This window comes from Ambystoma mexicanum, chromosome 1q (assembly GCF_040938575.1).
Source record: "Ambystoma mexicanum isolate Mex_15411 chromosome 1q, UKY_AmexF1_1, whole genome shotgun sequence".
In the NCBI taxonomy this organism is placed as follows: domain Eukaryota; kingdom Metazoa; phylum Chordata; class Amphibia; order Caudata; family Ambystomatidae; genus Ambystoma; species Ambystoma mexicanum.
In genome coordinates, this window is record NC_090922.1 from 178,734,104 (window position 1) to 178,806,192 (window position 72,089).

The following is a 72,089-nucleotide window of genomic DNA, read 5'->3' on the forward strand; positions in this document are numbered from 1 at the left end:
GCCTTTGCGCTTGTGGGGCTTGTACTTGTGCTTGTGGCATCTGTTGATATGTGCCCTGCATCTGTCCTTGTTGTTGCTGGTCCTGTGCATAGTAATGATCCTGGTCCCCTTGATAGGGCTGTTGGCCCTGAGCCCCCCAAGTTTGCTGCATTCCCTTGTACTTGGACACTCTTGAAATGTGTCCTGACTGCCCACAGGTGCAACATTGTGGTGGCTCCCTTCCTTGGCCTTGGAAATCCTGCGGAAAATCCCCTGGGTTCTGCTGCACCTATTGCCCATATCCTCGAACCCCCCCTGGAAAGCCCCCTTGGTTGTGATGCATCTGTGGTCCAAAGCCACGCCCTCTCTGTTGGTCCCCCCTTCCTCAGAACCCTTGCAGTGGACCACGCGCCCCATGAACCCTCCCCTATGGGCGGTGGAAACTGCTATGGTTGTGGCTGCTGCTGCGGCTGCTGTGCCTGTGGGAGGGGGGCTGGTTAAGACCGCCCCTTCCATTGCGTACTTTGATAGTTTTCTCTATACTCGTTTTACGTCATCTATCTTCCTGTCCTCTTCCCTCTTCTTAATCTTCTCCTGCCATAGTTTACAGTTATGGACTATTGTGAGCTGTATCTCTGGCCACCCATTCACTTCCATCCCTACGAATTTCCTTAAACGTTTCTGGACAGGCTCTGGTTGCCCCTGTACCAGTATGTGATAGAATATTGCTACCGTTTTGTCCCAAGGCTCTCAAGTTTCAGGGTGCAAAAGCTCTTGAATCTCCTGAATGTACTGCACAAGGTCTTTGTCTTCCCTCATCTTCTGAGACATAATCGCCCCAATACCTGATGTGTCTGGTATTGCGTACTCAGTGCTTGCCATACTGCTGCCCTGCAGTTTTCAAATGGCATCCAGTCGTGTGCTGTGTTCTGTGTCGTCACCCTCGGGAACCCTGCCCTTTTCCATACGTCATCAGCAGCATCTTCTAGAATCAATACTAATAGTCCCTTTATGTCCCCCCCACTGCTAACCTATGTCCTGCTGTCATCTTCTCCAACTCATAGATCCACTTGCCAGCCCCCGCACTCAACTATGGTAGCCTACACTTAACATTCTCCTTGTCTGTATACTTTCATGGCACATACTGAGGTTGCACCGCTCCTCTCTCTAATAAGGGTATCTGTGTGAATGCTGCCTCCTCCTCATGCGTCCTTCTAGTCAGCCTGACTTGTTGGTCCCCTCTCTCGATCTTAATGCCTGCGCATACATCTATTAGCTATAGTTTGGGTACTCTGGTGCTGTCGTCATATCTCCTTGTCAACCGTCCCCTTGAACAAGCCATTGCTGTCTCCCCTTTCCTTCGTCCTGGGAGGTCTCTAAGCCTATCGATATATATATAGTGGTGTCATGTTGGGTGTGCAAGTCGGCTGCCAGTCGTGTCTTCTCATTCGAGCTGCCCCCTCCTTCTGTGTGTGTGTGCGTCCTAAACTCCCATGCCACTCGCTTGTCTGTCCCCGTCCCCGGTGACTGGGATCGGAACTGCTCCCCCCTCTCATCCCCACTGTTCCTGCCCTCATTGTTGGACCCTGTGTCCATGTTACTACAAAGGTTGTCTGCAAAACTCAGTCTCCTCGAGGTCAAGTCTGTGTTAGGCTTTGTGCTGAGGTCGATCTCCCTCACGTTGCACCTGCTCCTTCCCTGTCTACCATGTTCCTGCGTTGTGAGCTTGTGTTATCTGGTTCTTTTCAGATGTACTCCTTGAGTCTATCGCTTTTCCTGTCTAGGGCTCCTTGTGTCTTTACTGCCCTTATTGCCCGTTCGTCCTCCTCCCTCAGCGCTCGTTCCCTTGCCAATCTATCCAACTGTAACTTCCCCTGTTCCCACTCAGCTAACTTGCATTTTTCCCGCTCTGCTACTCCTCTTCGGCTTTCGATCTCTTCCACTTCTCTTGTCTTTCTGTCCCACTGCTCCTGCTCAGCGCTTTTCCTTTCCATGAGGTCTCTTTCGATCCTCTCTTCCTGTTCCTTTTCCATGTGCTCCTTCTCCTCCTCCTTCCTTCGTTCCGTATCCTCCCTCTTCAATCCCTTTTCTCTACTCCTCTCCTTCTCCTCTCTCTCGTGTTTCTCCTCTTGTTCCTTCTCTCTTGTCCTCCTCTTCCATTATCTCTGCCCACTCTGATGCTTCGCTGCTTCTCTTCAGCCCCTCCATTGCCTTAGTTGCCCCTTCTGCCTCTCCATCTGTTTTCCCTTGCAGCTTCATGAGTATCTGTCCTCCTATCCATTTGTTCATGATTATGCTCCCGAGCCCCTCCCTTTGCGTCCTTCTGCGCCTCGCTGCTCGCCTTTTGATCAGTAGCTGGCTGCCCTGTGCCTCTCGGCCTTTCCTCCTTAGTATATGGTGGTGGCTTGTAGGTCGGATTTGAGTACCCCTCTGCTGCCTTTAATTCTCGCATTGGGTACATCCCTTGCTCATTGTCTATGTCATCGGATGCTACACTTGGAGGAACATCGGGAGGACCGGAGGGGTGAGCCCCTGGCTCCTTCACCTCCTGTTGGCTCAGCATCCACTGATGCCTCACTGCATCCTCCTCACCCTCCTGAAACATGCGCCATAACTCAAATATGGCCATGCGTTTCGGTAGATTCTTCTCCTTATAGGTACCCTGTATGTGTGTCAGTAGTGATTGCTGCACGTCTTTGGAGAAACTTCCACACGGTGGCCATGGTTTAGTTAACTTTCCCTCAGTACTTTTGGACTTTTCTATGCTATACTTGCAAATCTTCTCCCTGTAAGGTGGGAGTGTCTTACACAGGTGCTGAAGGGATGTGTCCCCCCGCATTTACCTTGATGAATATTCAGTACCTTTACCTGACCTCAGGTCAAGGGTTTCCACAGTCTGCTGTTTAGGGGAAAAGGTACAGTATAATGGCAATACTTTTCAGTTTCTACGAGCCTCTCTGGCTCCACAACTTATCAGGCGTGATCTGCGCACTGCCCCACCTCCCCAATCACTACCTCCTCAGGCACACCCACAATCTTGTGCATGCACCTTCCGCGCTCCGCCACTCGTTCACCTCGTCTACCAATCCCAAGTTTCCAATACTAGCTCCTCGCCGGCTCACGCTCTCCATGTCCTATGTGTAGACAAAGACAATATCACTATGAGAACTACTACCAATTCCCAATTCAGCTCTGCAGAATCCCTTTCCGTGAAACTATCCCTCTCACCGACCAACACAGCAACATTACACCTCATCTACAGACCCCCAGGCCCACTTGGTTCATTCATTGATGATATCACATCTATCTTGACCGCTAATACCAAGCCCAACTCTCAGGTGATGCTACTAGGTGACCTCAATCTCGGCCTCTCCGACCCCAAGGACCATATGGCCATCGAGGTTGCCACCACCCTTGGCAATTTAGACTTCCAACAACGCATTCTCGCACCTACTCATAACAAGGGCAGAACACTCGACTGGATATCTGACCTTAACTGTAATACCACAATCACCTCTAACTCTGCTTGGGTTACCAGTCAAATGGTCGAAAACATTTGGTCGACAGACAATTTGGTCGACACCATTTGGTCGAATGCCAAATGGTCTAATTTTCTTTTTTTTTTTTTTTTACCCATTTTTTGTTTTTTTGGGGGGGGGTCCCCCCCCCCCCAACCCCCTTTTTTTTCTTTTTTTTTTTTCCCCACACGAAAACCCACAAAACACATATATATATAAAAAAAAAAATTCGACCATTTGGCATTCGACCAAATGGTGTCGACCAAATTGCAGTCGACCAAATTGCAGTCGACCAGTTGACTGGACACCCTCTGCTTGCGCCTGGTCTGACCATCATATCATTTCCTTCCACTTGCCAGACACTAACCCCCAGCCCAAACCCACCATATCCCCTGCCATACCCACCAGGAACAAAAAGGACATTACCAGGGACAAATTACTTCCCCTCATCCTCCCCATCCTCAACAATTGCACCTCACAGCACAAGGACCCTACTGCCCTAGTAGATACCTACCACCTCACTCTACTTAAACTTAAAGCCATTGAGACTATAGCCCCTCTTAAAATACGTAAAGCCAAACAACTATCCCATCTGAACTCCTGGTTCACCCCGCAGCTTAGAGTTATGCGTAAAGAAAAGTGGAAGGCCGAAGCTTTGTGGAAAAGTAATCCTAGCACGTCCAACAAAGATTCCCTTATCATTACTTCACTTAACTATAAGGAAGCTATCTTCCAAGCTAAAAAAAGGGACCTACAACCAATGTATATCTCAAGCTGATTCCAATACAATGGAATTATTTAAAATCCTTAAAGAATTAGAATCTCCTTCACCAGTCCCTGACTCCTGCATCAAAGATAGCACTTGGTGCAATAACATCCAAAATGCACTTCTCACCGAAATTAACACCCTGCAATCCAAAATTAATGCTAAACAAAACACCCTGCTCACATCCCCCCTAACTAAATTTATGCCACCTAAAATGACCTTACCATTTGCCCACAAGCCATTTAGTTTTACACCACTTACCATCCCTGAGGTTGAAAAAATAATCAGTACCCTAAAACCCTCGAACTGCCAAGGTGATGCCTGTCCAGCACCGATCATTAAGGAATCGGTCCACGACCTCGCCCCATTCATAACCACGTTCATCAATGCCTCATTCCAATCTGCAGTGGTACCCAACAATTTGAAGGATGCTTGAGTCATCACCCTACTAAAAAAAACGACTTTAGACCCAGAGACTCCAACCAACTACAGGCCCATTACTACGGTCCAATTTCTTCTAAAAATATTAGACAGAGCTGCCTACCTACAGATACAGAACTATCTGGAAACAAACAATCTTCTAGGCACAAGACAATCTGGTTTTAGACCTAAACACGGGACTGAAACAGCCCTCTTAGACCTCAAATCCCATATTGAGGACCTAAAAGATAATGGCAAACTGACACTGCTACTTCTACTGGACTTATCTGCTGCCTTCGATCTGGTCAACCACCAAATCCTCTGTCAACACCTGAAATCTGCAGCCCACTTTTCTGACAACGCCACCAACTGGATCAGGTCATTTCTTGACAACAGACACATGAGAATATTCTCCCCTACCTCCTCAGCAGACCCAACGCCAGTCCCCTGTGGGGTCCCGCAAGGGTCTTGTGTATCCCCCACCCTCTACAATGTGTTCACTAAACCCCTGTTTGACGTGCTTGACTATCTGGGTGTCACCTACACAAACTACACCGATGACACTCAGATACTCATCCCCATCACAGGTGATTACTCTGTAGACTCTAAATCACTCAATGACATCTACCATGTCATCGAAGCCTGGATGGCACAACATGAGCTCTGTCTTTACGATGACAAGACAGAGCTCCTCATTCTAGGTACACAACAAAGACTCAACAAGCTGAACCCTTTGTTCAGCTCATTCAACATCGATGGCAACACCATCAAAGTTGCCAAAGACACAAAAACCTTGGGAATCTACCTAGATTCCACACTCTCCCTTCACAGACAAACTAATGCAGTTGCGGCCGCATCAGCTTACACATGTAAGCTGATCACAGCCTGCCACCCTTTTCTCTCTATGCAGAACTGCTTCTCCCTCGCCAGGACGCTGGTTATGACCAAATTGGACTACTGTAACGTACTGTACCAAGGCACTAACCAGTGCAACCTTAGTAAACCCCAAATCACTCAAAATAACGCCATTAAAGCAGCCCTCAACATCCCGAGATCAGCACACATCTCCGAAACTAGGAAGAACTTGCACTGGCTCTCTGTCGCCAAAAGGATCTCACTAAAATCACTCGCCTTCACTTACAAATGCATTCACAACCAGGCCCCTTTCTATTTAGCTTCACGATTCACTCAATATATCCCTCCACGGTCACTCAGGTCAGCCCACACTCAGAGCCTTTCAATTCCCAGATTCAAGCTCCAAACAGCTGGAGGGGCTAGCTTCCCAGTTTTGGCAGCCAAACTCTGGAACACTGTGCCGCTCATTATTAGAAATCTACCATCTCTCAACTTATTTAAACTCAAAGTTAAATTTTGGCTAGCCGCCTCTGATGATCAACTGTCCTACTGAATAGCCGACTATTTGTCATTTATGCCTGACTAACCTGTACTGTTCTTGTATTCATGCGTGTACTATTCTCCTGCACTGTTGTAACCACTGTTGTAACCATTGTTTGAAGATATGCGCCCGGTAGCCTCAGGGCCTGGTTTGTGCTATATAAATAAAAAAAATACAAATACAAATACAAACCTGCAGGTGATGTCACCAATCTAAACAAGGTAGTGCAGAAAAATCAAATACTGCGCGCACACTGTAATAGCCCGTTACTCCCAACCCACACAAAATCCCCACAGCTGTCTTCCCGCCTCCAGGCAGAGTATACCAATATTCTCTTGTGGTTGAACTGCACCCGCTGCGTCGCCTAGTGTGCGAAACGTCTCACTCCAGGAGACTTAACCAGTCAACTCACCTTCCGCAATCTAGTTCGGCTCCCTTGCTAACCTTTACGGGTATACCCTCATCTATGACCCGAGCTAAAACACCCAACCCACAGGAAAACCACTATATACGTATCTTCTGTCATCCGTGCCCTCGAGTCAATAGTCTAGGTTATTCACCAGAACCATTTACCTCTAAAACTGAATGTGCCCTAAACGTAGAAGGACTTCTACCTCCGCTCCTGTCCCTACTAACTTTAACAATATTAGACAATACTTAATGATACTAAACAACACTCCACAATACTCAATACCCTCCCTCACACCCACAGTTGCTGTTAGACTGTGTCAATACTTACGGACGCGGTGTAAAGGGCGGTGCATTTTGGAATACTTTGTGCTGTTTTGCTGCTGGCTCTGGTGGTTTTGGTGTAAAGACTGCAGAGACTGCTATAACTGTTGGAGTTAGCAGAAGTTTTGAATCCTGAATGCGAACAAACTACATTTGAGCTCATATCAGAGCCTTGTGCCTTTAAGAACTTTGGAGGTCCAAGCCACGCTCCCTCAGAAAGTAGGACGTTAAAAGCAGCACCGGTAGCCCTTGCAGCGTGAAGCCCGGATACGGTGTAAAGGACGGTGCATTTGGGAATACTTTGTGCTGTTTTGCTGCTGGCTCTGGTGGTTTTGGTGTAAAGACTGCAGAGACTGCCATAACTGCTGGAGTTAGCGGAAATTTTGAATCCTGAATGCGAACCAACTACATTTGAGCTCATATCGGAGCCTTGTGCTTTTCAGAACTTTGGAGGTCCAAGCCACACCCCACCAGAAAGCAGGAAGTTAAAAGCAGCACCCGTAGCCCTTGCGGCGTGAAGCCCAGACGAGTTGTGAAGGGCAGTGCATTTTGGAATAGTTTGTGCTGTTTTGCTGCTGTTTGGCTCTGGTGGCGTTGAAGAACAGGCGCATCTAGACGTCATCCGGTTATATCGTAGTTCGGGGGAGCTGACCTATGTCAACTACGGTAAGCTCTCCAGACCATTAAAAACAAACTTACATACTCATTTACAGTGCCGGTAGGCAGGCAGGACAGACACCTTGAGACTCAAACGCCGAGCACACAGTTTTGAGCAAAAGAGGGGGCGTGGACTTTGAGGTTGGCCCGTAACTATCAAATGTCTAACGAAAGACAGAAGAGGTAGCGGTAGAAAAAAAGGAGACTGTCGGAGATTGCTCTCCTTTGATCCCGTTCTATCCGCTTCCTACCGTGAAGGCATTTAAAAATAAGTTATTTGAGCCGAGTAAAAACCTATTAAAGCCAGCAATACTAGGTTTGTTTTTTGGATAACGCTGCGACATTTCCACGGCCTTAGAGATTCAATCTCTCCTTTGTTTGGATTCGATACACGTGAATAATTTGCATTGCACAGTCGACGCCCGGTGAGTGTGCGGCAGTGAAGGGGCTATCCAGGCATTGAAGTTTTGCATACACGCAAAATGTCAAATCGCTATAACTTAAGGAGTGGTCCATTTGCTGATGATCTTAGATCACCTCAATGGGATGGCTCTTACAATGAGAAATCTACTCACATGGAAGCAGACAATATTGGTACGTCGAATCCTACTACTTCATCAGGAGGACTCAATCAAGTGGAGGCTCAAATCCACCAGGAATTATATGTTAATACGGCTCCAACAGAAGAGAGTCGGATGGAGGAAATGAGAAGTCCTCCACCTACAATGCCACACGAATTTACCTTGTCATCCACAAACATTAAAGGCACTATTGATCGTTTTTTCAAAGACGCAGGCACAATAATATGAGTGCGGTCATTTCAAGTACACTCAGGCCTCAATATCAAGACTCAAACATGATTGTCGAAAATAGGCAAACTGGATTTTGGGGTCAGTTATGGACCTTTCACGGACCCCCAACCATTTGTCTAATTTAATTCAAAATCCACTGTTTCAAGGAGGCAGGCTAAATTCAACAGAGGAGTCTAGATGGGAGTCGGCAGCCTGTGAAGAATTAAAACAGAGTCAACCAGCCTATAGGTCAAGTGCTGCCTTGGGGAGTTTGAGCCAAGACATAAGGGGCAGGGATTCAACTTTACCAGTCTTGAGCTACGTACTCAACTCACTAGTGAAGGTGTTTGAACTACTGAAAAGGGATATTCAGACCCACAAAGGGATCCTCATGGAAATGACGAAAGATATCGAGCAATTTGAATTCACCGTTGTGGGCCAAAGCAATGTAATAAATTGCTCAGTATTGCCCACGTTGACGAAGATGGAAGACGGATTTTCTAAAGAAAATAGTGAGTTGACCGAGATAAAAGAACTACTGACATCACTGCTGAAGTAAAACAAGGAGATCAAGGAGTCTTTGTCTCAACTCAGTTCTAGACAAATGACAGAGTCACTCAAACATCTGGAAACAGAAACTAAAATTGATTAACCTTTACCATGCCCTAGTACATCAGTGGATGACACTCCTCTATCTGAGTCTGTCATGGAAGAATTTTGTCATTTAGCACAGGTTGCAGACCAAACAATGGAATTTTTGCCTGAAACCCGAGATTAAATAATTGAGATGTTATCACAAGAAGAGAACAACAATACGGCACCGTGTAGGAGGAGTGCACAGCAATTGTATACATGACGAAGAAGTGAAAGGCGAAAAAATCAAAAGCTTAACCAAAAACATTCAAGTCTAGGTGCAGACAAGACAAGAAGACAAGAAATATGAAGGGGTCAAAAACAAAAAGATCAGACGTCAACAATTTTGTCAAGGGGATTACGGGCCACGGAAAAGAGGATGAAGGTTCCATCGAGGAGGAAATAGGTGTGCTATAAACTGAACCCCCAGGGCAGAAAGTTTGGGACGAAGCAGAACTAAAAAAAAAAAATAGAAAAGGAAAAGCACCAACAAAGTCAGGCAGGGAACATATGGACAAAGCAACCACTGGTACGCAGACAGAAGAAGACATGTGTCAAGAAAAAGTTCACAAGCCCTCGTAGCAACAGGATGGAGCTAGATCAAAGATAACAGGGAAGTTACTCAAATTGGCACCGATATTCCTACCACGGCAGAAATTGCATCAAAAGCTCTATTACAGAGAGACATTGGTTTAAGGATTGCTCCAATATTTAATATGGCACGACAAAAGACAGTAGGAAATGTAGGAATACTGGAAACTTAGGCTGAACCCATCAAGGGGAAAGGAGAAGATTTTTGATCCAAACCTGAAATTAAGAAGCCCAGGCAATCAAAAGGAGTAGAGGAAGATGGGACTGCGATCCTTCCAGTGAGAATAGAATCCCCTGAAGATCAGACTTCGGCAATAGGCAGATGCCAAGAAGTTTCGGCTCCTTATGCAGCTCCAAGGTTATGGCTCATAAGTGAAACAAATAGGCAGTCCAGAAAACGATTGAACAGGGGGGCGATTCTCACAATGGAAAAAAAGATACCAGATCTCTATTTATTTTCAGCTAGAGACATTGAATATGTCAGATTTCCAGGGTCGGGTTTGACAAGTCTAGTGGAAGTTGGTTTTGTTTCTAAAATGGGTGTCAACGCGTTTTTAAATGTGGCAGATAAACTGCGTCTTTTGGGTTTGGAAGTTCATGAAATAAGACCATTTTGTGGCGCAGGAGTTGAAGACAGTCAGCCTGAGGAGGGAACACAATCACTACCCTGGCCGATGTTATAATGCAAGTTTGCCAGAAGCTGGTAGAAGCCCAGGCTTCTCTTTATTAGGGAAAACATAAGAATTACCAGCTGGAATACACAGGGTTCCAGTTTCTTTACGAACAATGAGATGAGAGCATTGCTGGTTGGGGGAGTGACTTGATTTTACTGCAGGAAACCTGGCTAGTTAACACACCGGAAATTGAGGGCTTCAATTTGACAATACAGCAAGCAACGAGCAAAGCAAAGGGAAGACCGATGGGGGGGGGCTACTAATAGCTTGTAGACAGGATTTGTTTAAAGAGATAACAATTATTCCTTGTAGACAAGAAGGAATTCTCGTTATAAAGGCAATCACTCCCTCAAGAGGCTCATTAAAAAAGATCATAATCATACATTTATATTGGAACCCAGCTAGGTAAAAACTGCTGGAATATCTTGATTCAGTGTCAGTTGTTCTTAGTGAAGTCAAGTTGTTTTAGCCTGAGACATTCATTGTTGTAGCGGGAGATCTAAATTACCAATGCATTTGATTTAATCATAATGGTGCAGAGGGTATAAGAAAGGATATAACAGCAAATGGTAGAAGGTGGTTAAATTTTGTTGACAACTGGGACCTAAACTTTTGAATGGCTCGATAGAAGGGGATGTCCCTCCCGCCACTACATGGGGGAGGGGGACCATGGAATCAACTTTGGACTATGGTCTCCTATCTGCTAATTGGTTTGAGAAATGTATACATTTCTCAGTTAAGGAGGGGGGTACAAGTGACCACAAGAGACTTGAAACCGAAATAAGTTGGCACACCAGTAACAAAATAGAGCTATGGGACAACCCGGGGGTTGTTAACACCAAGAAAAAAACGTCTAGTTAAATATCATAGAGACGGAGCTGCCTTAATGATGATCTGGACAAACTCTATAATAGGACGTTCCCTGAAGTCCTAGACAAAAATTATAATCCGCTCACCTTCCATGAATTCATATGGTCTATAGATTTCCCACAGAACACTCAGAGGGGTCGTCAGCGTGTGTATAAACACACTTTTGATGAAGCCATATGGGCTAAAAAGCGTGAAACACACAGACAATTAAGGATAGCAAGGAAGGAGGAACAAAATAAGTCTTAACGTAGTGACAAAAATAATTAAAAGTAACTATAGGAGTTGGTCCAGACATCATAAAGGGAAGCTACTGCAGAATGACGGCAAATCAATGCTGCGTGCCTTGAGTGACAACTCTGCGCGCAATTTCTGGTCGCTTATTAATAACCTCAAAACTAACCAGAAGGTCGCTCAAATTAACAATGTACCAGAGTCGGGTTGGCTGAAAATGCCTAAAACCACAAAGAGAGACAACCTTCAAAGGGGTTGCAGAAAAATGGGGGCCAATAATCGATAAAAGAGACATTCTAGATTTGATCAACACATCTTCCTCATCTAGATCAGCGGGACCGAACAGCCTTACTTATCAAGTTCTTAAGGAGAATGCGGCCCTCTGGACACAAATCCTCTACACACTTTTTAGGGGCGTTATAGACAAAAGATTGATTCCCACTTCTTGGAAGTCTGCAAATATAGTGCCGATTTTCAAGAAGGGGGACTGTAAAAATCCAACTAGTTAGGCCAATCACGTTATTAGACGTGGAGAGTAAATTGTTCACCAGTCTCTTACTAAGAGAACTTGAAACCTGGGCAAAAGAGGGTAACATACTCCCTAAACAACAGACATGTTTCAGAAGAGGCCACTCAACATAACTGAATGGCATAATACTTGCCTCATTAACAAATAATAAAGATAAAAACATTGCAGGTAGACTCTATGGAGTGTTCATTGACTTGTCGAGTGCATTTGATTTGGTTAATCGTGATAGGCTTTGGTCTAAACTGGAGCAGAAAGGGGCCCCGAAAACATTGATAAATGTTCTTGCAAGTCTTCATGAAGGTAAAACAGCCAGAGTTAGACTTAATCTGGAAGGACATCTGTCAGATTATATAAATGTAAACAGAGGGGTCAGACAAGGCTGCATGGTGGCTCCATTTCTTTTTAAATTTTACCTGGGAGACTTTGGTCGGGCAATTGACTCCTCAGCACTGGCAAGTATGAAGGTGGGTTTCCCTGGCTATTAAGTGGCTTATGTATGCAGATGATATTATCTTGTTAGACAAGACACCAGTGGGCCTGCAAGGACTTTTGAGAGCACTTGATCTATACATGAAAGGAAATAATCTAATCATTAACCCAGAGAAATCGATGGTTGTAATCTTTGGAGAAAAGGGTGTTCGGGGAGTCAAGTTCCCTTGGAAAATAGGTGGTCGGTTAATTCCTGTAGCCAAGGAGGAAGTGTATCTTGGTTACACTCTACATGCGGTTCCCACAATTGGGACACAGTATGCAGAAATATTGGCTAAATGTACGCAGTTAATAGCTCAGATGAAGAAGATTTTAGGCCTATATTGCAAATTTTCTATTTTGCCAATAATAAAGTTTTACGTGGCAAAAACGGTTCCAGTGTTACTTTACGGAATCGAGGCTAAACCCTTCTTTGGTCCATGGATTGGAAAACAATAGAAGCCACCATTTGGAAGCAAGTATTAGGTCTGCCCAAAAGCCTGCAGATGGCAACACTAAGGTATGAGCTAGGCTTAAGATCGCTCAAGATCCTAGTTAATTGGAAACTGCTCTCCTTGTTTAGATCCATCATGGCGCCAATGACAAATACGCTTTATGAAGATCTTTTGGATCACTTGAACTCAGACTCTTCCTTAACTTTAAGAGAACTCAAGAAAATAGCAGACGAGATTGTGGTCTATTGTGAGCAAGACAGTTATACATTGATCACTAATCCTTTGAAGGTTAAGAAAGCACTCACAACGACAGACTGGATCACAACTTCAGATTCTGTGAGGGCTTCTTCAATTCCCGTATCTTTTTTCAAGAATGGCAAAAAGCAGGGTTACGTTCCGAGGTATCTAACGAAGTTTCCCGATATAAAAGGAAGGCAGAATTTCTTGAGAGTATGTCTGAACTTGATTAAGACAGGTTTGGTTTTGGCCAAATGGGGCTTAACAGAGGGGGCTCGGATTTCGTGCCCCGAATGTACAGACCCGAGAGATCAGATGATTGAGCACATATTGAGATTCTGCCGGGGAACTTGGGACACTAGGGTTGAACACCTGGGTAACTCAGTTAGGTCTATTGACCGTCTTTCATCAAGTGCCTTTTGGGAAAGAATGATGTCTATGTATGAGACTAAACTGACACTGAATGTCATAAGAGTGCTACAGCATACAGGATTCATTGCGCAGGAATTTTGGTAATTTCACCGTTGTTAAAAAGAAGGTTTTACTTATTTTTTCCTCTTTATTCTTTGCCGAATCTTGGTTCTGTGAAAATGTTCTTCCATTTTTAAAGAGGATAATTTGTATTGAAATGATTTAACTCTATGATGTACTATTTTATGTAAGAAAGTTTGCGTAAAAAACCTAAATTGGTTATATCACAATAAAATAAAAAAACGTACACTGCTCGGCTACCGACTCTTCCTCAAGGTGCTCACTTCCCTATCCTGGTCTGCTTGGACTACTCGCTGACTTTGGGCAGGATGATTTCCAACGGGCTCCTGACAGCCTTTAGAGGGGCACATGTTTTCCCATCTTCTATGCAAGGGTCCTGCAGCCTCTCAGGTTCAGCGGCAGAGGAAACGACCTGGAGCCGGGCTGGCACAGCCGACCACCGTCTCTGCTACCAACTTGTTGGGGATGGTCTCCCAGGTATGCCAGAGGGACACTGGAAGTCTGGGGACCTGGAGGTCCCAACACCTTCCCCCAGGATGCACAGAGGACTCAGTCAATGGCAAGTTCAAACTGCGGTTTATTACAGACAAAACCAACATGGATCAGCACAGGAACAGAAAATATCCATGCACATCTTGCTCATCCTCGACTCGCAGGCTGATTTTAATACCATGCCACTATGGCGTGAGCACCATGCCACAATTTGGGCCCCTCTCTAGGAACCCTATCGGGCCAAGTGATTGGGTATTGAGTATTCTACTACCTATATGGGACATTATAGATGTTATTGTACTGGCCCTCGAATATCAGGTGGCTGGCCTTTTCCATCCCCAAGTCGCGAACTATAATTTACTATTGGTTCTTGACCATTGCTACCCACCCCATGGGTACTAAACTTTGATTGGCTAGAGCCGACGTCACAATGCCTGGGATCCGCAAAGGTTCTCAGCTCACTGTGTACCTCTTCAAGTCAATAAGAATGATTCTGTGTCCGTATTGCAACTTGTATGTACCACCTTTGCTTATGAGAGCGCTCTCCTGATCAGCGCAACACGTGGTACATATTGTTGCATATTTGTTGCGGCCTGTGTCTGGCTGCCTGGGACCAGCTCTCCTTTCCCACCATTGATCACTTTCCATTGTCTCCTTCGGCCACGCCACGTGTTCAGAGACCACAAATTTGAGCTGTGCAGCTCTGAATTATGAGGATTTATTTGTATTTTCTGCAGCTGGTCCATTTGTCGTCTGGGGATTGGAATGTCATCCATATCGCTTGACATTGGATGTGGGTTCTTTCTCACATGTCTTGCTCTCTGTCCAGCCTGAATCAGCTCAGCTTGTCTCTTGCTCAGAGGCCTGCTGTAATTTTCCTAAACCTTATAATGCGGTTTCTACAGTGTCCATGCTATGCTATATTTTCTTAGGTTAGTCGCACTTGGCTCTGTCAGGTCCCACAGGTGTTCCTGCAGTTCCATAGGGTTCTTTGCATGTAAGCATCTGCAAGCCTTGCTCAGGATCTCTTGTGTCTTGCGGTTTCTGCGTTGCTGCATTTGGCTAATTGCAAAAATAATATAGCAATGACAGTATGTATAGGTAACAGTCCTCTAACTATAGAACTGTACGCTCGTGTGCTTCATGTATTCGGGAGCGTGTTTGTGTCCCGAAGTGCGGATAGCACGTGTGCTTCATATCTAATGCTGCTATGTCATGGTGTCTCTAATGACATCAGCAACAACATGGCTACTTGGTGTTTTAGTCCAAGCTGTCCATACAGGTGTCTTTGATCATAGCCTGTGGCTCTTCATCCACACATGGGTAGATCTGTATGTCCCTTGATCGGTATGGCTGGCTGAGGGGATACCTCTCAATATACTTGTTAATTTGTTAATCATGGTCAGTTGGAAATTAGCCTGAAATAGAGTGGGTGATTGCAGTGTTTCCTGGGATTCTTCCTTGTTATGAATTTAGTAGGAGGAGAGGGGGTGGCAGGCTTCCCCTTCCCTCTTCAAGTTCTTAACCTAGAACTCTCTGGACCCAAGGGGGAACCAGGAAAAATGTCCAGATGCAGGTAAGTACATTTTAAGTCAGTTTAGGAGAGTAAGATAAGTTCAAAAGTTTTTTCCAAAGTATTTTGGCATGCCGATGGGAGGTACGAAGGGACAAAACATCAGGAGAAAGCCAGGGATGAGGGGGGTTTATTTGAGGGGCGAATGGGTTGAGAAGGGTAAAGTAGATATACAGTAGAGGTTAGAGCAGAGTTAAGAGATGTTTGGGCAGAGTTATCAGTGAGTTACGAGAAATGTGCAAGACGGGGGAAGAGTAGAGATACTCAATTGGACAAAACGGGTGGAGTTGAAGAGACAGATTACAACAGATGAAGTTGGAGGAATGAATAGAGGGTGAAAGCAGAGAGGGAGTAGTGAAAGTAAAGAAGAAAAGGGAATGATCAGAGGGTAACAAAGGAGAAATAATGGTAGGGGAATTAGAAGGGTGAGAGAAGATAAAAATCAAGCGAGGACCCGGAGGCATGGGAAGGGGGTGAAGGATATTGGATATGGTGATAAGAGTGAAATTGAGGGAGAAAAGGAGAGGATTAGTGAATGTTAGATGGATGGAGATGGAAGTCTTCCAGAAGAAAAAATTGAAGGTCAAGAGGAATGCATTTTTGTCATGGCATTTGTGTTCTACCACAGAATAAGAGAGAAAACAAGATCAACACTTTGAAGGAAATGTCCATCTGCTGGTGGAAAATGCCAGGCAGATAACTCTTTTACTTGAAGAAATACGGATAACAACAGGTGAAGACCCCTGCTTGCACATGTTCACCTCAGCACACTGAATAGGGTATTGGAAAAACTGCTGTTAGCCAAAAACAACCATCGAACACCAGCTACCAAAGCTGAACCACAAGCGCTCATAAATATAAGACCACAAGTATCAATGTCCTAGGAAGGAATTCTCCTGTAAGGTCACTGCATTAGTATACCTCGGAAGTTGAGACAGCGAGATACAATTTGCCCACATTGGACATCAAGGGAGATAGCAAATACAAAAGCCTGTGTTTACGAAGAAACCGTTTCTGTGGATTGATGTGATAGTTGAATCTGAAGTAAAAGAATGTCTAGCCTGTCAAGAGTACGAGCATCAGTGACCCACAAACACCCATTATTTCAGAGCTGCTATGTGAAGTACCCAGGGAAGTATTAAATGTCTTCTAGGCCTTCCAAATGGTGAGCATCTGATGGATCTAATGGTTGAATATTCCCAATACCCGGCCATTTTGGTACCCCCATTGCTTGGAGCAGGCACTGTAGTGATGATATTGGAGAAGATAATAGCAGTGCATGGTATTCCTAACTTCATCAAAACTGATAATGGGCCTCCATTTTGAGGCCAAGAGTGGCAAGCCTATTTAAAAGAACTAGAAATAAAGCATCAGAAGATTACACCTTGATGGCCACAAGCCAGAAAAGTAGAAAGATTTATATGAACTTTAAAGAAAAAGATACAAATATTGGTACACCAGGAGGATTACCCACAGAAAGCTCCCAACCAATTGTTAAGGGAGTACAGACTGATACCACATTCATGGACAGGATACTCCCCTGCCAATATGCTGTTTGTTTGACTGGTTGGTGGGACAATCCCTGGACATGCAAGCTTGAACACTTCTATACACCAACAAAATGAAATTGAAAGAAACAGAAATACAAAGTAAGCTGAAGTAGAAAAGGCTGTGAATCATCCAATGAAAGGGATGACTAGGTGATTACCAAAAACACACATCCAGGCGAAAGTTTCTGTGCACCATTTAAAGCAGATACATGTCATGTGATCAAAGGCAAATAAACCAGGTTTACTGCCTTGAAAAGGCAATCTCCAATAAACAGGAACAACTCATGGTTTAAGAAGTCGGGAAGTGAACATAAGGTGGAAAGCAAACCTAATGAAAACATGTGCATTCGTCTTGAAAAGATGGTATCAGCAAAGGATGCTGGAAGATCTGGGGGTACTCCACGGCCCATGGGCACCTTACATCCCCCTGGCGGTGGTGAAAACATACCAGGGCGATGTGACCTTCGAAGCAAAACTTGCGCGCCTTGATGGTTGCAAGCCTATGGGAATGAGACTGTAAAAGTAATTATGTAAATAGAACATTCATGTTAATATGGCAAAAAAGCAATGTATGGTGCATAGCAGGCCCTTTAATTGTGACCATGCCCTGAACAAAGTGCGCTTCATGACACAATGCTCCCAGGTGCAGACGCATGGCTGAAATTAAAAGGAAGCTTCTGCGCAAAGGTGAGGCATTTGAGACACGACACAACCTGTGTCCATTACTTGAACACATGCTTGTTGCCATACCACCCATCCTGGCATCCTGCCAGGAGCTGGGTGAAAAACATAACAATGGTGTCAGTTGTCACAAGTGGGTCAGAGGACACTTCAACTCCTGGAGACATTTCAAGGGTTTTTATTGATCTTTTTATCGGGGCACTAGGACCTCCCCTCTCTCACCCTAGCCCCAGCATACCTCCTTCCAAGGTTAGTATATACACTGCTGGTTTCCCGTACTGCCTAGGTTCTGACTTCCCTAGAAGGGGCAACCTAAAGGCCAATGCTTTATCTGTCCAAACTCCCTTAGTGTCTTTCTAGACTGACCCAACACTATCAATATTGTTTGCTGAATAAAAGTGATTTTAGTGACACTGCCCAACTCGGCCATCTTCCTATCACACCCACATATTCCTCTCTTTGTCTGATGCTCTCCTCTCACTACTCTCCTGCTCCCAACTCCACCCACCTTCACCCCTTCTACAGTTGGCTGGCCCGGATTGATGAGGTTCCTGAACCTGCAGCAAAGTCAACCTCAAATAGATATCAAGTATTCTTCTATGGCACCCATGAAACGTAAGTAGAGAAAGAAACTCTGCTGTTTTCTTTATAATAATGGTCAGTATTTTACATTTTGAATGTCCACACCGGTGCATGGTCTTCTAGGTCTTGGTTCTATCTCATTTTACCGAAAACGGTAATACTGAAATGTTTCAATAAAACATGTTTACCTAAAAATTCACCACCATTTTATTTCGTGGGGGAGGGGAAATTCCCCCCTACCCCTGCTTGCTAATGCTCATAACCCCACCCTAACAACCCCTCTACCCATTTCACCCACATACACCCACCCCATATATATTTTTTAAAAATGTAATATTTATTTCAGTGAAAATGTTTTCCTTGTACCCTTCTTCGGTATTACCCATTCAGTAACATCACTGCATACCCTAGGCCATATGTCAATAATACAATCTTTTCCCTGTTGCTTTCTTGTGATATTTTTAGGAAGCACATTGTTCACATGCATACTTGCCAAAAGCCACTCCTAATCCTCGGCAACAGCAGGTTAAGGCCCTCTCTTCCTCGGTGCTCTGATTAATCCATGCTGACAGTCCACATGAATCTAGACTATGCATGCAGTTGGAACTTTACTTCACTCAGTATAGTAACGTTCTTATTTTCTATGGCCTGCTCTAACACAATTAAGACAAAGGTTGATTCAACCAGGTCCTTGTCTTTCAGTATGTCCTGAACCCCTATCTTGCCACCCCTTTACCAGCCCCAAACCTAACACAAATACATTTTCCACTGCGAATACGATGATTACGCTGCAGCCAGATTTGAAGGGGGCACATCAATCTTCAGTATATATATTGGGCCTCATTACGACCCAGGCGGTAAGTTACCGCCTGGGCCGTGACTTTACCACCATGGCGTAAACTATGTTTACGCCATGGTGGTTGGCGGATTTACCGCCCCATTTCAACCTTGGTGGGGCGGTAAATCCCCATTTTCCCATTTACCCTTCCCCATTCCCATTTTGCCCCATAGGGCATAATGGGAGTGGGGAAGGCGTTAATTACGCCACCGTAAATTACGGTGGCGTAATTAACTCCATGGTCCCTTAGCGCCATGGATTTTAACACCTGCTAAAAGCAGGTGTTAAAAGCTCCATGGCGCTAAGGGACCTCGTACTCAGGCGGTAAGGGTCGGTGCTGTTTACGCCGCCGTAAAACCCTTACCGCCTGAGTCGTAATGAGGCCCATTGTCACTGATGGTACAGAAAACAGTCTTCAGGACTGTTCACAGGGTTTTTTATTAAAGTATTTGTGGGGCCTATGGCGGTCCGGTTCTTGTCTCAAACCTTCTCTCTAACCCAGCTGTCCTTAGCTCCTGGTTGGTTCTACGTATAGTTGACCCTTACTGTCTAACAGCTGCATTAGCCTGTTGGTGGTCCCCCTGAAGGCAGGCTCTCCAACTCCCTCACAGACTTCCAAGCCTCTCTAATCTCACCAGATGTTGCTGTTCTAATGGGAAAGTTAGGAATTGTGCCTTACAGCTACTCTGTAAGACTCAACTGGTTCGACTTGCGCCGTTACTGTCTCCTCCTCACCAACTTCTTCTCCCTCATGTTTCACTCCTCCACTTTCCTCACTTGGTTACTCTTCAGTTGGTCCTACGACCACTACTACCTCTGCACTATACTCCTTTTATTCTTCACTCTACTTCCCTCTTCACACTTCTGCTCACACACTGCCACTCCTCCCACTAGTACTACTACACTCTACTTCACTCTTCCCACACTACTAAGCTTCTTTTCTTTCCCGGCTGCACTCTCCATCAGTCCTGTTGACAACATAATCCTCTGGAGTTTGCTGTGTGGCCGTTCTGTTTCTCTGTGTTCGGGGTTGGGAGTTGGTGTCTCCTTTTTTGCTGCCAAGCTGCGATGAACAGAACTGCACGCAAGTGTTTTGGTTTTGCTGCAGGCGGCTCAAACTTCCCTTTTTTTGTTCTCGTGTCTCGAGTGGATATCCCAAATTCCAGGAAATGGTTGGGATTGTTTCTTAAATAATTGTTCTAAATCATTAATATGACGGATGGCCACCACGCATAATGCCTGCACGGAGGGATGGGGGAGACATTTTTCCTGACATAGGGGGCTTGGCCTGTATTCTACACACCACTGGTGGCAGGAACATGTACACCACAAAAATGGGTATGATACAGAAATTGCATCCATTACCACTGAACAATTTCCTACACAGCTCCAACTGTCGGTGTCGGATACAGGTACAAAGTCTCCTACTTATTGGATACTATTTACCTAACACAGTAGAGGTTTACTTATGGTATGCTCTATATTCATTTATAGATACTGGCACACTTGGCACAACACTGTAGTGAAGGAGTGGGATGTTAAGACCCTTGCAGTGGCTTGGCTACTACCCGATAGATAGGCAGCCAAGCAGTAAATAATTTGACAAATTTAATAACCCCAGATACAATAAGACGTCAGTTTTTTAATCATGTCATACACTCTCCTTTTTAAAATGTACATACAGATGTGTCCTTTTTATTTGTAGACACAAACACATTTGGTGGGAGATTGGGCAGACTGCGTTTTGGTGAGTGCTGCAGTTGGTAAGAGTTACAAGTTCAGAGAGGGCCGACACACACTGTGTTAACCTTTTTAAGAAGTAATCACGACACTGCAAACAAAGGGCAGGTCACAATAAAACAAAGAATTAGTGAGTTTTTGTAGAAGTCCCTGAATTGGCCAGGGGCTCTGTTTATGCTGCCAGCAAGGATTCTCAAACGTAGGTGTTCCCTCCATCTTTGTTTAATATATGCTGATACCTGCTACATTGTGAAACCAAGGCCCATTGGTATAGGACTCTCAATTCTAGACCTCAACAAATATCGCCCCAGCCGAACAATCCTACAGTTTACGGGACATATATCTCACACCACTAGTGTGGACACAGGCCGCAGGCACATCCATGCATGATAGAATACCGGTATGGCTATGCATATCCGTTCTAGCTTCATACATAGCCGTCCAGACAAACTCCTGACGTACCCCAACACCTCTGCCACTAGCATACAGCGACTAGCACCCGAAAGGAACCCGGTATAGCTGGCCTCACATAGACTCTCTCAACAATAGCAATCCATCTCAAATCCTCAACAGCACCCACCCTTTCTGACCTCTCTTGGGCTGCTTAGTCGAGCCTTGCCAGCCAACCAAGTCTTAGAACGGCAACATGCACACATGCATCTCCCAAGCTAAACTCCCTAGAATTTCGCACCACATCGACTATGGTCACCAACGGCATTCCAAGCGAGGAAAAAGCGCATTGAAGCCACACAAGTGGGGAAAGAGCGCTATATAAATAACCAAATACAATACAATACTTGTGACTTATTTCTCTGTCCTTATGCTCTCTCACTACTCCTACCACCTGCCTCCACCCTTCAATGTTACTTTTCCCTCCTCCACACTACTACCACTCCACCTTCTACCATCATACTACTTTCACTCTCACAACCACTTATCACTCACTCCCTACGCTCCCTCTGACAATCTCACGCGCTACTCATGCATTAATCAGTACCACTTACTAACACCTTCCAAAAATCGCCTCCATGCTCCAGTCCACTGTCCTTCCTGCTGATGTTCTCTTGGTCTGCATCCTCCTCCTCCTCTGACCTTACTCGAATAACCCACAACTTCCTCTTATTTCCTTACCCCCGCCCTCCAATCTTCCAATTGGTTTGCTGATCCTGGCCAATCTAGCCCCCTCTTCTCTGCCTGTGAGAGGTTACAAGCATGGGTAATCACAAAGACAGGGTCAAGCCCGGCTTCCTTTTCCCACGCAAGGCTGCCTGGTGACAATGATTGCAGCCTACACTACAATGTGTCTCAGTTCATGTTAGGGGCCCCTTCTACATACCCCCCTATGGTATAGTCCAGTGGAGCACTTCCTGCTCCATTGTAAGTCAAGTCCCTGGTGGTCCAGCATGGCCATGTCAGTGCTGTGACTCTGCACGTGGAGTCAGGGCAGTGCTACACAGTGTCAGGGAAAGCTGCATAGAATCTCTGGTTCCTCCCATGCTGGTGCTTCATCTCCACCACACCGAGACTAGGGAGTCTTGCGCTGCAGCCAGGGAAGCTACGTGTTCTCTCCTGTTCTTCCTTTGCTGCATCTCTCTTCTCTGCCTGGCACTGCTGCTGAACTGATGTATGCGGTGCTGGTGGTTTGCTGTCCTGTGGTCTTGTCATTCTGTTGCTTCTTCCGTGACTCTGTAAAAGTGAAGACCATTCAAACACTTTATTCAGGAGTTATGGGGTGAGGCAAGCTGGTCCTACATACATAAAGGCAGGCATTTGGGGAGGGCACAGGAAATGGCACCCTCTCAACTGCCACCATCCCACTCTGGGATAGGAATGGCTCTAGCTTACATCCTGGTAGGTGTCTGATCAACAGCTAAGAGAGGTCCCTATCCCCTCATGACAAGGTCAGTTTACTGACCTTGTCACACAATGGATGCTGGAGACCCACGGAGGAGGTAGTTTCGAAGCTCTTCTCCCCAATTGCACCCATGGACAAATGATATGGGGATATAACATCTATTGGAGGTGCAATAGCTTTCAGTATTTGTGTACTATGCTCAGTAGTCTACTCTGCAGGAGAAAGAGAAGTATGTGACCAGAAGAACGTGGAACACTGAATGTATGTGTAAAGTGACTCTGGCTGTTTCCAATGGGAAATGGAGGATATTTATGGTGTTGCCACTTATCACTTCTGTGCTTAGCTTATTTTGTTGTATTTCAAAAAAGGTAGCAGGCGGTCCTCTCCAGAAAGAACATGGCATGATAACCTGTTCTGTGGTTTTTTCCCACTTTGAGATGACAGTTTGCAGCACACGCTTTTTGCTCACTGTACCTTTCACAGATGGAAAATATCCATTTTCATATCAGTCTTTGTCCCGCTCATATGGGCAGTCCAGCAACGAAATGCTATGGCAATTCCCTTCTGAACAAGAGTGCCAACAGCAACCACATACACATGTTTCAGCCTTGTTGGGCCTCATCAGTGAGGTGGAGCTGTGCCTCTCTGAGCACAGTGAGCAGGGAGTCCACGTCTGGGTTTCCCCAGGCAACTCAGGGTGACCAACCCCAAGTTCCTTGCAAATATTTCAAAAAAGGTAGCAGGCGCTCCTCTCCAGAAAGAACATGGCATGATAACCTGTTCTGTGTTTTTTTCCCACTTTGAGATGAGAGTTTGCAGCACACGCGTTTTCCTCACGGTACCTTTCACAGATGGGAAATATCCATTTGCATATAAGTCTTTGTCCCGCCCATATGGGCAGTCCAGCACTGAAATGCTATGGTAATTTCCTTCTGAACAAGAGTACCAACAGCAACCCCATACACGTGTTTCAGCCTTGTGAGGTGGAGGTGGTACTTTCCAGCAAAACATGGTGGTTTAGTGACAGTCACCTCAAATTCCTTTTCTGGCATTGCATAAGCTAAAGAAAATGGTGATACTGGGACATCTTCCGTGCAGGTCTGCCTGCGTGCGGCATGTTCTAAATCTACATCAGAAAAAAAATCTTCTACGATACTAGTAAAACAGGGACACTAGTTTTTAGAAAGTATGCATAAATATATTCATTTAGGTTATAGGATCCATTTATTTTTGGAATTGGGCGCAGACCAATGTCACAGTACAGCACTTTGCTCTGTGATTTCGTGCTTCAGTGTGCTCGGAGAGAACATATGAGGTGCCCAGCCCTTTGCAGTGTAACCAGCCCTACAGATAAGGGATGTATCAGCCACTTTTACTCCCCATAAATAGGCAAATACTCCCCAAAAATAAAAATAGGGAGTAAAAACACTCCCAACAAAAAAAAAAGAAAATAGACACATAGAATCGTGTGCATCTGCTTTCACTCACAAAGCCCCATGGATATGTTTGGACCAGTAGTGCAGGTAGTACCAGAGGAAGGAACTACTATTATAACTGCCTGATTGGAAGAAGCAAACATGTATCTTTTAAAGTGCATGAATAATTGGGTGCGAAGAAATAATTATTAAACGTCAGTTTTCTAGTTAAAACATATTTTTACTCGCTTATAAAATGCTTCATTTCCACTTACATTTGTACTCAATAAAGAAAATGGTACTCCCAACTTAAAAAATAGGGAGTAAAATACTGCCACTTCCAAATCATATCTGGAGTGGAGTACAAAGTGTAACATCTCTCATGCACTAATCCTTATACATTATCCATTTTATAAAATATAGCGTTGGCCAAAGACTTTTTCTTGGGGTCCATTTTAGCTGGAGCTTAGTATTCGTTTGGATACCATGCACTAGTTCAGGTGCCAAAAGTTAGAAATAGGTTTCATTGTAGGTTATGCTGTTCACAGGCCATTGTAAGAGTAATGGAGGGTGCAGCCTACAGATTGCTATGCGTTTGTCCAGGAAACATTACGCAGATCGTTGAGGCCTATTCAAGTTTGGGCCTTAGTTCGTAGATGATGTTAAACATTTGTTTGGGCAAACAATGGTGTATTTTAATACAATGTTACTATGCGGTTAATTACAACCACTGAGTTTATATACCAGTGCTTTTGTTTGGGTTTAGTGATGTAACAGTGTTAGGGAGAATTCTCATAAAAGTACTAATTCCCTTCACCTTAGAGACCCGCAGCAACTTTGCTGGATTTTGAGGACTTGATTTCTTTTCCTGGAAAGAGTGTGAGCCTTTTATTTCCCACTCTTTCATGTATTTTGATGTGTGTTTTACATTTGTGTTCTTTGATTATGGAGTTTTAGATAACTCCATAGGCATCATCTTTTCATGTGTTTTAAACAGCACCTTCAGTGCAGTGACACAGGGATGTCTTTTTAGACTTCTCACAGGTTCGATTACCTTCTCTGGGATAAACTACTGTTTCCCAGGGAATGTAAAGTGAAATTGACTTTACTAGTCTTTCCAAATTCATAGACCCAGCACACACCATCTTCCAATGGAGTGCTGGAGGGGTTACATAGCATCCCCTGTGTTTAAATACTCATGTAGCAGTCAAATGCTACCCTTTTCTATTGAAAAGGCTGGTGTCAGTGGTTTTACAATGAACTACCATGATTTTTACCGACTGCGAACACCGGTAGCTCAAAATCACGGGAGCCATGTTTTTCAAGATGGCTCCTTGAGACCCTTTGTTTAAACAGGTCCCGGTCTTTTTTTTTGCCGTTTCTTTTTAGAAAGGTCCTTCTAGTGTTTGTCTATGCACGCCAAACCAGGTTTGGTCCCTTTGTTCATGTGCCTTCATGTGCCTTTGGCGGGCTTCAGGACTGAAGACCACCTCTGGCGTCTGAGGTGGGCAGGAAGTGAGGGAGGTGCCCGAAACTCCCTGTGCTTAGTCTCCTAGGAGACCCAAATGCACTCTGGCGTGATCGGCTGGCTAACTGTCCGGCAATTACGTGATCACATGATGTTTTTCACGCATATATCAATACCCTTGAAACGGTGATACTGTGTTGCACGCCACTTTCAATCGGACCCAGCTGGGATACGGGTGACTAGCTACTGTGAGAACTGGCGAGTTCTTTCGCTTAAGGTAAACATTCTGTCCTGTGGGGGCCTTTCGAATCACGGCGGTTTTCCAAATCGCTTCTTGCCTTTATTGTTTAGAGAAGGGAGCCCTACATCCTTGGCTTTCCGTTAAACCCCATCCGAGTCAAGCAATCTGGAGTCGGAAATATTGAGCAATATTCAAATGCAACCCCTCCCCCCCTACCTTTTTGAAATTCTCTAAATAGTAAGCTTTTCAGCAAGCCGTATTTGTTTAGTCACAATTGTGGTATTAATTCATCAATTTATTTTCAATTGGAAGTAATTCACTTTGGGTGTAGCCAATAATATAATTGTAAGAACAATCGGTCTCTCACATACTCAAACTCTTGTGTTGTGTTTAGGCCCATATAACATCAGGTGCAGCCAACCCTGGATCCGGGGAGTCACCTTCAAATTTATGACCGCTGGTTGAACGAGCGTTTGGACATTCTCGAGAAGAACGTTGGCGTCCATACACTTCGCTATCTGCAGGAACTTCTACGGAGAAGCTATTGTTTAATATAAGTGAACACAGCGTACAATTTAAGGAAGAGACGCACAGCCTTCCATTGCATGAATGAAGGTTAGTTAATATTCTTTAGGTTTATCTTAAGTATGTGACTCTCGTGTCCTGTCCGTGGGCCGCTGTAGTGGAGGATCGACATATTGACCTTGTGATATTTATGTGTACATTTGTATATCTGTAGCATTGATTCTGTCTATGGCCTGGCTCTTATCTGCCTCTCGGAGACACCAATACAAGAGGGTAGCACTACTTTCTGCCAGACACCTCAGGTCCATCCTGGAACTTTTCCCGGGTTGGTAGCAGGCTCTTGTATATTATTACCTATTGTTCCACTATAGATATTTTTATTATGGATGTTATATGTTTTTTGTCCAAGTACAAGGGCTTCACACATTGATATGTATTATCTGTGATTTTCTTTCTTTCTTGATGTTAGAATATACTTTTGTTACTCCTGATGAAGACGTCACTACACTAAAGTATATACGTCGAAACCGGTCGAGTTTGGACTAAGATGAGGTCGTGGTTAGAAAACTCTGGGACCCATCTTAATTGCCTAGGCCACTGATGTCATCTGCTGTGGCCCGTCAAATTGATTTCATGTTCTTTTTATAAATCTTTCAGATGAATTAATTATGATGAATTTTCTTATAGATTTTATGTCGTACATTGATTGGTGTTTAGTATGAATGGTTTGTCTAAATGGATGGATGAGGTTGTATGCTTGGATGATTGAATAAGATGATTTTTATTATATAGATGTGTCTTTTTTAATAAAAGTTGTTTCCTGCTATGTAAATTGTTATTACAAGTGCAGATTTAATCATGATTTGTTTGATATATTAAATTAGTATCAGGTTTAATAAAATCCTTGATACCGTTATTTTTGAATTGTTTCCTTTGGATGTCTTTCCGCTATCTAAATCTTAATTAATACTCCAATCCAAAGCGTGGGGTTTCCTGTGTCTTTCAGAGAATACATAACTGTCCGGCAAGGACAGCCACCCTGCTGGGTGAGTGTCAGCTAGGCTGGAATGAAAGGGAGAAAACTGTTTAAAAGGCGAGTCTCTTGGACTGGAAAGCGAGTCGACCACTGGAACAAAATTACCGAAGACAAGCTGGAAGAGGACGGCTGCTGCAACTCCTGGACTGTTGGTTTGCCCGGTGAAGCCCTGCTGCAGGTCCTAATTGCCAAACTCCATTCGACAGAGAAGCTCCTTCAAGGACGACTTCTTCCTTTGAGTTGGTGGGACCAATCAACTCATAAGACACCTGGATACCATTATCAAGGCTGGTTAGGATTAATCAGGAAGAGGGACACCAGTTTGTATTCTTGAATCTACAGCTACTGGAACTGAAGTGACTCCATCTTGTTTGCTTTCTTCAACGATCCCTTGCAGTGCAGGAGTCCCCCGACGTCCTCCCTCTTGTCCCCAAGACCGAGATTCAGGAACAGCGAGATCTGCAGGACCTGCCAGGAACCAAGACTTCAGCAACATATGTTTTCTTCATACAAAAGTACTGTGCCAACCTGATTGAGAGAACGCCACTCTTGCGGTGAAAGTTTGTGAAACTTTCCCAACTTGCAGGCCTAATCAGCTTGTGACCCGACATATGATTCTTTTTCACCTAAACTACTTGTAAGAACTTTCGCAAAGACTTTACTGTGTGATACCAGAACTGCTCTTTCCTATCCAGAACACTAGCCCATTGACTTTGGCCTGGCCTATTGACTTGAATTGAACTCTTCTGTTGAACTAAAACTATTTGCACTGCCTAGAACATATATGTGATCTATTCTACTTACCTTTGTCCTTTTTGCTCACTGCTAAGTAACTGAACTGCCATTTGGCTCCTATTTCAGGGGAGCCCAAACTGCCCCAAAACCTTACAGTTTTGTATTGAAGTGTATGGGTATATAATATTAAGTTGCCTTCTGCTAGTGAAATGTTTTCTAAATGATAGTGTAATAAATTACTAAGTGTTTTTACCAAGAAACCTTGAGTATAAGTGTCTACTTGAACCACTGTGATTGAAAGTCCTCTGTGTAACTACTTGTACTGCTCACATTCACTCTTGAGATAAGCCTGGCTGCTCAGCTCTCTACCAAAAACTGTGTGGTACAAACTTATACCAAAGGCTGGTTTGGCTAACACCTGTAGTTCTAATTGTGTGTAGTGGTCCCAGAGGGTACTGCATGCAATTCTGCCAAACCAACAGTTGGTGTGAAGTTATGCAGTTCACATAGAATAGGAGTTTGATTTGAAAACGTGCAGATGCACTTAGAATGTAAGGTGCAGAGTATGTGGTGGAATGCACTGTTGTAGCTAGGTGAATGCCGAGCACAAGCTGGAAGTACTTGACCTATGTGAGTGAATGTTTGTGTGTTAGTGTAGATGTTCTGTTGGTGCAGCAGCTTTGTGGTCTGTTGACTAGGGTAGCTCTAGTTTTGCAGAATTTCGGTGTGGCTCACCTGGACAAATAGTGTTGGTTCTCCTTGGATAGGTGGGGGTGGGGCACAGTGGGAACTGGACTGTGTAAGTATTTTGACGTAACTGAACCTAGATGTATAGGATCCTTCTTACTCATTTGAGTTGGACCTCAAGATTCTTGCCTGGTTAAGAGACGGCCACTGAGGAAGTGGTTCTACATTTCAGAAAGCAGAACATGCGAGACTGAGCAACTGCATCCGTTCTTTAATGCCCGCCAGAGTTTGTAGGTCATTTGTTTGTTCTGTGCAAATATGTTAGTCATGTGCTTGGAGCGTGTCCTGAGTTGCAGGTTCACGGTTTGTCCTGTTGTGTGGAATGTTCTGCTGTTTTCCCCTAGGTACTGGCTCTTGCTGCAAGCCTGTATCATCTTCAAATCCTGCAGAATCATCTTCAAGGGTGCAACCCTGAAGTCCCCAAGGTACCTCACTGAGAGACTCACTCCATAGGCCTATGATCCACCAGAAGTACGGTCATGTGCAAACTTGAACTTTGCCAATACAGGAAGGAAAAAAACAGAAGAGAGGGCTTCTCTGTTTACGTCCAAATAACTGTTGGACCCATATACATGCAAGTTCCATGGCAGACCCACCCTCGCTGGAGAGAAAGTTAGACCACACAGTTTCATGTGTTGGCCATAAAAAGCTGTAGGATTTTATTGTTACAGATATGGTTATGGAAACAATGACAATAATCACATATCCTTATGATATCATACTTTTGGGCACCGGGTCCTGAGGTAACCCCCTCTGGCCCGTGCCGCCACACACAGACAGGTTAACGGCTGTCTGTGTTAACCCAAAAGTAGGTTATTTGCAGCCCCTGGTGGTTAAGGTGGTGGAGATTTCTCGGAAGAAATGTTCCTTGCTGTGCCCCGATAGATGTGTGCCATCCTTGAGAAAAAGGTTGGGGTCTCCTAGTGTAATGGCCGGGTGTTTTATGAAACCAGGCCTCTGGCTATACAGAATTTTTCTATCCCTCTGTTAAGTTTCCATCTGGAAATGTCCACTGATTTGTAACAGGTGGCCCCTTGACATTTTCTTCTAGGCAGGATTGTGGAGAAATATGGATCCTTGTATGCGACCAGTTCTGCTAGTTTGTCGTGGATGTCTGCCCAGAGGAGGCCTCTGTATCCCCACCAAGATGCAATAGTGTTCCTAAATACCGGCCCCTCCTTGGTTTCTTCTGTCCATCGCCTGTCCTGAAAACGAACGAGTGTCCGGCTATCCATGCTGAACGGAGCGGGGTCTTCCACCCGGCTGGTGTTTCTAGTAGGTGGAAGAAAAAAAAGGGGGGGAGGGGACTATATTAGTATAGGTCTGATGTATCTTTTATAACAGCCTGACTTCCACCCCATTATGTTCTTTACTTGCTGTGGGCCAAGGCCCCCTCGCCGTGCTGCGGTTGCAGCCCTGATCCTGAAAGATTGGGTGCCAAATTCTTTTGGGTCCCACCCTGCTTTGCTGATGGCTTTTGTCAGCACCCCTTTAAATCGATAGCGGCTTAGTGCCGAGGCATCCCTGTGAATTAGGAACCTTCCCCCCACTTTAGGCCTTTGTGCGCAATAAAGGTTGGTGATGCACACCGGGCAGTTTGTTGCATCGGCCTTACATTGGAGAGCCACAATCATGGCTTTCCCCCTACCCCCATAAAGGGGAAGATTTGTGCTATGGGGGGAGTTGTTTCCAGTCACCTGCCAGCAAAATCAAGTGCGAAAAATACAAGTACCAGAATCCTCAGAGCTAATTAACTTGTCACACATGAAACAGAAATGCAGACCGGCCTGAAAAAAACAAAGAAACTCAGCCTCCCTGAAGATTGATGAAGTCATGAAAACGTGCGTTAGGAGGAGAAGCTAAAGACTGGTAACAGAGTGCCTGCCTTCACATCTTTAAACATTGTTCCAGGAGTCCCGGGATCTAAAGGCAGTGCAGCAGGGTCATCATGCCTTACATTGGAGAGCCACAACCGGGGCTTTCCCCCTCCCCCCATCAAGGGGAAGATTTGTGCTATGGAGGGAGTTGTTTCCAGTCACCTGCCAGCAAAATCAAGTGCGAAAAAAACAAGTACCAGAATCCTCAGAGCTAATTAACTTGTCACACCTGAAACAGAAATGCAGACCCGCCTGAAAAAACAAAGAAACTCAGCCTCCCTGAAGATTGATGAAGTCATGAAAACGTGCATTAGGAGGAGAAGCTAAAGACTGGTAACAGAGCGCCTACTTTCACATCTTTAAACACTGTCATGTCTAACCATGGTCTCCATGATACCTAAACCACACAAAGGTGTGGTTTAGGTACACTTTGACTCCTCTCTCACCTTTTCCCATCACATCTCTCTCACGTCTCGTGCCTGTCGCTTCCACCTCTTTAATATTCTTAAAGTCCGCCCCTCTCTCACTTTCTATGCTACTAAACTCATCTCCTCCCTTATCTTCTCTCGCCTCTTCTACTGCTCCTCCTTACTCTTTGGACTTCCTACTTCTCATCTTGCACCCCTTAAATCTATCTACCTCTCTGCCGTCCGCACCCTTTGTCTCCTCTCCCCCCGCGACTCCATCTCTGCTTCCCTTTCCTCCCTTGGCTGGCTTCCCTTTCACTCCCATCTCAAATTTCAATTTCTCTCCCTAGTCTTTAAATCTCTCCACAGTCTTCCTCCCCTTTATCTCGCCTCCCTCCTCTCGTTCTACACTCCCTCCCGCTCCTTTCGCTCTGCTGACCACTTCCTTCTCACTGTTCCTCCTTCCCCTTGTGCCTCACCCCGTTTCCGCTCCTTCCATCTCCTAGCCCCCCCCCCACACTGGAACTCCTTACCTCTCTCACTCTGCTCTATTTCCACTTTTTCCTCATTCCGAACTTCCCTCAAATCTCTTCTCCTCCATTCCCCGCCTTGAAACCCCTCCCCTTCCTTTTCCCCTCCCTCCTTGCCTTATCTTCTTGATCCTCTCCTACCCCCTTGCCCCCTCCAATCTCCCCCCCCTCTCCCTCTCAATTCTACTGCACTTCTCTCCTCCAGTTAAATTGCTCTGCTTATTGTTTTGTTCATTTGCTTCTACTGTTACTGTTATGTTATTATCTTATGCATCCTGTTGTTATAATGTGCAGCGCTTTGGTGTAAAGCGCTTTATAAACAAAACTAAATACAAATAAACCATTGTTGGCCTTGGTGCTTGAAGCGATGAGCTCTCCTATTTGGAAAGCCCCAAAGTATGCCAGAAAAAATGCTGTTTTAAATAAAAGGGTCTCATAAGGGTGACGGCATGTGTTGTCTAACTGGCTTGTTATTTTTATTAGCTTGTCAAAATCAAGTGGGTGGCGGAAGTCTACCTGAGGTCCCTCTATTTTGCCCCAGCCTTTCATGGCATACGAGATCAGAGCGCTCTGGGTAGGGTCTGTGTCCCCCCGCAGTTTGGAGTGATAGGATATTGCTACTAGGTGTCTCTTTGCCCAATCCCTCGTGAAACCCTGCCCATGGGCCCATTTAAAAAATATTTCTATATCTTTTTTTGTTAACAATTCTACGTGGTTTAAACCCGTTGCTCTAAAGACTGTTTGCAGGCACTTACTGTACTGAGCTGTGGTTGTGCTTGCTAGCACCTATTCTGCCATCTGTGCAAGGAACCCCGTGCCAGGGTTTGTGCTATCTGTGGGTCCAGCGTTGTTGGCACCCGTTTGTGAGGTGCCCGATTCTCGTTGTACATCCCGGCCATGGCTCTCTGGCAATGGCGCTGATGTAATTTCTTTAGCTTCCCATTATTGACCAGCAGTCCGCTGCTATTAACGTCATCTTTTCTTGGGCGTGTGGTGCTAGCTCCTGGAATCTTGTCCACTGAAAGCGAGATAAAGCATCTGCAATGTTATTATCCGTTCCAGTGATGTGTGTGGCTTTAACGACAATGTTTTCTTGCAATGTGACTGCCGTGATGGCTCTTAGGACTTTCAGTACTAGGTGGCATTTGGTCGTTCATATGATGCCTACCACCGCCATGTTGTCACACCAAATCATGAGTTCCGTGTTAGCTAGCTGCCTGCCCCAGATGTGCAATGTTAGCCAGATGGGAAATATTTCTAAAAGCGTTATGTTTTTTGTCCATCCTGCTGGATGCCATGGTTTCGGCCAGTGCCCTGCCACCCATTCTGTGCCTAGGATGGCTCCAAACCCCTTGCTCCCAGCTGCATCTGTAAAGAGGACCCTTTTGGCCCATGAATTCAGCGGCGAGAGCCAAAGTGTGGTTCCGTTGAAATGTCTGAGGAAGTCCCCCCAAACTTTCAAGTCTTCTTTTACTTCTTTGCCCAGCCGGATGTGGAGGTGGGGTTTGGTGCATGATTTGGTTTTAAACTCTAAGCTCCTGGAGAATACCTTCCCTTGCGGGCTGATTCTGGCTGCAAAGTTGAGGCTGCCTGCTAGTGATTGCAATTCTTTCACTGTGCCCTTGTTTTTTGTACTTAAGTTTTGTATTTTATCCAGGAGTTCAGCAATTTTTGTGTTTGGGATTCTGTAAAGGCCCTCTGCTGAATATACCTCAATCCCCAAGAAGATTATGTTGGTGGATGGTTTGGTTGTTTTTTCTGTGGCCAGGGGAATTACCCATTGTGTTGCCATCCTTTCTAGTTCGGCCAGAGCCCTCTTGCATTCTCCCGACTGTGATGGTCCCATTACCAAGAAATCGTTGAGATGCACTTCTTTGACCCCGGGTTGTTGTTTTTGAAATGCCCATTGAAAAAATGAGCTGAACTGCTCAAATAGTGCGTAGGAAACTGCGCATCCCATCGGGAGGCATCGGTCAACATAAAATTTGTTTTCAAAGGTAAACCCTAGCAATTGCTGTGATTCCGGGTGCACTGGTAAGAGTCTGAAAGCAGATGCAATGTCTAGTTTGGCCAGCAGAGCATTCCTGCCACATTCCTGTACAAGCCTTACTGCCTCTTGGAAATGTGTGTAGGAAACAGCCGATTCTGTGTGTGGAATGCCATCATTGAGTGATAGGCCTTTTGGGTAGGAAAGATGGTGAGTTAACCTCATTTTCCCTGGTTCCTTTTTTGGAACCAGGCCTAGTGGCGATACTATGTAGTCTGTAAAGGCATGGAGTCCCAGGGTCCCGCGATCCTGCCCAGGTTTAGCTCCTTCTCCATTTTATTTTTTACCACATCTGGGTTGTCTCTGGCAGATTTCAGGTTTTTTGGAATGATTTGGGACCCAGTTCCCTTAAAATGAATGATGAAACCTGTTTTGAAGCCTTGTTGGATTGCTGTGCTGGTTTCACTATTTGGATAGTTCAACAGGGCTTTATTGAAGTTGTTGGGGTTGATGGGGGTTTTGCCTGGTTCTAAAACTGGGGCCATTTGTTGTTGCTCGGATGTGGTTTATTTAGGGTGGTATTCTGATGTTGACTGGACAGGATTGTTGCTAATCCTTCGTATTTTTGGCTGGTAGCCTGGTGCAATTGCTTGGCGGGTGGTCGCAATTGCAGTTTGTACAATTGTGTTTATACCAGCATTCTTTACCCCATGTGCATAGGTTTTTCCCAAAATTCCTGCATGGAATATTGGCTTTCGAAGCGTGGTGATTTTTGTACTGTCCGTGGGCATTTGACTTAGCCGCCCAGGGCTGGTTTTTCCGAAAGGGTTGCTCCCGTTTCTTGTTTTTCTCATTGTCAGAGCCTCTGGTCCCTTGAGAAATTTTGTTGGATTTGGTCGTTAAGGTAACCTCTTCCTCAGATGGAAGTTCAGAGTTTAATATGTATAGGTCATTCTGCACCTCATCCCATTCTATGGCTGGCCTCACTGACATGCTCCGTCTGAATCTGATATTGCTAACCAGATTCTGCCTTTTTGGGCATTTTTTGCTTCTCTGACTTTGTCCATGTAGGCCCAAAGCTTGGCACCGTCCCCGGGAACTTTTTCCAAATATATAGTTGCTAAAATGGCGAAAGATAGCCAGTTGTCCCAGTTCTGCTCCACCTCAACATTCCTGGCTATTGCTTTCTCCTCTATTTTCTTGGGGTCCCATTCAGGATTTCTGTTTGAAAAGATTTCAATTTTTGGTCCAGTTGGGCACTGCTAATCATTACCATTTCAGCTCTGCTGTTTTTGTTTATATCTGATTGACCTGATGTGCTAGCATTTGGGGTGGCCCATTCTTTCAGTGCACCATCTGGGTCTGACGTAGTTGCAGTTTAAGGCCCAATTGGGCTTGTGGCTGCTGGTGCTGAGGTAGAAATGGTTGAGGGGGTGGGGGGGAAGCTGCTGCTGGTGTTACAGGGTTTTCTGCTGTTGGTATTGTGGGCACAGCTGGGTTAATAATAATTATGGGTTCCACTGGGACGCTATGGCTTTGTAGGCCATTTGTTCCTGCGGGGAGTTGTTGTTTGTCTCTAATTTCTAGCATCATTTGTGGCATATCCCTCATGTTTTCGCTTAGTTTTGACAAAAGATTGCTTTTGTTACGTTTGCCTGCTCCTTCTGATGACTTCCTCTTCTTTGCGGGTGTGCGGCTGTCTCCTAGCCCAGCTGGCATGGGTGCACCTTCTTTTGGTAGGCCATATAGGTTTTCCCTTACCCAGCCCCAACCATAGTGTTCAGCTGCCTCAATCGCTGCGAGTAGATGGGGAGATTTGGGCTTTGGTGGTGATTTTGTAGGTTCCTGCATTTTTCTTTTGGGCATCATCAGCCTGTTTGTGGAAAAGGAAACAGAATTTTTCTATTTTTTTGCTTTTATGAATACCAATTTTGTGGTTGTTGCCCGCGACTGGGTAACTGCTGCTGGTGTGACCTATTTGCTTTTACTTGTAGGCTGCTAAAAAACATTTGTTGAGCTGGGTTGCTTTAAGGTTTGAAACCTCAAACTTTTGGTGTAATCACAAAAAATACTGACTGTGCCACAGACTGTCTAGCAGAATTTATATTGGGATTTATGTTTTACTTAAAGCCTTTCTTTGTTCTTGGCTGGGCCTGAGCCACGTAGCTCTTGAGTTATAAAAATGTCTATTTCTACGAGCTTACCTTGTGCTGCTGGTGTAACTTTGTATCTTTAAGTTGCACGAAACGATACTGTGATGTATTTTGCAAAAAAATGCTCAGTTTTGTTTCTATAATGTACCAACAAACCTGCATTCATACCATCCTTTGCACAATCTCTCGTTATTAAAAAAAGCACAAACCCCGCGTTTGTGTAATCAAGCAGGGTACGCGGTTAAAACATCAATCTCCTGATCAGTGTTATGTAAACACATGCGTAATGTCAATATGATTGCTCTGTGCTGGCTTGCTTCCAAATGAAATGTTTGTTTCTTACAGAATGTTCGGCCCCATGCCTTCCGTTGCCGCGAAACCCGGCGCATGGGCTCACTCACTTGCAAAAGCTGGAAACGAAACGCCGCCTGCGCCGGGTTGCTCACTTTGAATTCCCTCGTCTGTTTGTTCTTACTGACGTCTCGCTCTCGGCTTAACACGTGCTCTGATTACGGAAAGGGCACATGGGGATTATTCTTGCTTTTTCGAGCAGGACTATGCTCGGAAGGATGGAAAACAAAGATGCCGTGGCAGCAACGAACTTTGAGGGGGAAAAAGACAAAAAGGTAGGAGCGCGAAGATGCCTAGTTAAAAACAACTTCAAAGAAGAAAGAGGTGGAAGACACCGAGTTAACAGTGAACTTCCAGACTGTTTGGGACCCTGTTCAAGTTTGGCAAACAGTTTGTAGTTTGTGAGAGCTGTGCAGCTCTTTTTAAGACCCAGGGATAGCCTTGGGTCTTTGAAGTGTGGCAGTGGGGGCTGAAGCCCAACCCCCAGGCCGGCAGAAGCCGACTGTCTGGCCCCCCGAGGGAGGGGGCAGTGCATTCTGTTTCCCCTGCCCGACTATGGTTTACTCTGAGTGCTTAGCACTCTGTTGCTTCGTAGAAGGTTGAGGCGATTGTTCACACCTCACCCTTCCCTTGTAGTGACAGAGACTGCATGTCTCTCTGTGCGATGAGGAGAGGGGGAGGCTTGGGGGAAGGGGGTGAGGAGCTGCCCCTCTCCCGGGCCTGCCGGATGGTACCAACAGTTACCCTGCCTCGCTTTGGGAGGCCCTGCAGCATTGCCTAGACTCTGGAGCTTGTTTCCCCATCAACATCTGACTCGCTTCCTCACTTATACAATTTAGGAAAGAGCTCAAGATCCTCCCCTTCAAGCAATTGTTCCTCCACAATGCCTAGGTCCATACACCGCCCACTTCCCACCATACCCAAGACTGGGTAATCTGATCCCCACTATTTCCTCCACTGCTGACTTGTAGATCCATTGCAGACAATTGCCCTGCCTCGCCTGATAGATCTTCACTCCCTTGTTTATCCGCACCTTATTCTTCGCACTATGATTGTAAAAGTGCTCAGTTGCTTCCCAAAGCTTGGTCCACGCTCAATACCCTAATAATGTGTGCTGCAGTGATTCGGAGTGTGTTGTGTGCAAGGATGGAAGGAGTGACTCAATCACTGATTTATTACGTAAGAAAAAAGCAATGCTGTTTACTGGTCTTGCTGGCCAGGATGTCTGCGGGTTGAATGTTTAGGAATCCAGTGTCAACAGAGGGTCAGAGAATGTGAAGTGTGTATTTTAATGAATGCTCTATGTGAGAGCAGTTGGGGGGGCCGATCCTTGGATAAGCGAGATGGACAATCAGTGTCTGCTGTCATAAGTACTTAGAGGGTTAGCAGATACTTTGTTCATTTAAATAAAACCTTACTTTATATGTACAGGAAAAACACAAGAGGGTTATATGTTGTTCTCACCGCGCCTGATTGAAAGGATTTCTACAAAAAGCACAAAGCTGTAATCTATGGAAACCCCTGAGGCTGCCAACAAAAAGGTTATGTATGACCTACAACCCTATGCCATAAAAAAATTGAAAATCAAAAGAGCACCTTTTTGTTAAAACTCCTTCAACAAAGATCATTGCATCTTGTATGGTTAATGTTCTCCGTCTTAGTTGAAATCTATACTCCATCTATTCTTAAATTGAAACTACAAGTTATATATGTGCAAATTTTAATTAGACAAAAGCTTAATTATTGCATGTATTATTAACCTAGCAAAGCTACCCAGCATCATGGCCGTGTTTCACTAATTAGGCTTTTTCAAGGCTAATAAAGAAAATTCAATTAAATTATTCATTCACAATAGATTTCCTTGAAAAAAAGTTTGTACTGATAACTTTGATCATCAATCTCCTTACCATCTGATCCTAGATCGATATCTGCAAATATTCCTGCCCATAAGCATTTCTTGGAAAGTCAAGGTCAACCAGCTTGTTTTTGTGTTTAATGTCCATTATCTGTATACATGTGTAAAACTAAATGGGATTAAAATACATCCTGCCGCATTCGACTTATTTGTTCACAAATAATTTGCACATCTAGATTTCTGTGTTGCCGCACTAGCATGCACTTTTGAATAAAACAAGTCGTACAATGTTTTTCCTAGACTGTGTAAGGCGCCTCCCAGCACAATATTTTCTTCTTAGCACCCATTCATCAGCATTGGGGCTGTAGCCCCAGTGCCTGTTACACACTTTGCAACTTGGGCAGTGTAAGGAGGATAGCTAATCTTATGCATATGGGGATGCTTGCCTAGTCATTCTACCATTCAGGACACGTGAACGCTGCCTGCTGGCTGACTGGGGAAAGCTTGCCTCAGGAGTAAGCCTACTAGCAGCTACATTTGCTGCTTTGCCCGTCGTTCCACTGAAAATGGGGCATTAGAGAACTCAAATCTATCAGCCTCAGAAGGATGAAATGCGTCGCTGCCTTATACAGGAAACACATGTGTAACCTACAGCTGTCACAAAGATTGGTTTATTGGGTTTTTATAATGCACCTATAGACAACGTGTCAACCGCAGCAGGTGCATTAACCAAATGAGGTGCCTTACAAATTATATTGAAATTATCACATTAAACACCTCTTTGCTTTTTCACACCTATAATAGCCATCTTCTTTTGCTGTTAACCCGTCTCGGGCACCTAAACATTTTCACAAAACAATTGGGTCCCCACTCCGGTTGTGGACAGTCCATTCCGATACCCATCCCTTGTAATATACCATTGCATATCTTTCCAGACCACATGCATTCTACCCTGGAATAACAAGCATACACTCCAATCTTCTTCTGCCCTTCACATCACCCACACTGATCAGAGCCCCAAGATTATGCTCAAACAGACCAGGAAGACGCCTTTGGTCGTCATCCAGCAAGAAACAACTCAACCAACTTGGTTTCACCCTGCAATACATACATTTCTTAATGCAATATACCCATTTCTTAACACTAAGATGTTTAACCGCAGCAGAGCACAGTATCTAAGATCTGAGCTGGACAACCATTTTTGCCATAGCAAACATGCTCGTGCCACTCTACCCCCACCTTACCCCATCTCTTGCATTACCCAAAGCAACAAAGAAGTCATGCAAACTGTAGACACGTTTTATGTAAGACATGTTTGTTTCCTCAAGAAAGGGTGCTTGGATCCGTATAAGGCGTGCCTGTCTGGTAGACGTTGAAGAATGGGGCTCTGGTACAGAACCACAATTAAAAACATTTTTAATTTACTCTCAAAAAGAAGGGCTTTGTTATAGTGCTTTCACAATTGGAAAAGCGCAAAGTCTGGCAGGCGTCTCCCGTATAAGAGTAAATAATTAATATTATACAAAAAGGTACTCAAATTTGGTAGCGGCGCAAAATAAAGTGACATGCAATATGCGGCACCAACTAAATGGTTAAAATGGTAAAATACTGAGTTTCCGTGCGTTGGACACCGTATGTGACGACAGGTGTTAGCAGAAGACAGCCCACTTGAACACCTTTCTATGAACAGCATTACATCATTATAAGTATAAAAACAATGAAGAACATTATATGTAAACATCTTTATTGCTACTCAATTCTTTAATAGGTAACAAAGTCCCTAGGAATAAAGAGAATTTACGCCCCAGCTCAAGAAGTCCCAAACCGCAATTTAAATTCATCTTGTCTTGATCAGTTAGGCAAAGTACTACATAGAAGAAGAACAATCTGCCAACCAGATATAGGTCGCCATTTAAGTGCAGGGTGAATAAGCCAGCCACAAACGAAGACCAACACCTGTGTCCACAGAGCAAGTTTCCCGAGCAGGGCATATGATCCTGGGCGTCATGCGGATATGCTGAAAGAAAATGTATTCCAGGCACAAGGGGCATGAGTGGAAGAAGGTGTGTCATGTTAGGCATTAGGGTTGTTTTTCATGAGCTGCACATCCGCGTCTACCATTTCCTTAACCAGCTCATCAAAGGTGACTTTTGCCTTCCAGCCTAGCCTCTCGTATGCTTTGGTGCAGTCCCCTTGGAGAAATTCCACTTCAGTCGGCCTGTAATACTTGTGATCAACAGCTACGTGAATCGTGCCTGTCTCTTTGCAGAGGCCTACTTCATTTTCGTCCTTCCCTTGCCACACGATGGTTCTCCCAATATGCCTGAAGGCTTTCTCCACAAACTCGCGCACACTGTGCACTTCCCCAGTAGCTATGACAAAGTCCTCTGGTTCGTCAGACTGCAACATCATCCACATAGCCTCAACGTAGTCTCGGGCGTGACCCCAATCCCGCTTGGAGTCCAGATTCCCCAGGCTGAAGCGTTCCAGCTGCCCGAGGTGAATTTTGGCTACAGACCGGCTGATTTTACGAGTTACAAAATTAGCCCCTCTCCTGGGACTTTCGTGGTTGAACAGGATTCCATTAACAGCAAACAAGTTGTACGCCTCCCTAAAATTCACCACAATCCAGTACGCGTATAGTTTGGCGGCACCATACGGGGACCTGGGGTAGAAGGGAGTCGTTTCCTTCTGCGGGATCTCCTGCACTTTGCCGTAAAGTTCACTTGTTGAGGCTTGGTAAAACCTGACAGAGTTTACAAGGCCACACGTCTTCACCGCGTCCAGGAGACGCAAAGTGCCAACCCCGTCCACATCAGCGGTGTACTCTGCGAGGTCGAAGGAAATCTTGACATGGCTCTGTGCCCCCAGGTTGTATATCTCGGTCGGCTTCACTTCGTTTACTATTTTGACCAGGCAGGTGCTGTCCGTCAGGTCGCCGTAATGCAACCTCATGTTTCCTTCGATGTGACCCTGTGGGTTTTTGTACAGGTGCTCGATCCGACCTGTGTTGACAGAGCTGGATCGGCGCACAATTCCGTGCACCTCGTAGCCCTTCTCCAACAGGAACTCGGCCAAGTAAGAGCCATCCTGCCCAGTGATGCCCGTGATGAGGGCTATCTTCCTGGGCTTGCCGTCACCCCCGGGAGAGGCGCTTGCAGCAGGGCAGGGGTGCTGATTCTGTGCCATATCCGGTACCTTTGGCGCTGCTAACGAGGATGAAGATGGTGACGGGTGCAGGAGTGTAAGAAGGAAGCCGGAGTCCAGTCTGGGCTTTATTTCCGCATCATGGGGGAGGGCCTTGAAGAACCGGCATTACAGGTGTGTTCCAGTACGTCAGGGTGGCTCCCGACAGGTGCGCTTCGGTCACATTTCCCTGTGGTGCTGCAGATTGAAAAAAACCGGCTCTGCAATGACCAACCAGCAGCCGCGCAGGATGGCGACATGAGGGGGGCGGAACTTCCGGTATGGCTGCAGCGCCATCTGAGAAGGGCAGTCCTGCCGCCCATCAATCAGCCACGTAAACAGAGTTCCGGGAGCTCAGTTCCGCTTTTCCATTGGGCAGACTAGGGAACGGTCTGACGCCTCTCGGTTGTAGCGGCAGGTTAAATACGAACAAAGAGAGACATATTTGAAAGAGTTCTCCGAATAGTTTATTAAACTGAAAATTGTCTTCGAGTATAAAAACAAATGTTTACTCAATACATCTGTCACGTTTCCGAGCCCCGGGGCCATTTATGTACTGTGCCTCAAAACCAACTGGAGGTGCTAATGCGGGGAGCTCGCCCATTGGTCTGCTATGTATGCACAGTGGTGTCTCTAGAGAATATCATAAGAGAGGGGTGAAGGCACACATAGGACTGGCGGGCAGATTGGGGGGAAACAAGGGTTAACAGGCCAAACAGGTTTAAGCAAACATATTTTACCAAGCTGTTTGTATTTATGACATTATGCAAGTTCAGAGTAGGTTTTAGACAAAAGGTTTGCATTAATGTTAATGTTAAAGGATATTTGAACCGCACACTAGTGGTCCTGTGGCGCTCTGGCGGCTCAAAAAGGGAAAAGGGGGGCCGGGGTGAGTTAGTGGGAATAAGCTGGAAAAGTGCAAGAGAGCAGTGATGTGCTGTTGGCGGCCTTGGCCCGGTAAGTCCATTGGCTGGGCTTGGGGTGTTTTGAGGTCGGTAGTCGTCGTGTGCTGTTGTGCGAGTCTATGTGTGATTTGTTTTGTTACAGTGTAGTAAAGTTTGTGCGGATTGTTGTGTTGTAGGCTTGTGGTTGTGTTTGGTTAGAGTTTGAGAGGTGTATGCAGAGGGGTGAAATTGTTAGTGGATTGGTTAATTGTCATTGCTGTCTAGAAGCAAGGCGCTAAACTTCCGTATTCTCTCCAGGTGCGCGAGCATCTCCACATCTCCGTCCAGATCTGGGGCTTTCCGACACTCACAGTCCCTTTCATACATGGCATCCACTCACATTCATATCCTTGCCCAAGTTTGGCTCCGGCCACCTATGTGACACCTATCTTTATGCGGGGCAGTCAGGCGTTTGTGCGTCTCTTAAAATCTGGCCCAGAGAGCATTCCCAATCCAGTCGGTGCACGGCATCGGTCATCCAAGGCTACTCCGTCCATATCTGATGGCTGGTCGGCATTTATCATCTTATTCAGTTGCTCATGCAGGCTACCGCTCCCAGCCCCTCCGAAACGTGGCACATGCCAACGCTTGCAATTACGTCCAGGGGCGGCACCTGCCTTCATTCACAACTCCATCCGGTCAATGCCCATGCCAATATCCACAACTTAGTTCAAGTGTGGCAAGTGCCAACATTCACACAGCTCTATACAAGTATGATACCTGGTTGCAATTATGGAGCGGGTGAGGTTGTTGGCTGGAGTTGGCTAGGGATGCTGATTTCTGTCCTCATGGGTGTCGCTTGTGTCAAATTTGACTTAGCATCGTCTCTCTTGTTGTAGTGAGAGTTTCTTTAGCCGGTTCTAGATGTTGTCAGTGTCATCCTAAATCTGTCATCATGTTCTTTGTTTTTCCAGTTCCGTTGTTTTGCTTTTTCAGTTTGAATCTGTGATGTTGAAGAGCCAGGTTTTTAGTAATTTTCTGAATTGTAGGTGGTCTTCAGTGTTTCTTATTTCTTTCGGGATGTTGTTCCAGGTTTTTCAGCTAAGTGGGAGAAGGAGGAGCCGCCAAGTTTTTTCTTAAGGTATGGTTTTTGTTCCAGGCGGATTTTGTTGCTTGATCTGAGGAGTCTCGCTGGCTTGTAGATTGTTATTTTCTTTTGTAGGAATTCAGCTCCTTGTCCGCTGATTGCCCTGTGTGTTATGCACATTGTTTTGAAGGTGATGCGATTGTTAACTGGGAACCAATGCAGTGTTTTTAGGGCTGGAGTGATGTGGTCTCTTCTGAATAGTTTGAGCAGTCTTGCTGCTGGGTTTTGGATCCGTTGTAGTTTCTTCAGGAGGTATTCTGGTATCCCGAGATAGAGGCTGTTTGCGTAGTCGATTCTTGACATGATGAGGGAGAATATTGTGAGTATTTTGTGGGTGAAGGAGAGGAAAGGTAAGATTCTTCTTGCTGTGTGAAGGAGGAAGATGCATTTCTTGATTATTGCATTTTTTGTGGTTCTAAGGTTAGGGTGTTGTCCATCAGGACTCCCATATTTTTTACTACCTTAGATGGTGTTGGTGCGGTTCCCGTTTCTGTTGGCCATGGAATATAGGTGTTGTTCTCTTGGTTTTTGGATATAATCATGATTTCTGTCTTTCCTGGATTGATTTTCAAATTGTTGGCGTTCATCCAGTTAAAGACTTCTTTTAGACACTCGATTAGGGTTGAGTGATCGGCTTGAGTGTCTTCGATTTTGTAGATGATTTGAGTGTCATCTGCGTAGTTGTAGCATGTAATTTTGTATTTTTTGAAGATTCTGATTACTGGAGTTTGCTAACTGTTACAGTGGTGATAGTGATTTGTTCACGCATTTGTGTAAGGGCATTGCAAGGGCTGTTACGGCTGGTTTCTCTGTCTACCAGAAGCGGAATTGTGGATCGTGCTGGGACGTTTTTTTTTCATCGAACGCTAAACACGTGACTTTTAGGCTCCGCCTCTGAGCTCAAGCTCCCAGCATTCCCTTTATCAATACTGGCGCACGCGCATTCACGCGCGCGCATTTGTGTAAGGGCATTGCAAGGGCTGTTACGGCTGGTTTCCCTGTCTACCAGAAGCGGAATTGTGGATCGTACTTGGACGTTTTTTTTTCATCGAACGCTAAACACGTGACTTTTTGGCTCCGCCTCTGAGCTCAAGCTCCCAGCATTCCCTTTATCAATACTGGCGCACGTGCATTCGCGCGCGCGCATTTGTGTAAGGGCATTGCAAGGGCTGTTACGGCTGTTAAGCTGAGGAGCGGGGAGTGCGATTTTATTTACGAAGTGATTAATTGTATTTGAAATTATATTTTATTTTGCTTATTTTGTTTTATTTTTATTTTTTATTTTATTTTATTGGCATAATCTCGCCTTGGGAAGAGTGATATTTAGACTGGTCAGGAGATCGTACAAAAAAAAAGAAAAATGTATACTTTACGTACAGGTATGCCGCCGGTTGCTAATTTGGTCGGTAAAACAACTGAAACTGATCTAGTGATGATTACGCCTAAACGCGGTGCACAAATTCCAAGTGTACCACCAAAGATTGTATCACGCTCGAGACTGCTTTCTAATACAGTAGACATTAGGAAATTTTATCCCGAATGTCCTCCAGCTAGCGTGTTATTGAATGCCGTATCCAATTCTAGAATGGGTATTCCTAATATAATTGAGAAACCACTGGGGGATGGAATAACGGTAGATGGAGAGGAGTCGACTCCTCCAATTGATTTATGTTCTCCTTCTGACTCCCTGATGATGGCCTTTTCACAAAAAGATTTTTTGGGAGAATTTGTGATACCTGTAAAAAAGATTTCTGTTACTCCAACAAAGAATGTAGTGGCTACAGTACAGATACATGGAAGAAACATAGGCGGTTTGATGGAAAATTACAAACACAATGATGTGATGAATGACACAGGTGATGCACTGAAGAATGAGCAAGGTGATGTGGGTGTAGATGATGCTTCTACAACTAGGGAAATGAATGCGAATATACAGGAATTGCAATCTATAAATATGGAAGAAAGAGAGCAATTGTCGCAATCACCAGTCTTGTTTGCTGATTCACAGCACGAGTCATCTGTGCTGTCTATATCTTTTACACACCCTACACCGCGACAATCTAGGGTGAAAGCCATAGAACAAAATGAAAATGGATAGAATAACTCACTGAGGGAAGGCAATACACTACAGGCAATGAATACAGCTTTATATGCGCTAGCTAAACTTTATGAATCCTTAGACTCTCGACTCACAGATCAAAATTTCCTACTCAAGGAACTGGTAGAAACAAGACTGACACATGAAGTAAGAGAGACAGTAAAGGCGCCTATAGCACAGGATGGTTCTAATCAAAATGAAGAGTTGCTAAAACAAATAGAATTGATTGTGCGAGCGACTCTTCATTCGGAGAGAAAAGAACGGGTTAGGGAAACACATGTAGTGCTTGAAAGTATGAAAGGAAAAGTATGTGAAGAACAAATGAATGGCTGCTCAGTTATGCTGGAAAAGGGCAATGAAATAACAGAAATAGACAAGGATAATGAACAGGAAAAGACAAATAGAAATGACGCCGAGCAAAAGGCTGTGGGAATGAATAACCCAGTCTATAATATATTTTCAGCGCAGGGCCCTCAACTTCAAAGCACTAAAAGCACTAAAAGTTTCAAAAAGACTAAAACGAATATTCTCAAGAAAGACAAGAATCAAAAAATAACAAAAGCTCAAAAAAGTAAAAATTCCAGACAATTTATAAAGCTTCTAACATTGCCGGATAAACGTGTACAGGACAAAAGTGCTGCTATAGTGAGAAAATATGTTGCCATGGCTAAATTAAAAGAGCAAAGCAAAGAACCCAATCAAGCTGTGATGGATAATTCTATATCTATAGTAAATCCGGATACAGCTCAGAAAGAGCTAAAATATGCACCGCTAGACTCTTTGGTACAAGAAATAAAAAAAAAGAAATGGAACCTGTAGTGGTCACCAGAATTATGGCTGGGGTAGATGGTGTGGAAAAAACAAAAGAAACTGTAGAAATGCACTCTGTAAATCAAGGTAGTTATATGACTCTGGAAGAGCGCAGAGAAGAAATCGAAAAATCCTTGAAACAATTTGTGACAAGACCAGTAGTGACAACAAAACAGGTAAATGAGGAGAGACCAAAGTTATGTCAAGCGAACTCAAAGAATGAATTCCAGAGACAGTCCTTAGAAAATTTGGAAGCAAGTAGAGGATTTGTAGCAAAACAATTCGATATAAGGCTGCATCAAAATACTCTAACCTTGAATACCCATGAAGTAAAGAAAACCTTTAACCAAAAACAAACCGAAAAGAATGAGAGATCGAATGGGAAACAAGTTGTAATGAAAACACACATGTAAGTCTAATTATGTAATGCAGGGGAGGTGAATTTGGGATGTATGATCTAAATAGATCATCAGTGTTAAATATCTTCGGAAATGTCACAAGGTTACAAGGAGTGAAGTCCTCTGACTTAGCCCAAATTGAATTTATTCATGAATATGATACATCAGTGGTAAAGATATGGATGTCTTTGAATGTGGTAAAGGAGGCTATATGGCAAGAACAAATGGAAATCTATCACATGGGTTTTATGTTGCTCAATTTGGCAGAGAAAAGTCAAAAAATTGAGTTGCATCAACCAAAAATATTCAGAACACCTGGAAATAAATCATGGGAACAAAATCCTATGTCGATCTCTTATTCTACCATGCATGCCGAAAGACCTGTGCTGTAAATTTTCCTGCCACAACTGCAATGATGGAGAGTTGATAGCTAGAACATAAAACACCAAAACAGGTGGTTAGAGTGGCGTCATGGAACACCCGAGGAAATGCACATTTAACTTCCTCTTCAAAAGCTCAGTTGGAGCTATATGACATACTCTTACTGCAAGAAGTTTGGTTGGAATCTGCTCCGGCCTGGGAAAATCATCAAATAGAACTGACAGCTGCAACCACCAAAAGCAGAGGTAGGCCTAAGGGAGGTTTAATGGTGATAGTAAAAACTGGCAATGGGTGGAAGCTATCGCCGTGGTACTCTCCAAACAAGCATATTCAATTAGTCAAGATCACATGCAATACTAAAGTTATTGCTTGTGTAAATTTATACTGGAACCATCTGGATATAAAAGAAAATACATTTTTAAAGGATATGGGACATTGTCTAGATTTGATAGCTAAAGATGTGTCGATAAAACATATTGTTGTAGCCGGTGATTTGAATATGAATTGTATGGAGGGTGAACAGGCGAAATTAACAGCTATAGCAAAACAATGGAATGGGTTGATGAGAGATAGAGGTTTGCATATGGTGAATGGTGCCATTACTGGAGACATCCCTCCTAAGCATGCATGGCACAGGGGCAAGTTAACATCGCGAATTGACTATATATTCGCAGATAATCAAATGTTTAATCTCCTAACTGCACTGGATATATCTGAACTTACACAGAGTGATCACAGTATATTGGCTTTGGACTGGGAGTGGATTAGTGATGATGAATGTGAGAATCAAAAACAAATGTATACAAATTCCTTGGTGATGTCTGCACGGGGGAACCGGTTTAGATGGACTTCCCTTATGCTGTCACAGCTTTTAAAGGCAATATCATACCCAAAAGACATTCTTGAGCCAAATGTAGAATATCAAGATGGTAACTATGTAGCTATATTGCATTTGTTCAAGCAAAAAAATTGTCAAGTAGGTTTAATTAACCAAAAAACTCATCGGCATGAAAATGATAATGAGGTGCGACTGAGAAAAGGTAGACTAAAAAAGGAGATTCGTAATCTGCCTGAATGTAGCACATTGGAATGGAAAAAAGCAACTAATAAACTGAAAAACTCTTATAAAAACTGGCTTAAGGAATATAGAGCGCATTTGATTTTAAGAGATGCGAAAATTATGTTACATTCATTGGCTTCAAAAAATTCTGCTTTAATCTGGGGATTAATAAAAAATATATATGTACCTGTTCAATCGATTGTTGAAGTAAATGCGGTCCCAGAGGAGGTATGGACTGATTATTATTCATCCTTATACGCAAGTGCTGTATGGGCTAACAGACCTTCAGGTCCAAATGTTAAGGAAATAACTCAGTTAAAAATCACGGAGGAAAATATTGTATATTACATTAAGAAGTTAAGCTCATCTAGAGCAATTGGCCCGGATGGACTCTCCAATTCAATGCTTAGAGAACATCCACAGGCTTGGGCCGCTATTTTGCGAGTATTATTTGACCAAATAATACATACAAAAATTCTTCCGAAATCGTGGCAAAAATCGATCATAGTTCCTATCTATAAAAAGGGGGATAGGACGGACCCTAGGAACTATAGACCAGTGGCTCTGTTAGATGCACCAGGGAAGTTATTCGCCAGATTTTTATTGGATGAATTTAACCAATGGACGGACGAATATGCAATTAATGACCCCTTCCAGACAGGCTTTTGACCAGGGTTAGGAACGGCGGTTAATTTACAGGTAATTCATGCCATTAAAAAACATGAATTACAGGTAAAACAAAAAGTATACATGGCCTTTATAGATCTGGAAACCGCATTTGATTCAGTATCCAGACAGCTATTGTTTCAGAAATTGACCAATAAAAACTGCCCTGAACATTTGAAATTCTGGATTCAGGAATTTCACACAGATACTTCGATACAGGTCAGAATAACATTGGATGGTGCATTAACCCGTTGTATACATACTTATAGAGGGTTGAAGCAGGGTTGCTGAATGGCTTCCTTGCTGTTTAACTTCTATATAGCAGATCTGGCGGATGAATTTAGGAGTGTTGTCTCAGATGCACCACGGTTGATGACAGCTGCGATCCCATGGCTGTTTTATGCTGACGACTTAGTTTTGGTAGCTAAAACAGCGAGGGGGTTACAGGGGCTGCTAAATGTGTCGGGTAAATATGTGGAAAATAATGAATTGAGCGTAAACCTGTCGAAATCAAAGACCATGAAGATTGGCATGAGATGCAATAAAAAAGGGGTATGTTTGTCCTGGTACTTGCAATCACAACGCCTTGAATGCAAGTACTTAGGACTTAATATGAACGCTTTTGAATCTGACACTCCATATTATAATGAAATACGAGGGAAAATGAAGACCGCCACTGCTCAGGCCTCCTTGTTGAATCATAAATACGGAATGTTTTCTTTGAAGCCAATACTCATTTTCTACTGTCAGAAAGCTATCCCAACAGTGATATATGGTGCAGAAACGAGATCTTGGAGAGATGAATCTTATTGGTCCATATTGGAAGGTGCTTTTTGGAAATCAATTCTGAAACTACCAAAATCAGTTTCAATCTGTTTAGTGCGCTATGAGTTGGGTTTGACTTCACTTTACACAATGTATATGTGGAAGTTATGCTGCATATATCGCAAATGCTTACTGAAAACGGAAGTGAACTCAATTATGCAGATACTTTCGACATATATACTGACAACTAATCATTTAGCTATGGCCAAATGGAGGGACAAGGTTCAAGATTTCTTAGTGAATGCAGATGTGTCTGATGATATGTTAATGAATAATCTAATGAAGGCCAAAAAGAAAATCCTGATATGGGATTGGTGTAATACTTATGATAAATGTGTAAACAGCAAACATGGATCTGAATACAAGGTTGAGATAAAAAAGTTAAGAACGACTGAGACTTATTTATTAAAATTCCCTGGATCTAAATACAGGAATATGTTCTTGAGATACAGATTAAACATTTGGCATACTAGGGAAATCCTGGCGAAAAGGAAGTTAATACCTAAGAAAATGAATTTTTGTAGATTTTGTAAGAACAATGAAATGAAGGAAACATTACACCATCTAGTTGTGACTTCTCCGTTATTGGTAGAAGTAAGAACTAGGTTTTTTAAACCACATTTTGAAGGTTACAAATTGATAACAAAAGAATCATTGTGGTGGTATATATATAACACAAGGTTAACAAAAGTAAGAATTGCAGTAGTTAACTTTTTACTTGCCCTGAAATTAACAGATGTGAATAATTGTGCTGAGGCGAATGATGGTCATTGAGTGTATTTACAGATGAATTCATTTTTATCCACTCAAAAATCCTGTCAATGAGCTGGCTGGAGAAACAAGGTGATGGTTAATTTAGTATGTTCATGTGGCTTCTTCTTTGTAACCTTTTAGCTAGAAGATGATGTTAGGTAATTTGTTAGTGAAATGAATATGTATTTTCTTCCTTTTTTATTAGTAATTGTTAAATCAAAAATTTTGATGTTTTTATGAATGTATTATTGAAAAGTTGATTTATCAACTGTAACAATAAAAAAAAAAAAAAAAGATAGTGAGGCCCCTTGTGGTACTCCACAGTCGTTAACTCGTGGGGTGGATTTGAAGGGTTTTATCCATACGGTTTCTGTTCTGTCTGCTAGGAATGTTTTAATCCAGAGTAGTGCCATGTCCGTTATGGCTATGTCTTCTAGTGTTTTGGCTAGGGTGTCATGGCTAACTGTGTCTAAAGCTGCTGAGAGGTCAAGCAGAATCAGGGCTGAGGTTGTGTCCTAGTCCGCATTTGTTTTTAGGTCGTCCCAGATGGATAGTAGTTGTCATGATGCCTACCTCCAAGGAGCCAGGTCCGACCCAGCAACCCCAGAGGCAGGCATCATTTCCCCCAGGGAAGTGCCAGCGGGCCCAAACTGGAGCCCTTTGGAGACAGTCCTGGCGCCTTAGGCGCCAGGCTCATGTTGGACCCCTGTCCTGTCGCCTTAGGCGCCAGGCTCATAAAGCTAGACATGTGTTCAAGTGTTTTAAGGTGCACTTACCTGATGCAGACCATGCTGCTACATGCAGGACCTCTTGAGGCCTGAATGGAACTACTTTACCTGTGGAACTACTTTCCCCTGGGTGTGGTCGGGGAAGGATACATACCTGATCGGTGGAAGGATACATACCTGGAACTTCTTCCAAAGCTATTTAAACCCCGCCCGATCAGCAACTCACGCTTCGCGTTGTTCTGCTCCTCGCAGCTGGACGCTCACCGTGTCAGCTCCTGCATCTGGACTTCAGCCACGCCTGTCAGCATCCTGGGTCACCTGCTAAGAGAGAATTGGAGAGAAAGAAGACCTTACCTGCTAAAGCTGCATCACGGAGACTTCACACCGACGATCCTGAAAGGGAAGACATCATTTTAAAAGCATTTCGCTTCGATCGCGGCAGCGCTGCGTTTCACTCACCTTTCCTGGGCACCTCCATCTTCAGCAGCGATCATCCGGATCCGCAGCCACTTCCCAGAGCCTAGAGAGAAAAATACAAGAACACAAGGTGAGAGAAGGAAGGGAATAGGAAAAGCTCAGTTTCCTTCTAAGACTTACCTGTTGGGTCATTCCCATTTCATTTCGGGTCCTGCCGCTTCCTGGCATTCCGGACCCCGGCCCCTATGGGGAAAAAAGACAAAGACATTGAATGAGCGAATGCAAAGACATTACCCGAACGCACGTTTCACTTCGGGTCGGCGCCATATCTCCGGCATTCCGAACCCCGGCCCCTAAGGGGAAAAAGACATAAGCGTTAGCGCTTGCTGCAATAAGACAATGAACATTATTATTAAGCTTGAACTTTTGAATTTGCTACAGAACTCTTACAGCGCCTTACCTGAATAGTCAAGCTTATTTGAACTCCCATCAAACCTCAATCCAGTGAAGTAACTGGGTTTCAACGCGCCCCTGCATCAGAAGCAGGATGGAGAACTCGTCCTTCCAAACCCTAAGGTAATACTCCCTTTTCACGCGCAGGGGAATATTCCTGCGAGCCAGTGAGTCCATCTTCAGAGTCCTGCGCTTCACCATAGAAGAAGCATCAGCACTCGAAGCCAGACCTGTGCCTCCGTGGGAATCAGGTGAGCGTGACAGAACGCGAAGCCTACCCACAATTTCCCACCCGGGCGCTATGGAGACTTCCGAGACAGATCAGCTGGCCCAGCTTTTGGGGGAATTACGGGCAGAAGTGCACTCAGCCCGCCAGGAGACTAACGCTCTCAAAAGAGAACTGATCCTATCCAAGGAAAGAACAGATGACCTGGCCAAAAGGTTATTGCAGGCCCAGGCAGGGCACACTCCTTTACCTAATTCCGGAGATACTTCCACATCAATGGGTTTGAATAACCCGGTTCAAATCAATCTACCTGGACACATGCCTTTGGCCCCGCCTGAACGTTTTGCGGGGGATCCCAAGAAATATGCCGTCTTTATGAACCAATGTTGTTTACACTTTCTATGCAGACCCGGGGCCTTCCCTAACGACCAGACCAAGGTAGCCTTTATACTATCTTACCTCAGTGGCAGTGCTGCCGATTGGTCTATTCCATTGGTAAATCAGGATGATCCCACTCTCCAGAATTTTCAGGGTTTCCAGGCCAGCATGGAAAGATTGTTTGCTCGACACTCTCAAGGACAGGCCGTTGATAACGAACTGCTATCCTTCCGACAAGGTAATCAGGATCTTCTGTCCTACGTTGCCACCTTTAATAGACTGGTTGTGGAAACTGGATGGCCAGAAAACAAAAGGATCGCATTGTTTCATCGAGGCCTGAGCGGAGAGCTTAAGGATGTTCTAGCTCAACTAGTAGATCCACCCCAGGTCTGCGCAGACTACATAGACTTGGTGGTTCAACTTGATCACAGACTTCAAAATAGAAAAGCAGATCGGTTCAAGTATGAAACCCGAGTACCGATCAAAACCCACGCTAACTCCAAGAGTATCGACGTATCCGAACCTATGCAAATCTGCGGTGTTAAAGGACCATTAACACAGAAGGAACGAGAGAGAAGGCGGCAAATGCAACTTTGCCTGTATTGCGGGACTTCCGGTCACTTTCTTTGAAATTGTCCGGTTAAACCACCTAAGAAGGTGGTTGGAGCCACTGATAACGATTTATTGACACCTGATTCGGGAAACGACCTAGCCCGACAAGCGTAGGGGTCCGCTTGCCAAGCTTGAAAACAAACTCTTTGACCTCGCATTTTGTCATGCCAATGGTGCTCGTGGATCCAAAACAGCCTCAGCTGTTGCATGCTATAAAAGCATACATCGACAGTGGAGCTATTGGAAATTACATAGACCGTGAATTGGCTTCCAGGATTAAGCTCCCTCTCCGCCCGAAAGTAACCCAAGATGTCATTACTACAGTAGATGGAACCGAAATAGCCTCAGGGCCTGTAACGCATTCCACTGTTGAAATGACACTGGTGGGTCAGGATGGACATCGGGAAGCAATCGTGTTTAATGTGATCAAGGCCCCACAATTTCAAGTAATTCTTGGAATTCCTTGGTTAGAAACACATAATCCCAGAATTGACTGGCGAGCAAAGAAGATAAGTTTTCCTGATTGTGAACCAACTTGTTACCCAAGAAATCCAGTTATGGGTCTAGCCTCAGCAACTTCCACTCCTGTACAGCTACCGTCAGAATACCAAGAATTCCAAGACGTTTTTCAGAAGGAACAGGCTAACACGTTACCTCCCCATCGGTCTTATGATTGCCAAATTGATCTGGTACCCAATGCTCAACTACCTTGTAGTAGGATTTATGCTCTTACGGAACCTGAGAACCTACATTTGCGTCAGTATTTAGATCAGTACCTAGCCAATGGTTTTATTCGCCCGCCCAAGTCTCCTGTCTCCTCAGCTCTGTTCTTCGTGCTGAAAAAAGAGGGCGATCTTAGAACATGTATAGACTATCGCGCCCTAAATCAAATAACGATTAAGAATCGTTATCCTCTGCCCCTGATCCCTGAGCTTATCGACCAGGTGAAAGACGCTTGTGTGTACACCAAGTTAGATCTCTGAGGAGCTTATCACCTGGTGCGTATAAAAGAAGTCGACGAATGGAAGACTACATTCCGCACCAAATTTGGGCTCTTCGAATATCAGTTGATGCCCTTCGGATTGTGCAATGCACCTGCCGCCTTTCAGTACTTTATGAATGATGTTCTTCGGGAACTTATCGACGTCTGTGTCATTGTTTACATTCACGACATCCTGGTGTACTCCTCTTCAGAATCCGATCACAGAAAACATGTTAGGGCAGTTCTTGAGAAATTGCGCCAACACAGACTATTTGCAAAGCTCGAAAAATGCGTTTTTCATACCACAGAAGTGGAGTTTCTCGGATTCATCCTGACACCTCAAGGAGTCCGAATGGACTTGCGAAAGGTGGACGCCATCCTCAAATGGCCATCTCCTAGCTTGGTGAAGGGAGTTCAGAGCATGCTCGGCTTCGCCAATTTCTATCGAAGATTCATCCCGGAATTTTCCCGAACAGTCCAACCCATCACAGCTCTCCTAAAGAAAAACAAACGCTTTGAATGGACTCTTGAGGCCAAACAAGCCTTTCAGGACCTGAAAACCAAATTCACCTCTGCACCTATATTGAAGCACCCGCACCCAGATCTCCCTTACATTGTGGAAACTGACGCATCCAGTTCGGCCATGGGAGCTGTCCTGTCGCAAAGAGACCCAGAAACTAACCAACTACACCCTGTGGCCTTTTGGTCCAGGAAATTTTCTCCTCCTGAAATCAACTACGCAATTACCGACAAAGAGTTACTGGCTATTAAATCTGCTTTCAACGCTTGGCGTCACTACCTTCTCAGGGCAAGACATACCATCACCGTAATTACGGACCACAGAAATTTACAGTATTTAAAGATGGCCAAGGCTCAATCTTCACTACAACTCCGATGGGCTCTATTCTTTGCGGAATTTGATTTTGTAATTACCTATCGCCCTGGCTGCAAGAATGGTAAAGCGGACGCCTTATCCCGAATTGGCATGGAAGAACCCAATTCGAGTTTAGAACCTGTGCCAATCATACCAGAACAAAGAATCTTAGGCCTAACTTCATTGCAAACTATTGAGGACATCCAAACGCAAGTAAAACAACTTCTAGACTCTTCAGCCTTACTGGAATGGAGTCAAAAGGGTCCTCATTACACCGTTAAGGATGACTTACCCTACTTCCAGGAGCGGTTGTTTCTGCCTAGTAAAAAATTGCAAGACCTTGTTATTGCCCATCATCATGAATCATTAATGGAAGGACACCCTGGTATCGCTAAAACGGAGGAAAAACTCAAACGCCACTTCTGGTGGCCTTCTTGGAGAAAAGACATAAAGTCTTTTGTATTGTCTTGCGGAATTTGCGCCCAAAACAAGGGTCAAAAGAAAAGGCCAGCCGGCCTACTTCAACCCTTGGATATTCCATCGGCACCATGGCACACCTTGTCAAGGGACTTTATAACTGACCTGCCTCCTTGTGCTGGTTACAACACTATCCTTGTAATTGTGGATCTATTCTCCAAAATGGCCCACTTTATCCCTTTAAAAGGTTTGCCTTCAGCTTCCACCTTGGCCAAGGAATTTCTGGAGAATATAGTTCGCATACATGGTTTCCCTTCCATATTAGTCTCGGATCGTGGAAGTCAATTTATCTCCCATTTTTGGAAGAAGTGTTGCCAACTAGCACAAATAGATGTGCGGCTATCCACCAGCCACCACCCCCAGACCGACGGACAAACCGAGAGAACCAATCAGACTCTCGAGCAATATCTTCGGTGCATGTTACACCAATCCGAGTTAAATTGGAAAGACATCCTTTGGATCGCAGAATATGCCTACAACAATTCAGTGCATTCTGGAACCGGACAAACTCCTTTTTATACTTTGTATGGTCACCATCCTCGGACCTCTGATCTAGATCCACCTCTGACCCTGGAAATGCCCGCAGTAAATCATCTGCATTCCACAATAACCCAAGCCTTCAAAGAAGCTGCAACTCATTTACAGCAAGCCAAGAAAAAGTATAAAGAAAACGCTGATTTGCACCGAAGTAAAACTCCTCCTTACCAAGTAGGAGATCAGGTATGGCTAGCAACGAAACATTTACCTCTCAAGGGCCCGCGAACCTTCAATCCCAGATTCATAGGACCTTATCCCATCAAGGCTATAATCAATCCCGTGGCCTTTAAACTGGATTTACCGTCTAACATGCGTATTCATCCAGTTTTTCATGCATCACTTTTGAAGCCAGTACAACCAGGGACCCGACTGTCCAAGCCTCCAGACCCAGTTCAAATTGAAGGGGAATTAGAATTCGAAGTTAAAGACATTTTAGACTCCAAGGTGTTAAAGTCCAAACTCTTCTATCTGGTTGACTGGAAGGGATATGGACCTCAGGAGAGATCGTGGGATTCTAGTAACCATGTTCACGCACCTCGATTAATACAAAGGCTCCACCGGAGATTTCCGAACAAGCCAAAACCCCCGGTGGGAACAACCTTGGGAGGGGCCTTGAGGGGGGGTACTGTCATGATGCCTACCTCCAAGGAGCCAGGTCCGACCCAGCAACCCCAGAGGCAGGCATCATTTCTCCCAGGGAAGTGCCAGCGGGCCCAAGCTGGGGCCCTTTGGACACAGTCCTGGCGCCCTAGGCGCCAGGCTCATGTTGGACCCCTATCCTGGCGCCTTAGGCGCCAGGCTCATAAAGCTAGACATGTGTTCAAGTGTTTTAAGGTGCACTTACCTGATGCAGACCATGCTGCTACATCCAGGCCCTCTTGAGGCCTGAATGGAACTACTTTACCTGTGGAACTACTTTCCCCTGGGTGTGGTCGGGGAAGGATACATACCTGATCGGTGGAAGGATACATACCTGGAACTTCTTCCAAAGCTATTTAAACCCCGCCCGATCAGCAACTCACGCTTCGCGTTGTTGTGCTCCTCGCAGCTGGACGCTCACTGTGTCAGCTCCTGCATCTGGACTTCAGCCACGCCTGTCAGCATCCTGGGTCACCTGCTAAGAGAGAATTGGAGAGAAAGAAGACCTTACCTGCTAAAGCTGCATCACGGAGACTTCACACCGACGATCCTGAAAGGGAAGACATCATTTTAAAAGCATTTCGCTTCGATCGCGGCAGCGCTGCATTTCACTCACCTTTCCTGGGCACCTCCATCTTCAGCGGCGATCATCCGGATCCGCAGCCACTTCCCAGAGCCTAGAGAGAAAAAGACAAGAACACAAGGTGAGAGAAGGAAGGGAATAGGAAAAGCTCAGTTTCCTTCTAAGACTTACCTGTTGGGTCATTCCCATTTCATTTCGGGTCCTGCCGCTTCCTGGCATTCCGGACCCCGGCCCCTATGGGGAAAAAAGACAAAGACATTGAATGAGCGAATGCAAAGACATTACCCAAACGCTCATCCAGAAATTACCTGTCATTTACTGGAACTGCACGTTTCACTTCGGGTCGGCGCCATATCTCTGGCATTCCGAACCCCGGCCCCTAAGGGGAAAAAGACATAAGCGTTAGCGCTTGCTGCAATAAGACAATGAACATTATTATTAAGCTTGAACTTTTGAACTTGCTACAGAACTCTTACAGCGCTTTACCTGAATAGTCAAGCTTATTTGAACTCCCATCAAACCTCAATCCAGTGAAGTAACTGGGTTTCAACGCGCCCCTGCATCAGAAGCAGGATGGAGAACTCGTCCTTCCAAACCCTAAGGTAATACTCCCTTTTCACGCACAAGGGAATATTCCTGCGAGCCAGTGAGTCCATCTTCAGAGTCCTGCGCTTCACCATAGAAGAAGCATCAGCACTCGAAGCCAGACCTGCACCTCCGTGGGAATCAGGTGAGCGTGACAGTAGTGCTGTTTCTGTTCCTCTTGCGGGTCTGAAGCCGACTTGTGCTTGGTCTAGCAGGTGGTGTTTTTCTGTGTGTTTTTGGGTTAATTTGTATACGTAGGTTTCCAGGAGTTTTGCTGGGTAGAGAATGTTTGAGATCGGCCTGTAGTTGGAGAGGTCTTCTACGTCGGCACTTGTGTTTTTTAAAAATGGTTTGATATATGCTGATTTGAAGGTTCTTGGTACAGTTCCTGTTGCTAGTGAGAGATTTAGGAGGTTTCTGTAATATTCTGATGGCGTTCCTTGTGCAAGGATTGATTTGTAGATGTCCGTTGGGCAGGGATCCATCAGTGACCCTGCTTATTGGTGTGTTTTACCAGCATGACGAAATCTTCTGCTAATATTTTTGTGAAAGTTTTGGAGTTTGTGCTGTGGCTCTGTGTTAGGTCCAGTTGGTTGAATGTTATGGTTGGTTGGTCTTTTTTGTATGATTTGTCGGATGTTGTTGGTTTTGTTCTTGAAGTGGTCTGCCATGTCGCTGCAGGGTTTCTCTCAGGGGTTTGGGGTGTTGTCGCAGCCTGGTGGGTTTCCCATGTCTTTATTGATGTTGAACATTTCTTTTTGTGTGTTGGTCGCATTGGTGATTCTGTCATCATAATGCCTTCTCTTTGCCTTTTGTATTTCCTTCTTGTATGCACAGATTTGTTTCTGGAACAGTATTTTTTTGTCTGGGTTTTATTCTTTCCTCCATTCCAGCTCCATCTTCTTGTTGTCCGTTTTCATGGTGCTTAGTAGTGGGGTGAACCATTTTGCCATTGCCCTTTTTTTTGTTGATGGGGTGAATGTGTTTTCCGGGGCGATCTTTTCAATTGTATCAGCGATCCATTTGTGAAGTAGCTCCGCTTTCCCGTCTAGGTCAGCTAGCTCTAGTTCTGTAATTGAGGGTTTGGTCATCCACAGTTGTTCAAACAGGTTGCTTGCTTTGACGGTTTTCCAGTTTCTTTTTGTGGTGGTTGTGAGTTTGGGGGCATGGATGCAGAGTTGAGTTGGAAGTCTGATCACGCATGGGACGATGAGATGGTCGCTTCACAGTATTTGTATCGGTGGTGCCATGGTGATACGTTTTTCCTTGGCGAAGATTGCGTCGAGGGTGTGTCCTGCCGAGTGTGTTGCCCCTTTGACCAGCAGTCATAGTTTCATGGTTGTAAATTGTCCATTCAGTGAGTTTTGGGAGTTGGCGTGACTTACTTCAAACCAGATGTTGAAGTCCTCCAGGATAATTAGATGTTCGTGCTTGATGGCTATGTTGGTGATGCCTTCTATGAAGTTATCAACGAAGGTTGCATCGTATGACGGTGGTCTGTACACCAGGATGAATGTGATGTTGGTTTTTGGGTTCGCTGATAGGTGTATGACCATGGTTTCGCAGTTGATGATGTTGAGAGATTTGTCTGTTTTTATTTTCAGGTGTCTTTTGAATGCTAACGCGAGGCCTCCTCCTTTTTTATTTTTCCTGTTTACTTGAAGGCATTTGAAGTTGGTTGGGAGTCAGCTTTGGAGTGTGATTTTGTAGTTGTCGTCCAGCCATGTTTCTGTGACGAATAGGATGTCAATGCCGTTGTCATAGAGAAGGTCAAAGATCTCTGTTGAGTGTTTTGACATGGATCTTGCATTATTAAATTGCAGTGGAGTTTAGAGGTGTAGTTTGGTTTGGGCTTTATTGTTGGGGTCGTCTTCTGATCGGTGTTGAGGTTTCCTTTCAGGTCGATCTCTAGTTGAGCTGTTGGTATAGGTGCGTCTGTGTTGTCGAAAAGTTCTTCTAGGTTCAGTCTTGGGTTTTTGTTTTCATCAGGTTCTTCTTCCAAGAATTGTGGGTGTCAAGTGAAAGTTACTCTTGTTTTGGTGATTTAAGGTGTTACTGTATCGATTATGTTTTTGTTATTTCTAGCGTTGTCCATTCTTCTGCGTGGTTGTATTTGGTTGTCTGATGTTGCTGATTCTCCAGTTGGGTTTGTTCGTTCTGGTGACCGGTTGTTTGCGAGGTATGTAGTTTAACAGAGGGATTTGTCTCTTCTCTCAGCGTTGGTTCGGTTGTCGTTCCTGTCTGTGGGAGTGTGTTCTGCAGTTTTGAGTCTTTGTTGCTGTTCTGGTGTGTTTGCTCTTTTTGCTCTTTTTCTCCCTCGGTCCAGGTCATTTGCGCGGCATTCTGAGGTTGATAGCTATTTTGGTCTTTATTTTGTTTGTTGATGCCGAGTTGATTATTATTATATTTTTTTGGTTTGCTTTGGTCCGGCTGTCTTGTGGTATAGTACTGGGTTTAGGGAATTGTCCGCTACAAGTTTGGGCACTGTCTGTAGGTGGTCTTGTCAGCAGTTATTGCCGACTTTTTCAGTCGCTGTCTTGATTAAGGTAGTGGAGGTTTGTTAGGGTTATATTCTTGGGTTAATGTTGGCTGTCCTTAATATGCGTCTCCCTGGACGAGGGTCACTGCAGTGAGCCAACTATGTGGGGTTAGGAAGGATAGCTAGTAACTACAGAATTGTCCTAATGGCAGTAACTAACAATCACTGTGTCATCTTATGAGGCGTGAGCCCCTAATCACAGTATCATTCCACAATAATCAGCCAATGATCTCTGTCTCACTCCACAGTGATGCTCTCTAGATGTGAGTTGGTCAGTCACATATGACCGTCCTGTATAGTGGGAGAGAGGCCTATGCCTGACAGATCAAATGGGTGCAGTGGTAAACACAGTTAGGTTTGAGACACAAGTGAACCAGTGATTACAGTGCTAGACACAGCTAGATTTCAGAGTCCTGTATAGTGGGAGAGAGGTCTACGCCTAACATGTAAGGTGGGTGTTGTACTAAACACAGCTATGTTTTAGACACAGGTGACCAAAAGATTGCAATCCGAAACACAGCTAGATTTGAGAGTCCTGTATAGTGGGAGAGAGGCCTACGCCTAACAGGTCAAGTGGGTGTTGTACTAAACACAGCTATGTTTGAGACACAGGTGACCAAAAGATTACAATCCTAAACACAGCTAAATTTGAGAGTCCTGTATAGTGGGAGAGAGGCCTATGCCTGACAAGTCAAATGGGTGCAGTGCTAAACACAGTTAGGTTTGAGACACAAGTGAACCAATGATTACAATATTAAAAACAGCTAGATTTGAGACACAATTGACCACAGAATTACTGTAAATATACACAGTTAGATTTGAGAGTCCTGTACAGTAGGAGAGAGGCCTACGCCTAACAGGTCGAATGGGTGTTGTACTAAACACAGTTATGTTTAATAGTGTGTAGTTGAGGCAGGCAGAAGAGGTGTTCATTATTAGTAAGGTGATAGATTTGATAAGTGGTTAGGCTTCCAGGGTAGAGTTACTGCTCTAATCCCCACCTAGGCCACTCCTACCTTACTGGTCCTGGTCGTTGCTGGTTGACGGCTGGCCACTGGCTTCCCCTGCGGACACTTGCTGACACTTTCTGGAGCCGCCTCTGTTGGAGATGCCCTTTTCCTTGAGGCCCTTAGCCACAGGGACTGCCGGGCAGGGGGCTGCCCTGGGAGGGTCAGTTATGACCAGATGAGTCTGCCAATGGGAGGTGGTGGGTGGTTCGGGAGGCGAGAGGGAGAGGGAGACCAGGAAGGGAACACTGGGGATCGGGGATCAAGGCCCACGGGCCTACAAGCACTTTTTTCAAATTTCAAGCTCCAAATGGAGCGACAACGGAGGCAGCACTCACCTGCTTCCCGGATGAAAATGGGAGCAGGTGGCTGCTATCGGGTCGCTAGACCCAGGCAATGGAAGATGAGTACCCAATGGGAGGTGGTGGTCGGGTCCGGAGGCGGGAGGGAGAGGGAGACCAGGAAGGGAACACTCAGGATTGGGGATCAATGCCCACCGGCCTATGAGCACTTTTTTTTCAAATGTCAAGCTCCAAATGGAGCGACAACGGAGGCAGCACTCACCTGCTTCCCAGATGGAAATGGGGGCAGGTGGCTGCTATCGGGTCGCTAGACTCAGGCAATAGAAGACGAGTAGCCAATGGGAGGCAGTGGGCGGGTTGGGAGGGAGGGGGAGACCAGGAAGGGAACACTGGGAATCGGGGATCAAGGCCCACGGGTCTACGAGCACTTTTCTTTAAAATTTCAAGCTCTAAATGGAGCGACAACGGAGGCAGCACGCACATGCTTCCCGGATGAAAATGGGAGCAGGTGGCTGCTATCGGGTCGCTAGACCCAGGCAATGGAAGACGAGTACCCAATGGGAGGTGGTGGTCGGGTCCGGAGGCGGGAGGGAGAGGGAGACCAGGAAGGGAACACTGGGGATAGGGGATCAAGGCCCACGGGCCTACGAGCAATTTTATTTCAAATTTCAAGCTCTAAATGGAGCGACAACAGAGGCAGCACTCACCTGCTTCCCAGATGGAAATGGAAGCAGGTGGCTGCTAGCGGGTCGCTAGACCCAGGCAATGGAAGACGAGTAGCCAATGGGAGGCGGTGGGCGGGTTGGGAGGGAGAGGGAGACCAGGAAGGGAACACTGGGAATCGGAGATCAAGGCCCACGGGTCTACGAGCACTTTTCTTTCAAATTTCAAGCTATAAATGGAGCGACAACGGAGGCAGCACTCACCTGCTTCCCAGATGGAAATGGGAGCAGGTGGCTGCTATCGGGTCGCTAGACCCAGGCACTGGAAGACGAGTAGCCAATGGGAGGTGGTGGGACGGGAGGCGGAAGGGAGAGGGAGACTAGGAAGGGAACACTGGGGTTCGGGAATCAAGGCCCACGGGCCTATGAGCACTTTTTTTTCAAATGTCAAGCTCCAAATGGAGCGACAACGGGGGCAGCTCTCACCTGCTTCCCAGATGGAAATGGGAGCAGGTGACTGCTATCGGGTCACTAGACCTATGCAATGGAAGACAAGTAGCCAATGGGAAGTGGTGGGCGGGTCAGGAGGGAGAGGGAGACCAGGAAGGGAACACTGGGGATCAAGGCCCACAGGCCTACAAGCACTTTTTTTTCAAATTTCAAGCTCCAAATGGAGCGACATCGGAGGCAGCACTCACCTGCTTCCCAGATGGAAATGGGAGCAGGTGGCTGCTATCGGGTCGCTAGACCCAGGCAATGGAAGACGAGTAGTCATTGGGAGGCGGTGGGCGGGTCGGGAGGCGGGAGGGAGAGGGAGACCAGGAAGGGAACACTGGGGATCAGGAATAAGGGCCAACAAGCACTTTTTTTCAAATTTCAAGCTCCAAATGGAGCGACAACAGAGGCAGCACTCGCCTGCTTCCCAGATGGTAATGGGAGCATGTGGCTGCTATTGGGTTGCTAGACCCAGGCAATGGACGACGAGTAGCCAATAGGAGACGGTGGACGGGTCGGGAAGCGGGAGACCAGGAAGAGAACACTGGGGATCGGGGATCAAGGCCCACGGGCCTACAAGCACTTTTTTTTTCAAATTTCAAGCTCCAAATGGAGCGACAGCGGAGGCAGCACTCAACTACTTCCCAGATGGCAATGGGAGCAGGTGGCTGCTATCGGGTGCCTAGACCCAGGCAATCGAATACGAGTAGTCAATGGGAGGCGGTGGGTGGGTCCGGAGGCGGGAGGGAGAGGGAGACCAGGAAGGGAACACTGGGGTTCGGGGATCAAAGCCCACGGGCTTACAAGCCCTTTTTTTCAAATTCCAGGCTTCAAATGGAACGACAACAGAGGCAGCACTCACCTGCTTCCCAGATTGAAATGGGAGCAGGTGGCTGATATCGGGTCGCTAGACGCAGGCAATGGAAGACGAGCAGCCAATGGGAGGCGGCGGGCGGGTCGGGAGGGAGAGGGAGACCAGGAAGGGAATAATGGGGATCGGGATCAATGCCCATGGGCCTATGAGCACTTTTCTTTCAAATTTCAAGCTCCAAATGGAGCGACAACGGAGGCAGTACTCACCTGCTTCCCAGATGGAAATGGGACCAGGTGGCTGCTATCGGGTCACTAGACCAGGCAATCGAAGACGAGTAGCCAATGGGAGGCGGTGGACGGGACAGGAGGCGGGAGGGAGAGGGAGACCAGGAAGGGAACACTGGGGATCGGGGATCAAGGCCCACGGGCCTACGAGCACTTTTCTTTCAAATTTAAAGCTCTAAATGGAGCGACAACGGAGGCAGCACTCACCTGCTTCCCAAATGGAAATGGGAGCAGGTGGCTGCTATCGGGTCACTAGACCCAGGCACTGGAAGACGAGTAGCCAATGGGAGGTGGTGGGACGGGAGGCGGGAGGGAGACTAGGAAGGGAACACTGGGGTTCGGGAATCAAGGCCCACGGGCCTATGAGCACTTTTGTTTCAAATGTCAAGCTCCAAATGGAGCGACAACGGGGGCAGCTCTCACCTGCTTCCCAGATGGAAATGGGAGCAGGTGACTGCTATCGGGTCACTAGACCTGTGCAATGGAAGACAAGTAGCCAATGGGAAGCGGTGGGCGGGTCAGGAGGGAGAGGGAGACCAGGAAGGGAACACTGGGGATCAAGGCCCACAGGCCTGTACAAGCACTTTTTTTTCAAATTTCAAGCTCCAAATGGAGCGACAACGGAGGCAGCACTCACTGGCTTCCCAGATGGAAATGGGAGCAGGTGGCTGCTATCGGGTCGCTAGACCCAGGCAATGGAAGACGAGTAGTCATTGGGAGGCGGTGGGCGGGTCGGGATGCGGGAGGGAGAGGGAGAACAGGAAGGGAACACTGGGGATCAGGAATAAGGGCCTACGAGCACTTCTTTTCAAATTTCAAGCTCCAAATGGAGCAACAACAGAGGCAGAACTCGCCTGCTTCCCAGATGGTAATGGGAGCAGGTGGCTGCTATTGGGTCGCTAGACCCAGGCAATGGACGACGAGTAGCCAATGGGAGACGGTGGACGGGTCAGGAAGCGGGAGACCAGGAAGAGAACACTGGGGATCGGGGATCAAGGCCCACGGGCCTACAAGCACTTTTTTTTCAAATTTCAAGCTCCAAATGGAGCGACAGCGGAGGCAGCACTCAACTACTTCCCAGATGGCAATGAGAGCAGGTGGCTGCTATCGGGTTGCTAGACCCTGGCAATCGAAGACGAGTAGTCAATGGGAGGCAGTGGGTGGGTCTGAAGGCGGGAGGGAGAGGGAGACCAGGAAGGGAACACTGGGGTTCGGGGATCAAGGCCCACGGACTTACGAGCCCTTTTTTTCAAATTCCAGGCTTCAAATAGAACGACAACAGAGCCAGAACTCACCTACTTCCCAGATGGAAATGGGAGCAGGTGGCTGATATCGGGTCGCTAGACGCAGGCAATGGAAGACGAGCAGCCAATGGGAGGCGGCGGGCGGGTCGGGAGGGAGAACGAGAACAGGAATGGAATACTGGGGATCGGGATCAATGCCCATGGGCCTATGAGCACTTTTCTTTCAAATTTCAAGCTCCAAATGGAGCGACAACGGAGGCAGTACTCACCTGCTTCCCAGATGGAAATGGGAGCAGGTGGCTGCTATCGGGTCACTAGACCCAGGCAATCGAAGACGAGTAGCCAATGGGTGGCGGTGGACGGGATAGGAGGCGGGAGGGAGAGGGAGACTAGGAAGGAAACACTGGGGTTCGGGGACCAAGGCCCACGGGCCTATGAGCCCTTTTTTTTCAAATGTCAAGCTCCAAATGGAGCGACAACGGGGGCAGCACTCGCCTGTTTCCCAGATGGAAATGGGAGCAGGTGACTGCTATCGGGTCACTAGACTCTGGCAATGGAAGACAAGTAGCCAATGGGAGGCGTGGGAGGGTCGGGAGGGAGAGGGAGACCATGAAGGGAACACTGGGGATCGGGGATCAAGGCCCACGGTCCTACAAGCACTTTTTTTTCAAATTTCAAGCTACAACGGAGGCAGCACTCACCTGCTTCCCGGATGAAAATGGGAGCAGGTGGCTGCTATCGGGTCGCTAGACCCAGGCAATGGAAGACGAGTACCCAATGGGAGGTGGTGGTCGGGTCCGGAGGCGGGAGGGAGAGGGCGACCAGGAAGGGAACACTGGGGATTGGGGATCAATGCCCACCGGCCTATGAGCACTGTTTTTTCAAATATCAAGCTCCAAATGGAGCGATAACGGAGGCAGCACTCACCTGCTTCCCAGATGGAAATGGGGGCAGGTGGCTGCTATTGGGTCGCTAGACCCAGGCGATGGAAGACAAGTAGCCAATGGGAGGCGGTGGACAGGTCGGGAGGCGTGAGGGAAAGGGAGGCCAGGAAGGGAATACTGGGGATCGGGGTTCAAGGCCCACGGGCCTACTAGCAATTTTCTTTCAAATTTCAAGCAATAAATGGAGCGACAACGGAGGCAGCACTCACCTGCTTCCCAGATGGAAATGGGAGCAGGTGGCTGCTAGCGGGTCGCTAGACCCAGGCACTGGAAGACGAGCAGCCAATGGGAGGCGGCGGGCGGGTCGGGAGGGAGGGGGAGACCAGGAAGGGAATAATGGGGATCGGGATCAATGCCCATGGGCCTATGAGCACTTTTCTTTCAAATTTCAAGCTCCAAATGGAGCGACAACAGAGGCAGTACTCACCTGCTTCCCAGATGGAAATGGGACCAGGTGGCTGCTATCAGGTCACTAGACCAGGCAATCGAAGACGAGTAGCCAATGGGAGGCGGTGGACGGGACAGGAGGCGGGAGGGAGAGGGAGACCAGGAAGGGAACACTGGGGATCGGGGATCAAGGCCCACGGGCCTACGAGCACTTTTCTTTCAAATTTCAAGCTCTAAATGGAGCGACAACGGAGGCAGCACTCACCTGCTTCCCAAATGGAAATGGGAGCAGGTGGCTGCTATCGGGTCACTAGACCCAGGCACTGGAAGACGAGTAGCCAATGGGAGGTGGTGGGACGGGAGGCGGGAGGGAGACTAGGAAGGGAACACTGGGGTTCGGGAATCAAGGCCCACGGGCCTATGAGCACTTTTGTTTCAAATGTCAAGCTCCAAATGGAGCGACAACGGGGGCAGCACTCACCTGCTTCCCAAATGGAAATGGGAGCAGGTGACTGCTATCGGGTCACTAGACCTGTGCAATGGAAGACAAGTAGCCAATGGGAAGCGGTGGGCGGGTCAGGAGGGAGAGGGAGACCAGGAAGGGAACACTGGGGATCAAGGCCCACAGGCCTACAAGCACTTTTTTTTCAAATTTCAAGCTCCAAATGGAGCGACAACGGAGGCAGCACTCACTGGCTTCCCAGATGGAAATGGGAGCAGGTGGCTGCTATCGGGTCGCTAGACCCAGGCAATGGAAGACGAGTAGTCATTGGGAGGCGGTGGGCGGGTCGGGATGCGGGAGGGAGAGGGAGACCAGGAAGGGAACACTGGGGATCAGGAATAAGGGCCTACGAGCACTTCTTTTCAAATTTCAAGCTCCAAATGGAGCGACAACAGAGGCAGAACTCGCCTGATTCCCAGATGGTAATGGGAGCAGGTGGCTGCTATTGGGTCGCTAGACCCAGGCAATGGACGACGAGTAGCCAATGGGAGACGGTGGACGGGTCAGGAAGCGGGAGACCAGGAAGAGAACACTGGGGATCGGGGATCAAGGCCCACGGGCCTACAAGCACTTTTTTTTCAAATTTCAAGCTCCAAATGGAGCGACAGCGGAGGCAGCACTCAACTACTTCCCAGATGGCAATGAGAGCAGGTGGCTGCTATCGGGTTGCTAGACCCAGGCAATCGAAGACGAGTAGTCAATGGGAGGCGGTGGGTGGGTCTGGAGGCGGGAGGGAGAGGGAGACCAGGAAGGGAACACTGGGGTTCGGGGATCAAGGCCCACGGACTTACGAGCCCTTTTTTTCAAATTCCAGGCTTCAAATAGAACGACAACAGAGCCAGCACTCACCTGCTTCCCAGATGGAAATGGGAGCAGGTGGCTGATATCGGGTCGCTAGACGCAGGCAATGGAAGACGAGCAGCCAATGGGAGGCGGCGGGCGGGTCGGGAGGGAGAACGAGAACAGGAATGGAATACTGGGGATCGGGATCAATGCCCATGGGCCTATGAGCACTTTTCTTTCAAATTTCAAGCTCCAAATGGAGCGACAACGGAGGCAGTACTCACCTGCTTCCCAGATGGAAATGGGAGCAGGTGGCTGCTATCGGGTCACTAGATCCAGGCAATCGAAGACGAGTAGCCAATGGGTGGCGGTGGAAGGGATAGGAGGCGGGAGGGAGAGGGAGACTAGGAAGGAAACACTGGGGTTCGGGGACCAAGGCCCACGGGCCTATGAGCACTTTTTTTTCAAATGTCAAGCTCCAAATGGAGCGACAACGGGGGCAGCACTCGCCTGTTTCCCAGATGGAAATGGGAGCAGGTGACTGCTATCGGGTCACTAGACCCTGGCAATGGAAGACAAGTAGCCAATGGGAGGCGTGGGAGGGTCGGGAGGGAGAGGGAGACCATGAAGGGAACACTGGGGATCGGGGATCAAGGCCCACGGTCCTACAAGCACTTTTTTTTCAAATTTCAAGCTACAACGGAGGCAGCACTCACCTGCTTCCCGGATGAAAATGGGAGCAGGTGGCTGCTATCGGGTCGCTAGACCCAGGCAATGGAAGACGAGTACCCAATGGGAGGTGGTGGTCGGGTCCGGAGGCGGGAGGGAGAGGGCGACCAGGAAGGGAACACTGGGGATTGAGGATCAATGCCCACCGGCCTATGAGCACTGTTTTTTCAAATATCAAGCTCCAAATGGAGCGATAACGGAGGCAGCACTCACCTGCTTCCCAGATGGAAATGGGGGCAGGTGGCTGCTATTGGGTCGCTAGACCCAGGCAATGGAAGACAAGTAGCCAATGGGAGGCGGTGGACAGGTCGGGAGGCGTGAGGGAAAGGGAGGCCAGGAAGGGAATACTGGGGATCGGGGTTCAAGGCCCACGGGCCTACTAGCAATTTTCTTTCAAATTTCAAGCAATAAATGGAGCGACAACGGAGGCAGCACTCACCTGCTTCCCAGATGGAAATGGGAGCAGGTGGCTGCTAGCGGGTCGCTAGACCCAGGTAATGGAAGACGAGTAGCCAATGGGAGGCGGTGGGCGGTTTGGGAGGGAGAGGGAGACCAGGAAGTGAACACTGGGAATCGGGGATCAAGGCCCACGGGTCTGCGAGCACTTTTCTTTCAAATTTCAAGCTCTAAATGGAGCGACAACGGAGGCAGCACTCACCTGCTTCCCAGATGGAAATGGGAACCGGTGGTTTCTATCGGGTCGCTAGACCCAGGCACTGGAAGGCGAGTAGCCAATGGGAGGCGGTGGGCGGGTTGGGAGGCAGAGGGAGACCAGGAAGGGAACACTGGGGATCGGGGATCAAGGCCCACGGACCTACGAGCACTTTTCTTTCAAATTTCAAGCTGTAAATGGAGCGACAACGGAGGCAGAACTCACCTGCTTCTCAGATGGAAATGGGAGCAGGTGTCTGCTATCGGGTCGCTAGACCCAGGCACTGGAAGACAAGTAGCCAATGGGAGGCGGGGGACGGGACAGGAGGCGGGAGGGAGAGGGAGACTAGGAAGGGAACACTGGGGATCGGGGATCAAGGCCCACGGGCCTACGAGCACTTTTCTTTTCAAATTTCAAGCTCCAAATGGAGCGACAGCGGAGGGAGCACTCAACTACTTCCCAGATGGCAATGAGAGCAGGTGGCTGCTATCGGTTGCTAGACCCAGGCAATCGAAGACGAGTACCCAATGGGAGGTGGTGGTCGGGTCCGGAGGCGGGAGGGAGAGGGAGACCAGGAAGGGAACACTGGGGATTGGGGATCAATGCCCACCGGCCTATGAGCACTGTTTTTTCAAATGTCAAGCTCCAAATGGAGCGATAACGGAGGCAGCACTCACCTGCTTCCCAGATGGAAATGGGGGCAGGTGGCTGCTAGCGGGTCGCTAGACCCAGGCAATGGAAGACGAGCAGCCAATGGGAGGCGGCGGGCGGGTCGGGAGGGAGAGGGAGACCAGGAAGGGAATAATGGGGATCGGGATCAATGCCCATGGGCCTATGAGCACTTTTCTTTCAAATTTCAAGCTCCAAATGGAGCGACAATGGAGGCAGTACTCACCTGCTTCCCAGATGGAAATGGGACCAGGTGGCTGCTATCGGGTCACTAGACCAGGCAATCGAAGACGAGTAGCCAATGGGAGGCGGTGGACGGGACAGGAGGCGGGAGGGAGAGGGAGACCAGGAAGGGAACACTGGGGATCGGGGATCAAGGCCCACGGGCCTACGAGCACTTTTCTTTCAAATTTCAAGCTCTAAATGGAGCGACAACGGAGGCAGCACTCCCCTGCTTCCCAAATGGAAATGGGAGCAGGTGGCTGCTATCGGGTCACTAGACCCAGGCACTGGAAGACGAGTAGCCAATGGGAGGTGGTGGGACGGGAGGCGGGAGGGAGACTAGGAAGGGAACACTGGGGTTCGGGAATCAAGGCCCACGGGCCTATGAGCACTTTTGTTTCAAATGTCAAGCTCCAAATGGAGCGACAACGGGGGCAGCTCTCACCTGCTTCCCAGATGGAAATGGGAGCAGGTGACTGCTATCGGGTCACTAGACCTGTGCAATGGAAGACAAGTAGCCAATGGGAAGCGGTGGGCGGGTCAGGAGGGAGAGGGAGACCAGGAAGGGAACACTGGGGATCAAGGCCCACAGGCCTACAAGCACTTTTTTTTCAAATTTCAAGCTCCAAATGGAGCGACAACGGAGGCAGCACTCACTGGCTTCCCAGATGGAAATGGGAGCAGGTGGCTGCTATCGGGTCGCTAGACCCAGGCAATGGAAGACGAGTAGTCATTGGGAGGCGGTGGGCGGGTCGGGATGCGGGAGGGAGAGGGAGACCAGGAAGGGAACACTGGGGATCAGGAATAAGGGCCTACGAGCACTTCTTTTCAAATTTCAAGCTCCAAATGGAGCGACAACAGAGGCAGAACTCGCCTGATTCCCAGATGGTAATGGGAGCAGGTGGCTGCTATTGGGTCGCTAGACCCAGGCAATGGACGACGAGTAGCCAATGGGAGACGGTGGACGGGTCAGGAAGCGGGAGACCAGGAAGAGAACACTGGGGATCGGGGATCAAGGCCCACGGGCCTACAAGCACTTTTTTTTCAAATTTCAAGCTCCAAATGGAGCGATAGCGGAGGCAGCACTCAACTACTTCCCAGATGGCAATGAGAGCAGGTGGCTGCTATCGGGTTGCTAGACCCAGGCAATCGAAGACGAGTAGTCAATGGGAGGCGGTGGGTGGGTCTGGAGGCGGGAGGGAGAGGGAGACCAGGAAGGGAACACTGGGGTTCGGGGATCAAGGCCCACGGACTTACGAGCCCTTTTTTTCAAATTCCAGGCTTCAAATAGAACGACAACAGAGCCAGCACTCACCTGCTTCCCAGATGGAAATGGGAGCAGGTGGCTGATATCGGGTCGCTAGACGCAGGCAATGGAAGACGAGCAGCCAATGGGAGGCGGCGGGCGGGTCGGGAGGGAGAACGAGAACAGGAATGGAATACTGGGGATCGGGATCAATGCCCATGGGCCTATGAGCACTTTTCTTTCAAATTTCAAGCTCCAAATGGAGCGACAACGGAGGCAGTACTCACCTGCTTCCCAGATGGAAATGGGAGCAGGTGGCTGCTATCGGGTCACTAGATCCAGGCAATCGAAGACGAGTAGCCAATGGGTGGCGGTGGACGGGATAGGAGGCGGGAGGGAGAGGGAGACTAGGAAGGAAACACTGGGGTTCGGGGACCAAGGCCCACGGGCCTATGAGCACTTTTTTTTCAAATGTCAAGCTCCAAATGGAGCGACAACGGGGGCAGCACTCGCCTGTTTCCCAGATGGAAATGGGAGCAGGTGACTGCTATCGGGTCACTAGACCCTGGCAATGGAAGACAAGTAGCCAATGGGAGGCGTGGGAGGGTCGGGAGGGAGAGGGAGACCATGAAGGGAACACTGGGGATCGGGGATCAAGGCCCACGGTCCTACAAGCACTTTTCTTTCAAATTTCAAGCTACAACGGAGGCAGTACTCACCTGCTTCCCGGATGGAAATGGGAGCAGGTGGCTGCTATCGGGTCACTAGATCCAGGCAATCGAAGACGAGTAGCCAATGGGTGGCGGTGGACGGGATAGGAGGCGGGAGGGAG

At 46.4% G+C, this 72,089-nt stretch overlaps 1 protein-coding gene and 1 long non-coding RNA gene across 2 annotated transcripts; one reads left to right on the plus strand and one right to left on the minus strand.

The window, feature by feature from the left end:
* Nucleotides 1-25,842: 25,842 nt before the first annotated feature.
* On the plus strand, nt 25,843-27,315 carry LOC138521131 (uncharacterized). Its single transcript, XR_011282949.1, has 2 exons — nt 25,843-26,489; nt 26,869-27,315. It is a non-coding gene; the product is annotated as an uncharacterized lncRNA (long non-coding RNA).
* Nucleotides 27,316-39,804: 12,489 nt separating this feature from the next.
* LOC138526285 (GDP-mannose 4,6 dehydratase) lies at nt 39,805-41,539 on the minus strand. Its single transcript, XM_069636842.1, has one exon. It carries the CDS (start codon nt 41,264-41,266, stop codon nt 40,151-40,153), a length of 1,116 nt encoding a protein of 371 aa, XP_069492943.1. The 5' UTR covers nt 41,267-41,539; the 3' UTR covers nt 39,805-40,150.
* Nucleotides 41,540-72,089: the final 30,550 nt, after the last annotated feature.

Excerpts from the sequence above, each read along its gene's own strand:
- LOC138526285 (XM_069636842.1), bottom strand. The coding sequence starts at position 41,266 with ATGGCACAGAATCAGCACCCCTGCCCTGCTGCAAGCGCCTCTCCCGGG.